Source organism: Rhamphochromis sp. 'chilingali' (genome assembly GCF_963969265.1).
Source record: "Rhamphochromis sp. 'chilingali' genome assembly, chromosome: 5".
Classification (NCBI taxonomy): domain Eukaryota; kingdom Metazoa; phylum Chordata; class Actinopteri; order Cichliformes; family Cichlidae; genus Rhamphochromis; species Rhamphochromis sp. 'chilingali'.
This window is the reverse complement of record NC_137932.1, coordinates 152,799-224,887: the sequence shown is the minus strand read 5'-3', so window position 1 is coordinate 224,887 and position 72,089 is coordinate 152,799. Positions and strand designations below refer to the sequence as shown.

The following is a 72,089-nucleotide window of genomic DNA, read 5'->3' as shown; positions in this document are numbered from 1 at the left end:
GACAGAAAAGCCGATCAGCTGATCATTAAGCAGTTTCATGATTGAAGTAGCAGCCGGAGAGCGAGAGGCAGTCGCTCGTTAAGCTTAACGCAGGAATGCTTTACAAACATTCAGAGATGGACTTACACACTTGCTTTACTTCTCTCGGGATAACTTTGTCGGAGATGAAATGCCGGGTTGCTAGCGAAGCTCCAAATGCTATCCAGACCACCGACAGGTCCCGCATGCCACAGCCGCTCTATCACGTGATGCATACTGCTCTGACGTGCTAACGTTCTGAGGTGAGTTACGGCGTGTTGCAAGTTTTGTGAGGTGCTTTCCTGATATTTAATGGATCGGATTACATTTTTTATTTTTCTCCGATATCCGATCCAGTAATTTAGGTCAGTATCGGACCGATACCGATACGTAATATCGGATCGGTCCATCTCTAGTTTTAAATGCACCTTAGAACACACATGCATCAACACTACAAGGAGCGGGTGGAGGGAGGTTTGGAGTCTTCTCTCACCCCCATTCTCTGCGACCTGCTGGAGCGGGGGGGCTAGGAGGAGGAGTTGGCCGTCCGACTGCGGTCTGGAGTGTGGGGCCTCCCTGCTGCTGCGGAGTCGGGGCGGTCTGCCTCCCCCCACCGCAGGGAAAAGGGTAACACCACCTGGGTCTGGGTCCAGTTCCCCCCTCCAGGGGCAAGGGTACCTAGACCCGGTTCGTAGAGTACGCTTGGGGAGTGTGATCGTGTGTACAGCGTCTCTTTATGTCTGTCTCCACGTTGGTTGAGTGTGGAGTAAGTGTATATGAGAGCATGAGGGTGGGAATGGATGTTTGTGTCTGTGTGTGCCTGTATGTCTGTGTCTATATGTCAGGTTGGGTATCAGACGCCACCTCTCTGGGGACATCTCAGGCCCTCCAAGGTTTGGAGGTCTATCTCCCCCTACCACCACTTCCCCTGCCAGTGGCGGACTCCCTCAGACATCGGTGCGTTGGTGGTTCTTTGTGTCTGGGGATGGGCGTCCAGGTACACACCGGCTCACTCCTTGGCGGCCGCTTATCGGGGCCTGGAGCCTGGGGCTCGCTCGGGCCATTTCAGAGGTGGGGTGCCCCCGGCCTCTCGGCCTGGGGCTCGGTCACTCAGGCACAGTTGGCTGCCGGCGGAACTCACGGGCGCGTCACTGCAACTCCCCCTGGCTTCTGCTCCGCGGCTGCTGAGTGAGCCCTCATCTGGGACTCTCCTCAGCTCTTTCTGGGACAGTGGCGCGGCTGCCCCTCTGTTGGTCTTCCTTGGTCTCTTGTGTTCTGGGGGCTTCTGGATGTCTGGAGTTTTGATCTCCTCCATACCTGCTTCATGCCCTGGAGGACGGGGCTGTGGCTCCCCCACACCCTCTAGCAGATCATTACATGATCATTACACAGGTGTTCACACGGGTGATCACACCCACAAACTACACCCTTTTTGGCTCCTACCTCAAAGCACACTGTGTTCTGTTGATCTTATGTGCTGCACAATAATATTTAATATTTAGTATTTACTGTCATATTCCCATATATCATTGTGATGTTGTTTATTCTATTACTCTTGTTCTCTTCTGCTTGTTTTCTTTTTTCTTTCTCAACAGGTGATCCAGGTGATCGATATATGCATTTTTTTTTCTGCCCGTTCTGTTGGTTTTTGTTTTTTGCCCTTCTCCCCCGTCCCTCTTCTCAGCTGTTTCTCTTTCCCTCTTTCTTTCTCCCCTTCTTTCCTCCTGTCAAGTCTGTCCCGTATTCAACAAGTGAAAATAAAATAAACAATAAAAGGTGAATCAAATGGACCATTACGGCAAGGCTGGGATGGTCAATTTGGTAAAGTAAATCCGTTGGGCATCTTTCTTTGCCTTTAGACAATAATTCTGATGGCAAAAGAACCAAACGGGACAGGCAAAAAAAAAGAGAAAAAAAAATATATTCTTGGCAGTGTCATGTTTTGGCTGTGTGCAGGCAAGAGAAGGACCCAAACGCAAAACTCACCGAGACAAAAGTGAACTCAAAACACTGCTTTATTGCAGGCTCGGAAAGGAAACAAAGAACAAAACCAAACTGGGGAAAACTACAAATAACTCATACATGAAAACACATGGCAAACCCCACAGCTATGAGGGAGACTACAACACTGACAAAGAGAAACACAGGGCTTAAATACACAGAGGGATAACGAGGGAATGAGACACAGAAGGAGAGCACAGCTGGGAGTAATCAGGCTGGACGAGACAAGGGAAGCAAAACTAGAATCACTGACATGAGACACGGACCTTCAAAGTAAAACAGGAAACACACTGACTGAACTCTAGACATGCAAACTTAACAGCAACTGAGAAGACAGAACATAGGGACCTGAAACATGGGACAGAAAGGCACAGTAGACACAACGTGGACATAACAACGCCACAAGGAAAGAGTAAAACAAAACACAGAACCTCTTAGAAAATAAAATAGGAAACATAATGAAACGCAGACATGACTACATGAACTTGACAACATAACAGACATGAAACACATGAAGGACAAGGGAGACTTAACAGGGGTTGGAAGACACAAGGGGAATCTAACAACAAAGAACTAGAAAAACTCATGAGCTTAATCATATAAACATCCAAATAAACTAAACTGAAAACACTGGGTCATAAGACCCAGGATCGTGACAGGCAGTAGTATTAGGAATCTGCAGGTTCAATAAAATTTGTGTTTTTTCTGACTTGGACTGGTTTGGAAATAACCCCCAAATACACTCAGTTAAACTGTTGGAGGAAGGTATGCAGTTACTTGTAATGCGTTACTGTAATCCGATTACTTTTTTCAAGTAACGAGTAAAGTAAGGGATTACTATTGCAAAAATGGTAATTAGATCACCGTTGCTTTCCCGTAAGCACACTGCGTTACTGCGTTACTCAAACCATGATTTTTTTTTGCGAGAGTGTCTCATGACAGTGACGTCTGTGAGTGCGGCGTTTGTGACAACAGCTGTGTGCAGATCAACAATGGATAATATATCGAGTGCGGGAGAGTATGAGCGTGCAGCGTTTAAAGCGTGGAAGTACTGACCTTACTTTGAGTTTGATTCCATAAAAAGTGACAAAAACATTAGTGTCCATTGTAAATCATGTTTTTAAAAAGTTTTTAAAAGTAACTAAGTAATTAATTACTTTTGAAAATAAGTAATCAGTAAAGTAATGGGATTACTTTTTTGGGAAGTAATCAGTAATTAGTTACTAATTACTTTTTTCAAGTAACTTGACCAACACTGAAGATATGTGAGGATGTTTTCAAAGCAGAAAATGACTGCGCTACAGAGGAATAAATATCAGTGCTGAAAGACTTAACTGGAAACATCTTACCTACAACACATAATACTATTTTTGCTAAAATATGAGATCAATTCTAAGCATGTAAGCCTACACACAAACACAAATATGAACACACATTTTCTCATTTCCTGGCATGAGAGATATGCTGGGGTGTCAGGCGAACTCATGTTTGCATGAGTAGCACACCCTCATCTGCTTTCACTTATTCTCATCAGCTGCATGTCTTGACCCTGGCACCCAACACAGCTTGCAACATGGCTAGAGGAGATATCCACACTTAGATCCAAATCTTTGCAGAATGAGTAGAACTGGATTGTGTTTAATCATCTCTTTCTTAGTCATTTTGTGCCACATTCATCCTTTGACCTGTGTCGTTTCACAGCCTTTATTTAGCTTTCAGTTTACACTAGCAATCCATGAAACATCCAATAGTGTATATCTTACGCTTCATATCATTAACAGCACAATAATTGTTTCATTCAGACTGAAAATACATATAATTGTCAGAGTTCTGGCAAGGACCTTGTTAGGGTGTTTAGTCTTACTGCTGCAGTTGCTGTGTTTGAATGGGAAGTGTTAATGTATCATATCATATCGTCTTGATGCATTCTCAATCATCCAGGTAAGTAAATCTCCAAAGGTTGATTGTCCTTTGGAGAGTTAACTTTGAATCAACCTTTGGAGATTAACGTATCATCGTTTTTCTTCCTTTGAGATGTGATGTAAATATTTGTTGCTTGAAACGGATGGAAAATTGTCAGGCCTGCTCTGCAGCTCTAGTTTTGGCTCGGCGGCAGAAGCGTGACTTATGAATGTGACAACAACAGTTGCTTTAAAGTGCTTTATATTGTAAGGTAAAGACTCTACAACCAGTGTTCCCTCTAATTTTTCATGTGTCTGAGTGAACGCACAAACTTGGACCACTGTGAGCAACATCAGATGTGAGCACTGTGGTCACGCCAGTATCGAATCCATCCAAGTTACATGGTTTATTAAAATAATTAAATTACAGCATTTACATTTATGTTAGACTACTTTAAATTAACTGCTTTAGCCCACTTACAATGAAATTTAAAAAAAAAAATCTTGTTCATGACCTGTGTAGCATATTAACACTATTGGAAGGAAAAATAACTTGAACTCCAATTTTGAAAACACAAATTTTTTATTTTTTTTTAAATAAAGCTCTGACTTGTATTATGAGTCTGTGGTCTGGGAGAGAGTCTGTAACTCTGTCTGCAAAATACAGTAAATAATGACCAATGCTGGGCAATTAATTATATAGTTACTTCTTCAAAAAAGTAACTGTAACAAGTAACAAACAACAAAGTTTTTTGCAGCTGTTTACCTAAAATGCTGCCAAGTCATTTTTTAAAACAAACATTACAAAATATTTACAGAACAATCAGCTGTTCTGCATCAAATCTGATGCCACACAAATTTTTTGTGCCACTACAAAAAATAATTTCTGTCCACTATGAGATAAATGCAAGGCTCGTGATGACGCAGCATACGTGCCCTTACAATGAAACAGTGCCTCCTTGTGGTGACAACTTAAATACTCTCTCTCTCTGTTAAACCATAATACTGTTAAACACACTGTACAACATGAGTACACACAATGAATATCTTAACACCCCCTCTTGTACTCAGGTTGCTGGAATCGAAAGAAAAGTTGTACAATAAACAGTTGTACAATCTCTACCACACTTCCTTTTTTCTTTTTCTCTCTTTTTTCCTTTTAAGCACCAAACATAACGTTTGCAAACTTTGCTTAGAAACAGGTTTGGTCATGACATCTGCAACCATTGCTTCAGTAGTGCACTATAACAGACACATTTTCCCTTCATTTACAATGGACCTTGCAAAATGATATTTAATGTCCACATGTTTGCACCTCTGTCGGCTCACAGGGTTTTTAGCCAGGGCAATTGTTCCCTGGTTGTCCTCGTACACTATTGTTTGAGTGTATTTGTAGTCATCTATACCTTTCAAAAGCTGTTCTAAATATATACACTCTCGCATTGTGGAAGCCAGAGCCATATACTCTGCTTCACAGGTAGAGAGCGCCACAGTGGGCTGTTTCTTGGTCTTCCATGAAACTAAAGAACTGTTGTTACATAGATGTACACAGTAACCACTAGTGCTGCGTCTGTCGGCGGTGTCACCTGCCCAGTCAGCATCACTGTAGACTACTACTACTAGACCCAAATTTTTATCTGTGTTTCTCCTGAAACACAACTTCTTATCTTTGGACCCTTTGAGATATCTCAACGCATGTTTCACAGTTCCCCACTGTTCTTCTGTAGGCTCTTCCAGACTACATAAGACAATAAACACCCAGGCTGAGATCTTCCTCCACCTCTCCTGTATCTCCCCCTCCTGCAGAGAGAGCTCCTGAGGAGAGGAAAGCTCCTGCAAGATGTGACAATCTCCCCCACCAGTTGAAGAGCCCCCCAGGTGGCTCGATGCACCGGCGGCACCCTGCTCCAGGGCTGGGCCCCCATGCACCCACCCGCCCACAACCCTGGCAACACACCAACCAGGACCCAAGGCCCCGAGGTCCGGTCAGGGTCCCAGCCCAGAGACGGAGCGCCCCCAGAACCTCACGCCCATTCCAGACCCACCCAGGGGCAGCCAGGCTACCAGGTCAGTAACCCACGTCCGTCAGCACAGACCCTCCCCTAGCCCCGCTGCACGCAGCCGCGAGGAAACAGTCACCTGAGAGCCAACAGAGCCCCTAACCGGACATGACCGCTACCCCGTGTTGAGCCCCCTAAGGAAGATGCCTCCGGGGAACCCCCCGACGCCCTAAGCCTGTCCCTACCCCCACACCAATCACAACAGTGAAGGCGGGACCAAACTATGACCCCCCACCCCCACTAGGTGATGGAGCTGATCAAAGGAGCCCAGAGCAATTGATCTGATGTGGTGGCAGAGGCTGTATCAAGACTAATGTAATCTAATAGATAATTTCTATATTGGTTAGAATTAAGATAATTTTTATTTTTCCAGTTCATGAGGACTGTTTTCTTGGCTATGCATAGGGCAGTGAAGACCATATGGGCGATATTCTTTTCTGAAGTGACATTATCTAAGCTGCCCAACAAACACACTAAGGGGGAAGTTGGAATGTTACATTTCAGACACTTTGATAAGTCTTCACATATCTCGCGCCAAAACTTCTGAACTGGTGGACAGAACCAAAGAGCGTGGATATAATTGTCCGGTGAATTGGTTTGGCAGTGTGAGCAGTTGTTGGTAGACGTAAAGCCCATCTTGAACATCCGATGACCTGTATAGTGCACTCTATGTAATATTTTGTATTGAATTAATTGAAGACTGGGATTTCTAATTAGATGAAAGGTTTTTAAGCAAATCTGAGACCAGAAGTTTAGGTCTAAGTTAACTGATAAATCCGCTTCCCATTTTGCAATAGGAAGTGATATTGATTCATCTGTTTTAGAAAGCATTCTGTATATTTTGGATAGTAATTTGGGGGTTTTAAGAGTAAGAAATTGAACCACACTTGGTGGTGTTTGTAGTTCAACTTGACCCGGTTTAAATTTCTTTTTTACTATGGATTTAATTTGTTGATATTCTAAAAATCTTTTCTTGTTGATCCCATATTGTGCAACTAGTCTGTCAAATGGAATAAATTCTGTTCCCTCTAATATATGTTCTAAGTATTTAATTCCTTTACAACTCCATTCTGGGAAATTAATCATATTATTGTTTTGTAATATGTCAGGGTTATTCCAGATAGGTGTACGTTTGCATGGGATTAATGAAGACGCCGTCAATTTTAGAAACTCCCACCATGCTATCAGAGAAGAGCTGATGTTGATGCTTTTAAAGCATTCATGTCGTTGGATGTTTGAGCTGATAAATGGTAGGTCTGAGATCTCTAGACTATTGCAAAGTGCTTGTTCTACATCTAGCCAAGGTTCATCTAAGAGGGTATGTTTTAGCCATCCTGAGATAAACTGAAGCCTGTTGGCTAAGAAGTAGTGCTGAAAGTTAGGCAGTTCTAGTCCTCCTTTATCCTTGGTCTTTTGTAGTGTTTTTAAGCTTATACGTGGGTTTACAGTTCTATGTTTCTTGTGACATTGTTACACATCCATCAGACTGAGTGAAATCAATACCCAGAAAATGCTTAAGTCTGCCCAAGTCTTTCATCTTAAATTTGACTGAAAGCATTTCTTTCACATCCTTCATTACCTTTTCATTGCCAGCAGCAATTATCAGGTCGTCCACCCAGATGATCATAATCACCATGCCATGTTTAGTCTCTTTGGTATAAACACAGTGGTCTGCTGGGTTTTGCCTGAAACTGTTCGCTGTTAGGTATTCATGCAAGATCCTATTCCAGTTGCGACCAGATTGTTTTAACCCATACAAGGATTTTTGTAATCTACAGACCTTCTCCCTCTTCATAACCTTCTGGCTGATCAATGTAGATTTCATAATCAATGGGACCGTGTAAATACGCTGTCTTCACATCCATTTGATGGAGTAACAGGTTCTCCTGCGCTACTTTCTGTAACAAAACTCGTATGCTGGTTAAGTTGGCTGTTGGTGAGAATGTCTCTCCATAATCTATCCCCAACTGTTGGCTGTAACCCTTGGCTACGAACCTTGCCTTGTACAGGGAGTGCAGAATTATTAGGCAAGTTGTATTTTTGAGGAATAATTTTATTATTGAACAACAACCATGTTCTCAATGAACCCAAAAAACTCATTAATATCAAAGCTGAATGTTTTTGGAAGTAGTTTTTAGTTTGTTTTTAGTTTGAGCTATTTTAGGGGGATATCTGTGTGTGCAGGTGACTATTACTGTGCATAATTATTAGGCAACTTAACAAAAAACAAATATATACCCATTTCAATTATTTATTTTTACCAGTGAAACCAATATAACATCTCCACATTCACAAATATACATTTCTGACATTCAAAAACAAAACAGCGACCAATATAGCCACCTTTCTTTGCAAGGACACTCAAAAGCCTGCCATCCATGGATTCTGTCAGTGTTTTGATCTGTTCACCATCAACATTGCGTGCAGCAGCAACCACAGCCTCCCAGACACTGTTCAGAGAGGTGTACTGTTTTCCCTCCTTGTAAATCTCACATTTGATGATGGACCACAGGTTCCCAATGGGGTTCAGATCAGGTGAACAAGGAGGCCATGTCATTAGTTTTTCTTCTTTTATACCCTTTCTTGCCAGCCACGCTGTGGAGTACTTGGACGCGTGTGATGGAGCATTGTCCTGCATGAAAATCATGTTTTTCTTGAAGGATGCAGACTTCTTCCTGTACCACTGCTTGAAGAAGGTGTCTTCCAGAAACTGGCAGTAGGACTGGGAGTTGAGCTTGACTCCATCCTCAACCCGAAAAGGCCCCACAAGCTCATCTTTGATGATACCAGCCCAAACCAGTACTCCACCTCCACCTTGCTGGCGTCTGAGTGGGACTGGAGCTCTCTGCCCTTTACCAATCCAGCCACGGGCCCATCCATCTGGCCCATCAAGACTCACTCTCATTTCATCAGTCCATAAAACCTTAGAAAAACCAGTCTTGAGATATTTCTTGGCCCAGTCTTGACGTTTCAGCTTGTGTGTCTTGTTCAGTGGTGGTCGTCTTTCAGCCTTTCTTACCTCGGCCATGTCTCTGAGTATTGCACACCTTGTGCTTTTGGGCACTTCAGTGATGTTGCAGCTCTGAAATATGGCCAAACTGGTGGCAAGTGGCATCTTGGCAGCTGCACGCTTGACTTTTCTCAGTTCATGGGCAGTTATTTTGCGCCTTGGTTTTTCCACACGCTTCTTGCGACCCTGTTGACTATTTTGAATGAAACGCTTGATTGTTCGATGATCACGCTTCAGAAGCTTTGCAATTTTGAGACTGCTGCATCCCTCTGCAAGATATCTCACTATTTTTGACTTTTCTGAGCCTGTCAAGTCCTTCTTTTGACCCATTTTGCCAAAGGAAAGGAAGTTGCCTAATAATTATGCACACCTGATATAGGGTGTTGATGTCATTAGACCACACCCCTTCTCATTACAGAGATGCACATCACCTAATATGCTTAATTGGTAGTAGGCTTTCGAGCCTATACAGCTTGGAATAAGACAACATGCATGAAGAGGATGATGTGGACAAAATACTCATTTGCCTAATAATTCTGCACCCCCTGTATTTGTTGTTTCCCCTCAATGTCACTCTTAACGGAATAACCCCCCCCCCCCCCCTCCACTGTTTTCTTTCCCTTTGGCAAAGTGGTTAGGGTGAAAGTGTCATTTTCCCATAACAAGTGAATTTCTTCATCCATGGCTTTGATCCAGTTCTTTGAGTTAGCTGATTCTATGGCTTCCTTAAATGTGTTTGGGACACCACACACTGCTCTGTAGCAGTAGTCTATGGTAGTGTGGATCCCATTGCTGCCACTGTTGGCAGCTACAAAGCCATTTAATTATTGGTTTTCTTCTCTCCCTAATAGGATACCTTTTGTTGACAGATCCATCACTTGCCACACTTGACCCTTTTCGTTCACGCTCATCAGGTATACCACTTTGTGGACTTTTGTCCGTCACAATGGGTTCTGAAACCTCTTCATTGTCTTTGTCACCTTTCTCTGAAGGTCTGTTAGCCATAGCCTGTCTTACTCTGCTACAGTCATCATTTAGTTCTCCCTCATCTGTCTGTGTTTGTCTTTCTACATTTACTTTGCTCACAAACTTAACAAGTCTATGTTTCTGAACTTTCTCAGTTTCAGGGTGGTAAACTAAGTAGGCGGGACTGTTCTTATCATAACCTATAAAGAAACCTTGGTCACATTTTGAATCAAGTTTCCCCTTGTCCTGTTTGTATGCATAGCACACAGACCCAAATTTCTGCATCTTTGACAAGTCTGGCTTTTTACCTGTCAGCATTTGGTAGGGTGTTTTCCCTGTTTGCTTATTAAAGCATCTGTTCCGTGTTACAGCAGCAGTTTGAATGGCATAGTTCCATAGGCATTTCGGTAGCTGATTCTCAATTAGCACGCACTTGCTCATCTCGAAAAGAGTACGCCATCCCCTCTCGGCTGTACCGTTCTGATGGGGTGAGTACGGGGCTGATGTCTCATGCTTAATGCCATTTTTTCTTAACAGGGTTTGGAAATCTCTGCATGTGAACTCTGTGCCATTGTCTGATCTAATGCATTTTACATTGCCATATGGTGCAACATCCGCTAGAAATTTCTCTGTTGCCTGCACTGTATCAATTTTCGTCTTCAGGAAATATACAAACACTGAGTTTGAATAATCATCAGTGAATGACTGTACATATTTGTACCCATCAATAGATTCAGTGGCTATCGGACCCGCTAAATCTGTGTGTACCATTTGTAAAGGAGCCTTTGCTCTTGTATCAGGATCTCTGTTTCGGGTTTGTGCAAACTTTCCCTGGATACACACTTCACATTCCTGGTCAGGTCTATCGCTTCTCCCCTTAATCTGCATACCATTAACCACACCTTGCAATCTTACTACATCTTCATAGTTGCAATGACCTAATATCTCATGCCATGCCTGTATGTTATGACAGGTGTTACACTTATCATTACCCTCAACTTCAGTCTGCAAATAGTACAACTTGCCATACACATGAATGTTAAAGTTGGGGTGGCTGTAGCTCAGGTGGCAGAGCAGGTCAGCCACTAATCAGAAGGTCGGTGGTTCGATCCCAGGCTGGATCCTCCTGGCTGCATGCCAAATATCCTTGGGCAAGATACTAACCCCGTGTTTGCCTACTGGTGGTGGTCAGAGGGCCCGGTGGCGCCAGTGTCCGGCAGCCTCCCCTCTGTCAGTGCGCCCCAGGGCAGCTGTGGCTACAATGTAGCTTACCATCGCCAGTGTGTGAATGTGTGTGTGAATGGGTGAATGACTGAATGTAGTGTGAAGCGCTTTGGGGTCCTTAGGGACTAGAAAAGCGCTATACAAATGCAGGCCATTTACCATTTAGTACCGTCTTTGTGGGTCAACATGTCCTGCCCTTGTTTAAAGGTGACTGTTGCTCCTAATGCAGTGGCTGACTTTACGGAGAATATGTTCTGGGGGTATGATGGAATAAACAGCGCATCTTTCAGCGTTGCTTTGCGTCGCTGGCCTGTATTGTTAATCAGGAACACCTCTGCGTCCCCCTCTCTGTTGGGCGATGCCTCTGCCCTGGGTACCGTCTGCCAGTTCCACGCTGTGTGACTCCGGTCTGAACGCGTTGTCGAAGCTTTTGAACTTGGCGATGTTGTTAATGATGTGTGAGGTAGCCCCATTGTCCACCAATAGGCCTTTCTCCTCAATGCTGTATGCTGACTGCTGGACTTTGATGTCTATGCCCTTAATCCTGAAGGCATAATCTGGCGTTTCTGCTTTGGATCCGTTGCCAGTCTCATCTGCGACCTTCCGCGCGCCATCTTGTTTGTCTTTATGTCTACAGGTGGTATCACTGTGTGTGTTGCTTTTGCAATGACACCACGTCCTCCGTCTACATACTTTTGGCCTTTTAGTCCACACTTGAAACACATAATGTCCACATCGCTCTTGTGTCTGCATTGTGCGCTGGATCTCATGTGCTCACGCCCGGTTCTTCCTCCTGTTTTCATTACGTTGTCACTGCACTCCGAAGCGCTTGACTTCTTCAGTGTCTTCAAAACTCCGTAGCTTTGTTTTGAACTCAGCAAATGTCATATCGTCTTTATCGTGGGTAACGTGTATTGCAAATGGTTTAAATCTTTCAGGTAGTCCTTTTAAAACCATAGCAATCAATAATCTATCACCTAAAGTTTCACCTGCATTGCAGTCCTGTAATGGCGGCCTCTGCTCTGATGACATAGTCTGTGACAGTCTCTTTCCTCTTTTTCTGAGGCGATGTCAGCGTGGTGTACAGGCTTCCCCTTTCCAGCGTAGTAGTCCCTCAATATTTCTAATGCTCTTCTCCCATTATCAGGGGCATCTCTCATAATCAGTGAGAGGCTTTTATCGTCCAAAAATTGGGATTACCTCGGCGTAAGCATCAGCGTTCTTCTTACCGTCTGCCGCTACTTCAGCCTCACTGTTCGGTTCCTTCAGAACAGTGTCTTTTAACCCCAACAAGTGCAAATATCCTAGCATCTTAGTTGGGTGTCCAGGTACACACCGGCTCACTCCTTGGTGGCTGCTTATCGGGGCCTGGAGCCTGGGGCTCGCTCGGGCCACTTCGGGGGTGGGGTGATGAATGATAAGACGATGTCAGAGGAATTGGTGCGCAATTAATCGTCACTCACCAATCAGTGCTTCTGCTCTCTACACACCGTTCGCGCGATCGCAAACTGACAGTGAAAGCAAAAAAACAAGCAGAAATTCAAACGCAATTTTAATATGTCACATATTGTGTCACGGCCAGGCGGATCAGCTGCACGCTGATCAGCCCTCTCTGTTTCTCTTCTCTCTCACCAGGGCGGAACTCACTGTGGGTTCACGCCCTCGGCCCACGCCCTCATGGGCCGAGGGTGTAACCTTGTCTCATTAAGGGGAGCAGCATTTAAGCCAGGAGGTGACTGCTGTTCGTCGCTGGATCGTTGTCTACCACGCGTTAGTGAAGTCAAGCTACAGCAAGTTTAGTTAAGAGTGTTTTCCTCTGTGCGTCGTTCTTAACCCTGTCTCCCTGTCTACAGAGCTTCCTGGATTTTTCCCCGTGTGATTCCCGTGTGGCAGTGTCGGAGTGTGAGCCTGTGATCGTGTGAGTGGATATTCTGAAGAACGCGTGCTTTCCCTTGGACTTCCCTGGAGACCCCTTCTCCCCCCACTCAGCTGTATATAACACCCCCCCGCACATTCTTGTATATACACCTGGTGCCTTGTAAATAAACCCTTCTTGTGAGCATCAGAACCGGAGTCCTGCGCTTGAGTCCTCCTCCAAACCGTAACATATTGACAGTGGCTCATCGATGCCAATGGCATAATTACTCAGCTACATTTTCGAAAGAATGCAAAAGCATTGACATATATTTTTCCTTCCTATGATAGCCCGACGGGCAGGGCTGAGGTAGATTTTGGTAGCCCGACTGGAAAAATCGCTAGCCCCGGGACGTCGGGCTAGCGATTTTGCGAGCCCTGTAAAGGAGAACATCAAAAGCCTGATACCGGCAGGCCTGACAACAGGCGTTCTCTAGCATATCGAGACTATCTCTCCACACCATAACATATTCCATATGTACGGGGTACGACCCCCCTTGGTTGTGGCACCCGTACATATGGAGAGATAGTCGATAGTCTCTCACTAAGAGAACCAAGGTTACACTGTAACCATACGATGTATCACTCCTGTAACACCTGTAACATTTAGCAGTCGCCTCATTGTTCTGACATACAACAAAATTATTGACTTGACTACTTTAACTCCGAAATGACAACACAGGCACGGCTTCTTCAAGACGGGCGCTTCGCTGCATTTATTGAACGCCGTGAAAACTACAAACATAAAACACAAAGGCTTTAAGCGCTTCAGTCTATCAAAAGTAACACTTGTGCTTTAACAACAAAAATTACCTCGTGGCCGCCTGCCACTTCGGAGGTCTTAGAAGAATAGCTTTACAGTCTTGTGCATTCTAAATTAAAACATAAAATAATTAGAACACCATACATTACAAATTTTCACAATATTACAATACAGTTATGGCAAATGACAAATACCTTGTACCGCTGGTAGACTAACCAGGCCTTTGCAGATAGCTCGCTGAACTCCTTAGCGTGATTATTAAACGTGGGCTCACAGCCTATACTATCACGCCCAAACCTCGCGATAATAGCGGTGTAACAAAACTTGTTCTTTGTGACAAGATAAACACACCCTTACAATATTGACCGCAGAAACGTACAAGCAAGAACATTTTAACTGCTGGAACCATCTATTAAACTTCTTTATACATAAGCCATTTCTGTGACACTTACAACTACACACTAACTACACAAGATTTGCACTAAACGTTGCAAATCTCTCACATCTCAAAACACCGCCGCCACTTCCTCTCGTTTCTTAACAACTAAATGCCATGTTTTGATTGGTCGACATGGTACATTTTTCTACCAATGGGAAGGGGTGGGGGGTGTTCAGAGAGTTTAGAGTACCTTTGAGGGTTTTCCTTATAAAACGCAGTTTTTACCATTTCTTCCCGCAGTAAATATGAAGAGCAATAGTATTCAGGAGGAAAACCAAACATTGCATATTTTTTGATCATAACTCAACACAATTTAAAAACTGCTATAAAGTCCACACTTTTTCCATCAATTGTTCCGTCTGTCCTGCTCCAATGGTTGGAGATGTGAGATGTGTACGTTGTCATTAACGTCACTTCACTCCTCATCAGCCATGCCGCTTTGCTAGCTAAAACACCATTGTCGGCACATAAGGACGCTGTCATAGCCTGTCAACGATGTTGATTAGCTGCGTATACACAAATGTGAATCGCATCATTGGCTGGACTATGCGATAAGGTGGCATCGTTCTAATCCCAAATGGGAGCAGCCAGTCACTTACTGACTAACACTGCAAAACAGAATTGTTAAAGTTTTACTTTAATTTCATTTCAGGTTAGATTTTTTGTGTGTGTGCGCAACGCAGATTTTTTCTGCGCCGAGACTGTGCCAACAGTGCACAATTGTGCACGCGCACAGCTTAGAGGGAACATTGCCTACAACAATACAGAGAAAAACCTAGACAATCAGACGGCCCCCTATGAGCAAGCAAACACTTGGTGACAGTGGGAAGGAAAAACTCCCTTTAAACAAGAAGAAACCTCCAGTAGGACCAGGCTCAGGGAGGTGTAGCCATGTGCTGCAACCGGTTGCAGATGAGTAACTTTTTTATGGCCACACCCTTGCATGAAAATGTTGACAACTGTGTAACCACAGACACTTCTGCAGATGTCGTTCCTTGTTTTGGGTGCATTTGAATGAGGTTTTCAGACCTTCAGCAGTGTTGTTTCACCTTGTTTTTACCACTGAACAAGAGGCACCAGATGAACTTCACTTGTATCCAGTGATCAGGAAAAACTTTACACAAAAACAACTGTGAAAATATCTCCAAATGTTTGGCTTTGTGTTGTGTTATGTCCTTAAATTATTCAAGCAAAGATGTTTTGAGAAAAACTGTTTTTCCATATTCACTCAGTGTACTGACATTACAGAAGCATTACTGTCTAAAGGAATGCCCCAGCATGGCTCCTAAGTATAAACATGTTATTTTGTTGTGGTAGAGCAGGTCATTGGTAATGTCTTTGTCAGTAAAAAGGCTGTAAAACTCACAATGATTCAGACCTCTAGCTAGGAATAATTTAAGGCAGCCGCTTTTATGATGTGATCCACACTGAAAACTAACAATGCAGTGCTTCCTGGTTCGAAACACAGTATCTCTTTTATTTTCAGTTTTTGTAAAGTCATCAAATGGCACCTTTTTTGGTTTGTTTAACATCTACACTGCGACCACAAGCCCACAAAGACACTTATTTAACTTTGTACTGAGCAGTAATACAGGATCCTTGTAAGTTTGGAAATTCATGCATGCACATATTTTCTGTGTGTTAGGAATTAGTTCATGGTTTCTCTCCGACCTAAACCAGTTGCCTTTAAGCCCAGCAGGAATGAGAGGCACTGTTGTGGTTTTGAGCACAATGAGGTCATTTATTTTATCATCAAGCCTTCGTGCAAAGAATGTTTTCATGATTGTAACAATGGGAGATTTCAATCAATGAGAATCTGAAAACATGTTACAGCCGTTTTTTATTCCCCTGGTTGTTATGTCAACTCCCAGTGTATCTGCAGAACTGTCTTCAGTCTCTACTTTTATGCAGTTTCTACGGTAACAAAATCCTCTTAAACACCAAAACCAGGTGTTTATAATTAAGTCAACCACAAAAACTTGGAAAAATGTGGAAGTGACTCATCATAAAATCCATTTTAACTTAAAAAAAAAAAAAGCCAAAAATGTGATTAAGTAATTGAACTATTAAGAGTAAACCATAAACTAAGGTTTGGAAGTATTTAGTAGCAGATTTGAAGATCACAAAATGGTTTAAACCAGGGGTGCCCAATCCCAGTCCTCGAGAGCTACCGTCCTGCAGCTTTTAGATGCATCCTTGTTCCCACACACCCGAATCAAATGAATGGCTTGTTATCAGGCCTTTGCCAAACATGATGGCATGCTGAAGAGGTAATCAAACCATTTGATTCAGCTGTGTTGGAGTAGGGATGCATCTAAAAGCTGCAGGATAGTAGCTCTCGAGGACTGGGATTGGGCAGCCCTGGTTTAAACCATTAGTTTTATCAGTGGCCTGGGGTGATTTACAAAAAGTCTAACAGAGCTGCTAAAACTGTTAAGCTGACAGATCAGCAGTTTTATACCAGGCTGTCCTTATAGCAGTGTGACAAAAAGTCACCAGAAATTAATTTTCTGTGCAATTTTTTCGTGTGGATGGGCACAATGATCAACAATAAAGACAAATCAAGAATCTTGAACAAAGTTTTAAAAGAAGTGGCAAAACTGATCCATCCATCCATCCATCCATCCATCCATCCACCTTCTTCCACTTATCCAGGGCCAGGCCACCTCCACCAGTTTGTCCAGGGGAGCACCAAGGCGTTCCCAGGCCAGCTGAGTGATATAATCTATCCAGCGGGCCTCCTCCCAATGGGACATGCCCAGAACACTTCACCAGGAGGCGCCCAGGAGGCATCCTTTCAGATACCTGAACCACCTCAACTGGCTCCTTTCAATGTGGAGGAGCAGCAGCTCTACTCTGAGCCCCTACCAGATGCCTGAACTTCTCACCCTATCTCTAAGAGAGAGGTCAGCCACCCTTCAGAGGAAGCCCATTTGGGTTCTTTTTTGACCTCCTGAATGACTTGTTGATGTGTTCTTGGAGTAGTCCAGTCACTCCTGGGAAGGGTCTCCACTCTTCCAATTATTCTCCATTCTTGGATAATGGCTCTCACTATGGTTCTCTGGTGTTCCAAAGTCTTAGAAATGGCTTTGTAACACTATCCAGACTGCTAGATGTCCATGACTTAGTTTCATCTGTTCCATCATCTGATCCTGAGTTTCCTCAGATCATGGCTTTATGTGTTGCTTTTAAGTTCTTTCACTTTGACAGATTCTGTTTAAGTGATTTCTTGACTCAACAGTTCTGCCAGTATTTATGTTGTGTGGCTGGTGAATTTCAATTTTACTTATTTAGCATTAAATCACAACAACATTTGCATCAACACACTTTACATTGTAAGGTAAAGCCTGTACAATAATACAAAGAAAACACAGAAACCCCTATCAATCATATGACCACCTTTGACCAAGAGCTTTGGTGACAGTAGGAAGAAAAAACCTTTTTAACAGGAAGAAACCTCTGACAGAACCAGGCTCAGGGAGGGGCATCCATCCCCTGTGACTGGTTGGGGTGAGGAGAGAAATTGTACTTAGGTTTCCATGTAGATTTGGACAGCCCCCCCCCCCCCCCCCCCCCTTAATAAATGATCTCATCATTTAGAAACTCCATTCTGTATTTACTTTATGTATGTTTTTGTAAACGTAATTGTTTTTTGGTCTGAAAATATGCAAACAAAACCTAAGAAATCAGGAAGGGGACAAAGAGTTGTCTCTACTTTCTCAGACATCTGAGGTCTTTTAACATCTGTTGGACAATGCTTAAGATTTTTTATGTGTCTGTTGCGGCCAGTTCCATCCTCTATGCTGTTTCATACTGCAGCAGGAGGTTGAGGGTTACAGATGCCAACACACTCAAGAAACTGAAATTGAAACAAGGCCAGTAATGTTGTGCAGATGGAGCTGTAATCTCTTAAGTTGGTGTCGGAAAGGTGGATGTTGTCCAAGATGAGGACAATACTGGACAACACTTCCCACCCACTTATGATGTGCTGGCTAGTCACATGGACACGTTCAGTGAGAGACTGAGTCTGAATGCACCACTGAATGACACCGGATAGGATGCCATTCAGCGGTGATATCAATTGGGTATCTCTACTTTGTCTTACGTTTACATTTTATCCCAACAATCCACATGTTCTACTCCTTACATTCTCAAAACAGGCTTGCTATTTTAGGTTTAATGCAACTGACGGAAATTAATATTTCACGTCGAGTGTAGCTAGTGATCATAAAGGGAGTAACGTGTCATAGCAGGTGGTTTCAAATGCAACATTTCAGCTCAGCAAACTTTTTGATGTGCAGGTTGCCACACTGTGTTTCTGCTAGCTACAGGTAAAGAAGCTACATGTAACTCATTACAGAGTAATGAGCAGTCAGAATTAGATCGCAGTGAGAGGCGAAAACCTCCATTTTTGGTGTTACAAAACGTCGTGTAAATCAAAAAGTAGTAGTAGTAGTGGGTGGAATAGAAGCATAATTTTTGTACTGGGTGAATCAGCAGACTTTGGTGAACTTTCAAGGCGATATTCAGGGCTCTCTGAAACTCCATATGACAGAGATATGACAAGAGAAGAAACGGCTTCATTTTCAGAGTTCAAAACTGAGAGAAGGACAGATTTCCACCCCTCAAACAAATGTAATCTATGAGTCAACGGTATGATAATTGTAAAAACTGCTTCCACCATGAGTGTCAGCAGTGTCTGAAGATGAATTGGCACAAGCCTCGTGCGTCTTCATTGAATAGTTTAGGTCAGGGGTCTGCAACCTTTAACAGTGAAAGAGCCATTTGGACCCGGTTTCCACGCAAAAGAAAACACTGGGAGCCACAAATAATTTTTGACAACTAAAATGAAGATAACACTGCATATATTGTTTTTTACCTTTATGCTTTGTGTTAACAACTAAGGTGTGTTGCTTATGTAATCCTTTAAGTGCTACAGAGAAAATTACATTCTATTTATGCAATTAACACATTTTGAACTCTTAAAGAAATATAACCAAAGGAAAGACACCCAGCTGAACTAAAATTATCCATGTAGCAAACAAAAACTGTTGTGAGCCGCCACCCTTATATCGCCTGTGGGCTTTTGGAGCCTTGACCTGACTTTAAAATAATTGGGAAAAAAGCACAATGCTGCTAAAAAAAAAAGAAAAATAGATATTTGCAAATTCTGCCTAAATATGTATTTTACCTGGTTAATGTGTGTGGCGGGGCATGGTCTGCAGCGCCACTGCAGGGGAGGCGACGCACCTGAGCAGCACCCGCAATCACGCCTCGCCGCCTTAACGTCTGTGCTCTCTATGCTGTTATGTTGGTGTGTGTCGGGCTGTGAGCTGAAAAGCTACAGCCGACTGTATGCGTACAGCAACCGTGTGTGAAAAGTGGTCAATAAAGAGATGCTGAAAAGTATGTTCATGGAAACATAGTCGGGTCTGCCGTGATATGTTTACAATAAGACTTATGATCCCGAACCTCTGTGCACAGCGTCTGCAAATCGGGGCTGTACGAAGTGACTTTCATCTTTACGCAGGACTGTAAGCTGTCATCTGTGAGGCGTGAGCGGTGTTTGTTTTTAACATAGTTCACGGTGGAGAATAGCTGCTGACATAATGTGGATCCAAAGATCCATAATTGGCCTACCTGGGGTTGAAAGTCTTGATAAATGCACGGCGTTTCAGCGGGTATACCGGCTTCCGCGAATGTGACGCTTATTTTGAGCGATGAAAAAAATAATAGAATATAATTCTATTTTTATATTTCAATATCACAATAATCCAATTTAGAACTACAAGTTTAAAAAAAAACCCTAACATAAATAAAATACACTTCAGCTAAATACTTCTAATTTATTTTCCCAAACCACGCGGAGCCGCACTATAACGACTAAAGAGCCGCATGCAGCTCCGGAGCAGCAGGTTGCCGACCCCTGGTTTAGATGATATGACGATTTGAAAATGCCTCTCATTAGAGAATTCCAGCGGTGATTTTGAACAAACTCCCCATTGAGTTTCTATGGAGAGTTTTCAGACTTCGTGTTGCTCTGAAGCGATTTGATAAAAATCTGTAACTCCCACAACAATGATAGTGACATTGTCTGAAAGCCAGCAAAAATACCTACATTTTGATGTATAATTTGTGGAGGTTGAGTGAAAATTGAGCGAGTAGCAAGAAGTTGTTCAGACATGAGGAGGAAGTTCAGAAACGTCCAGTGGCCACTGTTAGCCAGCTGCATAGCAACCATAACAACACATGTATTTTCTGAAAAAAATCACAATGATGCAACTGAAGACTGAAAGTGGCATTAAATTAAAACGGTAACAGATATGAAAAAACTGAATGATACATGAATAGCCAAATAATTTGAGAACATTTTAAAGTTTGAATGGAGTTTCTACGTGAAAGTATGAGGATGTAGTTAAGTTTCAAAAACAAGCAAGTTTTAGCAGAACTGTGGAAATTTCCCATACATTTCAATGGGACAAAAAAAGGAAAAAAGCTTAATATTTTAATGGTAATGGTAATGGTAATGGCGGATATGTAAAGCTAGCTCATATACACGTAATATAATGTTTGTTTGCTTCACAATGAACGAAATACAGTCCAGTGGTTATTGGATTCCCAAGCTAAGTCAAACAGTATCAGACTACATCCGTCATTGTGTGTGACATGTCGGAGACTAAGGAGAGCAGTGGAAGGACAAAAAATGAAAGATCTCCCCACAGAAAGAGTCGAACACTCTCCGCCTTTCACATACTGTGGTATGGATGTTTTCGGCCCGTTCCTAACCAAACACGCAAGAAAAGTATGGGAGATCTTTGGACCCGGTTTCGTTGTCACTGATGAGGCCAATCACCGTGGTGTCATCTGCAAACTTAATGATGGTGTTGGAACCATCAGCAGGTCTGCAGTCGTGGGTGAAGAGGGAGTAGAGGAAAGGGCTCATCACACAGCCTTGTGGTACACCGGTGTTCATTGTGATGGTAGATGAGCAGCGGTTATCCAGCCGGACATGTTGGGGGCGGTTGGTCAGGAAGTCCAGTAACCATTTGCAGATGAGGGAACTGATACCCAGGTCTGTCAGTTTCCTGATGAGTTGTGAGGGGTGGATTGTATTGAATGCTGAACTGAAGTCTATAAACAGCATTCTGGCGTAGGTGTTGTTGTTGTCCAGGTGTGAGAGGACAGAGTGCATTGCGATGGAGACTGCATCCTCTGTGCTCCTGTTCCGGCGGTATGCGAATTGGTGGGGGTCCAGGGTGGGGGGGAGACAGGATTTGAAGTGTGCTAGGACCAGTCGCTCTAAGCACTTAGTGATGATGGGGGTGAGTGCTACTGGGCGGTAATCATTGAGGCAAGATGGGTTGGAGTTTTTGGGTATCGGGACGATGGAGGTGGATTTGAAGCAGGCCGGTACCACAGCGTGGGCCAAGGACAGATTGAATATGTCTGTGAGCACTCCAGGTACAATACCTAACAGAGCAATTTTGGAGCAGATGGAAGAGAGAATATCTTCACAACATCAGGGTTCGGCAGAGATGGCATGCTGCTAAAATGAATATGTAAGTAGGTGACATAGTGATGGACAAGGAAGAAATACTGCCACGATCCCAATGGAGACTTGGTAGAGTTGTGGACATCCATAATAGATAAAGACGGACTTGTGAGAAAGTAACCTTTGCAGACAGAAACCTTAGTAAAAAGGGTGAACGTTTGCATAAGATGTCTACAGTGGAACGCCCAGTTCATAAGTTGGTTCTACTGTTAGAAAGTTGTGAAAAGCAAGATGCACTAAGAAGTTAAAATGCAATGAAAATTAGTTGTTGCATATACAAAGGTATTATCATTGTTAAATTACCTGTTTAGAAATTATTTGTGTTTTATATTGTTTGTAACAGCAAATAATTTGGTGGAAGTGTAACGGCGGATATGTAAAGCTAGCTCATATTATTTTGGTAACTTCCTGTGCGACTGGAAGTGAATGGTGTAACAGTAAACAACTTGATGTACAAAAAAGACGGAAGAAAACAGAAAACTAATGCTAACGGAGAAAAGGGAGAGAAGAATATGGTTAAATTGTACAAAAACGAATGGTTCTAGCTACAGTCGACAGGGAAACAAGGTTTGTAATGTATATGATTTAATTTGAGCAATCTGAAATGCATAATATGTATTATATAGTTTAATAGAAAACGGTTAGACCACTGTAATGAGCGGTTAAGATGGTGTTACATAAATAACATGGTAATTGTTTTATTTGTTTGTCTAGCTCTTACGTTGGTTCGTTGTCTGATACACGGCAAGGAATAATAAAGGTCATTCAACAGCCATCAGTTCTGGCCTTCTCAGTTCGACTGGATGCTACAGTAATAGTAATAAATACCAAAAGTTCTAGCTGTAAAGAGCAGAAATAGCAGAATACTGTAAAATTTGAATGGTGAAAATAGCACAAAAAGTGGGGAAATAGTTAAAGGCCAAAAAACGTACGGAAGCAACTAGAACTAGAAAAATTTGCATTTCCTGCGAAAATGCTGTGTGGATACTGTAAAGCTGAAGCTGTCCGCTAAAAACTGCTGAAAATAGCTGAAGAAGCTAAAGTCAGTATCTGAAAAGTTGTTGAAATTGCAATATCTTCGCAGACGAATAACAACGTAGCAAAAAATATAATAACTTTGCAGAAATGGAGTTACTTAGAAGAAACATAATAAGTTTGCAAAACTACTATATTAAGGGAGAATATAGGAGAAACAATCTGCTGAAAACAGCTGAAGAAGTTAAACTGTGCTGAAAGGATGTGAAGAAACTGAAAATTCTGCTGAAAAAAGGTGAAGCAGTAGAAATTTTTGCTGAAAAGAGGTGAAAAGCCAAAAATTCTGCTGGAACGGGATGAAGAAGCTGAAATTTGTACTGAACAGAGGTGAAAAGGTTGAACTGTCTGCTGAAAAGAAAAGAAAAAGCTGAAAATTCTACTGAAAACAGGCCAAGAAGCTGAAAATCCTACTGAAAAGAGGTGAAGAAGCAGATCTTTAAACTGAAAAGGTGTAATGAAGCAGAATGTTGGGCTGAAAAGAGGTAATGAAGCTGGAATTTTTTTGCTGAAAAGGGGGTGAAAAAACTGAAAATTCTGCAGAAAAGGGTTGAAGAAGCTGAAATTTGTGTTAAAAACAGTTTAAAAAGTTTAAATGTTATCTGAGACAAATGTTGCCATAAGTCAGATTCGAACCCGGGCCTCCCACTCTGAGAACGGCTGCTCATCCTACTGAGCTAAAACACAGCTCACCCCGGCAAGCAAAATCAGTGACCACACTGATAATGTGGTCCGTTCATTTCAATTGCACCAAAAAATTGCATACAAAATGTAATATCTCAAAAAGTATAGAAGTTTTGAGCACAAAAAGTCATAGCAGGAAAGAGCAGAAATAGCAGAATATTGTAAAATTTGAACAGTGAAAATAGCACAAAAACTGAGGAAGTAGTTAAGCGTAAAAAAAAAAAACGTACAGAAGCAACTAGAATATAGTGGAATAAAGAATCCGGTCATTAAGTGATGACATGATGAATCCTACTTCCGGGACTAAAGTAGTCTGAGTTTAATATGGCTTTCGTGTTGTTAACATGTTTAATGTTTTGTATTTTCTTCTATTTAATCTCAAAAAGCTCCTAAAACAGTCAGTGATCACTGTTGACCTCCCTCGGCTTTTATTACCGCTAATCATTTATTTAAGCTCAGTTTTTAAAATAATGGATTGCATAAAACCTTAGGATGTAAATACAGCCCAGCCCACACAGCAGTATATGAATGACTAACCTCGTATTGTGGATGGATTATCTCAGTTGTTCTCCTGGCTGAAGTTTGACAGCATCCTGCCATGCGATTACATTTGTTCCTGACCACCGAGAACACTCACATTAACTTTTATCGAGTGGAAAAAAAAGTTAGCTTGTTTATATTATGCTAACATAGCTGTGTCGCTAGCGGTCACGTAGCACATCATTATATACCAGCTAGCCCAACTTCAGTAACCCTACAAACGTCACTGCTGTTTAGTTTTCTGTCTTCATTTATGCTGGAAGTGATAACAGAGCTGTACGTTTGAATTTGTTTCCAAAACCCCGCAGTCAGGACATGCTATATTGTATTTAGATAGAAGCTAGCGAGCTAACTTCCTGCTAACTTCTAACTCCGTTAAATGTCATAAATTCCGTTTTCATGGATGCCTGGATGTTAAACTCAATTGTTACACCTGGTAGAGCAGAACGCTGATCATTTTATTAAAGATGAAAGACTTTAGACAGTTTTTCAACTCTCAGTAATGCCATAGTGATCGTTTGATATATGGACCTGCAGCGGAGTTTAGGCCCAGACACGGCTAGTGACGTCAGACTTAACGACCGGATAAAGAGAAACAGGAACTCAATAGTTTGAATGCCTGTGAGACATTCACACAACTAAACTGGGAAAGACTAACCTAAGCTCACGGGGAACACAGCCATGAGAGACAATGCAACACTGAAACAGAGAAACACAGGGCTTAAATACACTGGGGAATAACGAGGGGAATGAGACACAGGAGGAGGGCACAGCTGGGAGAAATCAGACATGATGAGACCAAAGGAAGCAAAACTCAATACATTCACCTAGGACACAGACCTTCAAAATAAAACAGGAAACTCACACATGCAAAGATACAGACCAAGAAACATGGACTTTACACAGAGGGAACACACAGGCAGAGAAGACTAAGCACAGAATAGAAGGGGCACAGAGAAACATGAGAGGCAAGGGATCAATACCTAGGAACCATAGAATAAATTACAAATGAACTTGACATAATACAAAAATCAAAAACTGAAAACGCTGTGTCAGGAGATCCAGGACCCTGACAGAAAGGTAAATGGCCTGCATTTGTATAGCACTTTTCTAGTCCCTAAGGACCCCAAAGCGCTTCACACTACATTCAGTCATTCACCCATTCACACACACACATTCACACACTGGCAATGGGAAGCTACATTGTAGCCACAGCTGGCCTGGGGCGCACTGACAGAGGCAAGGCTGCCAGACACTGGCGCCACCGGGCCCTCTGACCACCACCAGTAGGCAAACAGGGGGTTAGTATCTTGCCCAAGGATATTTGGCATGCAGCCAGGAGGCAGCCTGGGATCAAACCACTGACCGAGTGGCTGACCTGCTCTGCCACCTGAGCCACAGCCACCCAAGCAAAGGATCCAAAGTTTTGCATGGTGATGTATGATGTCATCCTCACTCACAGGGAATGAGAGGCGAGAGGAATCTGTGTACGTACTGTGTATATGGAGACACTTGAACACTACGCTTGAAAAAAGTTCTTGGCTGCATAAATAAAAAATGACTGCCTCAGGGCTGAAGGCTTTGGTCACATTTTTACATTTTGCTTTGCATTGCCTCTGGTGTTGTGTAAGACACTGAACATTTTCTGTTATTTCTACTGGCAAGACTGAAGAACACACAGTGTGCTGGCTTGTTGTTCCATTCAAATGGAAAACTCAGAAAATAGCTGCACATGTGTCTGCTGCTGGAGCAGCACTAATCAGTGGCAAATGATGGATGATGAGACTCACAACAGCTCGGATGAGTTTGGCATAATGTTTTGTTTGTGCAAAGGCTGCGTATAGGAACACGAAGTTCACTTTAAAAAACACTCTTCATTGGAAAATTTACCAGTGTGGAAACTTTTGTGACATGAGTAACCTAAAAGTTAATAAAGACAATGGTGATTGCATTGTGTGAACTTGTAGATATGATGAAAACAGCATTACGCCTTGGCTCAAAGTTGTTTGTACTATAAAATTATGTTGTATTATTAATTTGACTTACAGGTGTTTGTTTATCCAGACAGATACAGACAGTAATGAACCAGCAGCTGCAGAAAACACATGTTAAAAACACCGTTATAATTTGGCACTGGTGTGGAATAGTTTGGTTAGGTTTAGGCACAAGCAAGGACTTGATACGGTTAATGAAGTGTTTATGGTTTGGATTAAAAGAAGTAGTACATATTAACCCTCCAGGACTTCTGTTTTCATGGTTAAAAAAAACAAAAAACAGTGAAGGCTCAGGAATGTTATGGTTACATGGATTTCCCATGTTGACGTGGAGTAATGTGGTGACGCTTTTGTTCACTGTGACCTGGCCTACAGACTTTGGGGAAACATAAATACATCATCTTATGTTCTCCTTTGCTCCTGTCATAATTAATAAGGCCACAAGACGGTGTTATTGCTAACATGTAAATATACAGGCACTGTACTATGTTGCAACCACATACTCTATATAAAAGATGGACTGGGTCACTATTGTGAAACCCATTCTACAACCTTCTATAATAATGGATATTGGAAATCACCATAAAGCTGGGGTTTATACTACAATTCACCCTGTACAGTTATGAACCAGGGAATTATCTATAGGGATACAGTTAATATGTAGTTATTTATTGAATTGGGCTGTAAGTTTAAGAATTAAAACGTGCTGAAGCTTGTAGGCGATCGTGGCTCAAGAGTTGGGGGTTCGCCTTGTAACCGGTTCGAGCCCCGGCTTGGACAGTCTCGGTCCTTGTGTCCTTGGACAAGACACTTCACCCGTTGCCTACTGGTGGTGGTCAGAGGGCCCGGTGGCGCCACTGTCCGGCAGCCTCGCCTCTGTCAGTGCGCCCCAGAGTAGCTGTGGCTACAATGTAGCTTGCCATCACCAGTGTGTGAATGTGTGTGTGAGTGGGTGGATGACTGGTTGTGTAAAGCGCTTTGGGGTCCTTAGAAGCGCTATACAAATACAGGCCATTTACCATGAAGCTGGCTTAATTTTGTAGCAGTAGATGATGACATCTGGTCAACGATATAAAATTAAACTTTTTTCCTGTCGGGGCTGTTATAATCCCACATATCTCTGATAAGATCTGTATTTGTGACTTCAAACACAGGCTGTATATAAAAAATGGATGAACCTTCTTGTTCTAAAAGTTGAAGGAAGTGTGAAAGACTTAAATCTGCATTCTTTCTAATGGCCAGCAGGGGGGGACTCCTCTCCTGGCAAACAGACATTTGGCCGAAGAAACAACTACTAGAAACTTCTTGCTTAGTGCTTCAGTAGACTCTTTCCTGATGAATTTACTGTCTCATTCACTGATGTAGATTACTGGTGAATAAAATGTGATGTTTAGATTTGAAATTGTGATCAAAATAGAGAACAAAGACAATTATGGGTTTCTGATTATGTGACAACTCACCAGCCTATGAGCTACCTGTGTGCCTGAGTTTTTCCAGCAGAAAATGCCCAGCATAAGACTTCAGAATGGAATGGGGCTTTGGAGCGTGATGTCACGGGGATGGGCATGGAAAGGATTTTGGCCTGATGCGCCATTTTCTGGGGCCAAACAAAGCGCAAGCGAAAAAGAAGCGAAAGCACACACGACAGCCATGGTTTGTACTTGCTGTGTGGTCGGCTGTAATGTTTGATCGCACGACTGGCAAAAGAATAAGCTTGAGAATGGTTTGTCTTTTTATTCTTTCCCAACCTGGAAGCAACATGAGGGAGCTCATATAGCGGACCTTACCAAACGAAGGCGTCTAGCCTGGATAGCAGCCGTGAGACGAGCTGATATGCAGTTCTCTTCCATCTCCAGATATCTGTTGGTGTGCTCCAGACATTTTCATTCCGGTAAGTTCTATATATGTTCATATCACTCTTTATAGCTTAATAATATTATTGTTTGTGGTCTCGGAGGTTATAGAAATTGCGAACAAACATCGACTGGAGACATACATGCTATGTAACGATTCGCTAATTCTTTCGCACAACTGTAGGGAAGCCTGCCTATGAAATGTATGTAATATCTTGCTCGATTACCAGTGAGGTAGTTTGCATCAATTTTACAATTATGGACACATAATATGACAACGAGATTTTAGCAGTTCATTGATAAATGTATAACATTAATTGTTGTGGGGGGTGTAATTACGAAACTGGTTCGCAGTGTAAACGCTTACTCCACAAACAAGATACGTAAAGATATCGGGGTAAGACAATGGCGTCAAGTCATCGGGGTCTTTACTCCACTGCCGTATTTCATATGGGTCCACATTTGCGATGCACTCTATTTTTTTGCAAGTACCACCACTTCGCCTCTGGATGCAATCGGTCTGTATACCGTCCATTTTCTTTTGACCTCCTTTTAAGCATGTTTCTTGTAGTTGTCGTTCCAACACAGTGTTTGTTTTGATTCGTGGCCCTGGAAGATGGCGCCGCGCTCCCACAATAGATTGCGGCGTGACGTCAACTCCAAAGCCCTATTTCACTAATCAACAACTGACATGATGGCTGTGTTCATCCTTTATTTACAGTCTTTGCTTTCAACACAACCTGCTAACGTTATAAGAATATCTTCATCACTAACGATCATTGTTAGCAGACACAGGATTCTCTTGGGTATTTATGAAGCTTGGCCTTGCTCCATGCTTGCTCAAATCTTTTGCACCATTTTCATGCCAGACGACTGGGAGGAGACTAGCAATGCTTCTTCTGCACCAGAAGGAAGCACACTGTCACAATCTGGCGAGGGCAGACTGTATGAATTGATGAGAAGGACACAAAACACAGACTCCAAGGAACAGGGAACAAAACTTGAATGTTAATAAAAAGTGAGCCGTTTAATGAGGCTGGTAAAAAAAAAAAAAAAAGGTACAACAAAGGGCAAGGCAAACTGAAGTAAAACTAACATTAACCTAAACTGAAAGAACTAACCAAACAACAGGAAAAACTTGGACATGACCTCTAGAAACATGGCATGGAAAACATGACGTGAACAACAGACAACCTGACAAAGAATGACCAGAAACACACAGACTAAATACACACAAGGGTGATTAGGGGAAGTGGAAACACATGGGGAAACAGCTGACACTAGTCTGACATAATGAGACAAAGGAAGCAAAGCTGACTACACTGACATAGGACACAGACCTTCAAAATAAAACAGGAACATGAGATGCAGACAAGACAATATAAACCTGACAACATAAGACAGGATGAAACAAAAAGGGTGAGGGAAACTTAAATACGGGGGAAGAAAACACAAGGAGTCTAATGACCAAATGAACTTCGCTAATCTAATGAACTTAAACATAAACAACATCCAAATAAACTAAAACTTAAAACACTGGGGCAACAGACCCAGGAAACTGACACACACGCATTAGGAGAATTGAATACCATCTTGAGAGTGTCTGATTAGCAACAGCTCCATTTTTCAGCATGATATTGATCCAACACTGCAGAGCACTATCAGTTACAGATTGGCCTCCCCAGAATCTGGACCTCAACATTATTGAAGCAATGTGGGATCATCATCATCATCTTAACACAGAATAGAATATCAAATGATTTGAATAAAGAATAACTGTTACCTCAGTGCAATAGATGGTGCTTAGTGCAACCATGAATCCACACATCAACTTTTTGTAAACACATGTTCCTTTATGGCATAAATAAATATATAGGCACATATGCAGTTTTTCTTACCCTCTGATCTAAATGTGAGAAAGCCCCTCTTAACACATGTCCATAAAACAGTCTCAGTTTGTGGGAGAAAATAATAATAACAATTAATAATGAATGTTTGTTTTGGTTTTTTTAAAGAACCAACAACCCAGAGTTCATCCATGTCTAAACCCAAATGCTCTCTACATCACAAACTACATACAAACTAATGTCAGGGGACTGTGCTGCTAGGAATAAATTCACCACAGTGCAAAGATGATAATGAGATAAACACATAAATTCAATTTATAAGAAAGGAACTTAATATTTGGAGTTCACATTGAATCTCTCTGTCTCCCCGGTGGGTGTTTCCCTTAAACAGCAAGTCTAAGTGGGACAAAACCTTTAGTCTCTGACGTAAGTGCAGAGGAACGGAGCTGATGCCATCTATTGATTAGTTCCACATTCCTGTTATTTGGAGGCTCAGGACACAGTGTACTTCTCAAAGAAGTAAATGTTGAGGATGAATCTTCTATATGTTCCTCATCTGTGCACATGTGCAATGCCTGTTGTGGGTGGGGGGTGAAAATAGAGTGGTTCTTACAGCTCACAAAAGTGAAATCTGTTCAGGGACTGCTTTATGAGAGTTTGATCCAAAGATCGACTGGAAAAAGCTGCAGTGTGGATACTTATTAGAAGCACATGTCCTGTTTAAAAGTCAGTACATTGCCTGCTACAACTCAAAGTTTTACTTGGTATTTCCTTAGTAATCTCAGATACCCTGACTCAGGGTCCCTGAGACCTCAGTTGTTTCAGAATTACAACAATGCAGAACTGGTATGTTGGGTGTACAGCTAAGCTTCAACACATTTCACATTTTTTTTCTTTACCTGTGATCAAAGTTGGGGAGAAAAGCTCATAGTGCTATGTTGCTCACTGGCACCATCCAGTGGCTACAATTAAAAAAATGGCACAGGTCATGTGAGTCATACGTTTCTGGGTGACTGACTCACGCTTGGATTACGAGTTCATGGCATTCATCTGGCTGGGCTTTCTATAGTTTCCCTTTGTTAGATCATTAAGAGCATGAATTTCTTATAAATGGCTGTGACGTCTGCTTTGTGGATGAACTGGTAGAAAACATCTTGTTTTAAACCTCCCGTCTGGAGGCTGGCCACACATGACGCGAATGATCACTTACCTGCAGCTGATCAAGCCTCATCGGGGAGCTCTTTAACAGTGTGGCTGAGCGCTCCTCGGGGTGTTTAGGATTTCCAAATCTTCTGTGAAGAAGGGGAAGAAGCGTGGGGCTTTTTCCTGGCTGAGGTTCAGATAACTGTTGATGCTACACAAGGGGCTTCAAGGCATGAGAACCCCTGGCTGCACTGGGACGGGACTCACTGAAGTCTGGGAAATAAACATCCAGAAACAGCACATCCACACCCTGACTTAAATTTACATTCCTTATAGTAATATGGTTATTTCCTGCGTTTGGTCAAATAAAATACAGGTGTCATGTATTTTTACTCTTCCATTTTCCACACCTGGGAAGTAATATATCAAGCCTTGAGGAGCCTTAAAGTTGCTTCTCTCAACAGAGCCACACAGTGGCCAAACCCTTACACTGTTACAATACAACTATGCCAATACTTTAAAATATTATGTTATAATAATCATTTACAAACTTCTATACTGTTCAAACAATAATATGAAATGGGTTTTTTTTAATTTTATGGACAGTGATGTTTGTGGATTATTTTCTGTTTCTTTTATCATTATTATATTTCTTTATAATATTCATTTTTGTTCTCTATCTTGTATTTGCTTTGATTTTTTTCTGTGCTAATTTCTTTTCTTTTCTTTCTTTCTTTCTTTTTTTCTTTTCTTTTTTTTTAAACAAACAAACAACAAAAAAACACAAAACTATGTTTATTGTAAATAATGCCTGAAGGACTGTGTGTTCCAGAAGTGGAGCAGACGGTCTGTTCCACTTCTGGTGGCATCTGAAACTAAATCACTAAAGAAAATAGAATAGTTATTACATGGAAACAGAATTGATTCCTATTAAAATACAGCAGACATTGGTGTATACGAACTGTTTTAATATTAAAATAGTAAAAACAACAACTCTACTTAGATTAGTAAGTCTACAGATCAGAAATAAGGCTTTTCAGTTTAATGCACTGCCAGACTATAATGTATTAAACTGCGACCCCTAATGGCCTGAAAATGTAACGACCTCTCTGCGCGTTGTCCTGTTCTGCCGTAAAAATGACCACATTCTGACTCCTTCACTGGCTTTCAGTTAGCAAAAACGAAAAACACACGAAGTCTTAAAAACGGAAGGCTATGTTTTTGTCGTGTTTCTGAAAGCATCAGTGCTAACAGTTAAATAAAGTGAACTGTGATGAAAGTACACATCCACTATAATCACACTGGAAAAACACCTGTCAGACTGCTTTAAATCAGGCTGTACTATAGTTTATTAGAAATAAAGTTTTTAGTTAAAAACAGGCTTTATCATGCGCGTGTCTGCTGGTAAACCACAGCACAGTTTCAATTGACTAAAGCCTCTGACAGGCGTTCCTCAACATTTGCAATTCAAATAAAGCTTTTGTCAAGATATGCTTCTGCTGTATTGGGCAGCTAAACGTAGTCATCTTTAGATATGTTTTTTTGACAGTCTGGCATAAACTATCAGTCCTAAAAAAAGACAACCTCCTGATTACAGACTGATAACTGTCACTCAACAGATACTAGAGATGCTCGCTGAAATGGATTTCAAGTTAAGTGATTTCCATGAAAATGATCTCAGTGGAGCACACTGGCCTGCTCATTTGTATGATGTGGAGAAAGTGGCACTGCCTACAGAAGATCTTCCTTTGAGAATAGTGGGCTTTAAAGACAAAATGTTCATTCTACTAAAAACAAAAAGAAAGGAAAAGGAAACAGTAGATGCAAATGTGTGTCACACGTTTCCTATTAGCAACCTGTGCCACTGACAGTAAACAAGTATGCTGCATTTCCATGATGGTGATATGTGTTTTGCATTTGCACATTTAACTATCTCTATTGTGTTTAACTCTCTCTATTCTTTTCTTTTGTAAAGTCATGTAATCTCAGTAGCACCTTGAGAAACAAAGGAAACATCCAAAATCAAGGAATAAAACAATGCTGACCTCTCTCATCATTTGACCACAAACCATGAAACTGAAAATCTGGTATTTGTGTTTATTCTACTTATTTATTTATATTATATAGCAGAGATAATACAAAACACACATATACTGTACCAGACATAGCTAAAAGGTCATTTCCAACCGTCGCTCCTGGATGGAAAGAATTTATTGTTAATACTAAGCCATAACATCTTTAGTTCCATCTCCTTTTGTTAGGTTTCTTCCTATCAGGAGGATCAAGCTTTCCAGCCTTAGAGTTTCAGGAGTTACACCTCATGCTTTTGTTATGTGTTGAACCAGTCAGACCTGAACAGATCGGTGGGGGGGGGGGGGGGGGGGGGGGGGGTCCATTGTGTTTCCTTTCATGAACGATGTAGAACTAGCCCAAAGTCAGTAAGGCCACAGAAACATTTACGTGTAGAAGGAGGCATGAACAGTGACTGGGTCACAACAGTATGGAACAGTATAACTATACAACATTTACAGCATTCATTTTTTCCCTGGTGTTTTTTTCCCGCAATCCCTATCTGCAAAGAAAATCAGAATTGCATGTGCTGGTGTGACATGACATCGTTGATTGGGGCAAGAATCCAGCAGGGTGTAAAGCATAGGTTGAGGAAACTGAAATAACCTAAAACAATTTTTTTTTATTGTAAGGTCAATAGATTAAGAGTATACCAGATAGGCAGTTGACTGAAACACAAATATAATTCACTACTGCAACACAACCGGTATAAAGTGTTGTAATGTGGTCCTCGATTTGTTACCAGGCTGTTTTTAGTTTGTTACATTTATCAATGGAAACAATGCTAACCAGCTTAGCTGATAACAAAAAAAGCTATAAATAATGCAAAAAAGAAACAGTTTGTATATTATATACAGAACTGATCACCTTTATGTTTTCAGACTTACAGTCAGCCAAAAAATAAATAATAACAAATATTTGTGACCGAGATCAATCTAATCTCAACTTTCTTTCGTTAGTATTGACCAGTGACCCACATGTTTGGTGTTTCTACAGGTCAGACTGCAGAACTTCCCAGGTGGTTGTAGCTAATATGGTAAACATGGAGGGTTGTGACATGCCGAAGGTAACACACTTAACAAATACTCCTACTTTGAAATCCCAGGCCTCGCCCAGGGAGGGTGTGCCATCACAGTTCCCAGCTACTTCCACTGGGAGATGATGTGACAGCAACAAAAGGCAGCTTTATAGCGTGGGTGGATTCTTAAAGGTTCAGTTTAGAATGGGACATTTCAAATGATGTACAGTCCTTATTCTAGCTTACATCACAGATTAATAGGGTGCTCTCCAAACCACCCAAAATAACTTCCCTCATCACCTGAATGTAACCAGAGTGCCATGCCTCCTTTAGCATCCCTAACCTTGATTCCACCCCAAATAGATTTGTTTTTTCAATTTAGGGGCAGAACGCTTACTCGAATGAGAAGTAAAAAGGGAGAAAAAAGGAGAGCAAAAAACAAACAGTCCCAGTCACTCTTATTTCACTCAATGGCTTTAGTACCTACATACAACAGTCTAATTTCATACACCACGTAATAAGCAAATATCTAATTCCAAAGTCTTTGCAGTGAAAGCAATACCCTTCTATAAAACATTCGCTATCATTTACCAATCAAATGGGCTCTGATCTACATTTCCTTCTCATGTTACGGAGCTATACGCAGGATCATGATTTGCTGAGCAGGACGTCGCGCTCTCCCCCAGTTGGTTGGATTGTACACGTCAGCAGTCAACAAGTTGAACCCAACATGTATCACAGTCCTATCATCCTCTTCCTGGTAGTATCGTGTTGACACAGTACAACTACTTCGGGTAAGTAAAACAAGCTAACAACGGACAGTTAACTTCCCTTTTTCTTAACCGCTAAATGTACACGTAAGTTTTATGAAGTTGGTCAAACCGCTTGCTTCTACTTTTCCACACACAGGTGTTAAAAACAAGCGGCAGGAGCGACTGTGTAACAAATGACACGGCTCTCCTCTGGAAAGCCCTCGACATCTTTTTTAGAGCAACCGTCAGGAAGCGTTTGACACACGGTTCAAGAACTGTCACGCGACAATGGAGCGTTCATGAGGAGGAGCGCGAGGACGCAATGTTGCACGGAAGTTTGTGGCGAAGAGGCGCGCGACAAGGTGAATGAACGCCACTGCTATTTAACTCCGGAGTGTGTTTTTACTTAAAGAAAATGAGGTTTCGGCTGCTCAAGAGGAATCTGCTCGCGCTTCTCGGCATTTCATTCGTAGTTGTTACTCTTTTGTTTTCAACACGCGTGTTATTAGTTTCTGATGACACAAGCGGACCCGGTAACACCGTAAAAAAGAACCCGGGCGTGAGCTCTAGTGACCCGGTAAAGTTGAACTTCAGGTCGCTGTCAGAGCTAACTCAGTCCGTTTACAGTGCCAACTTAAAGCAGTCTGTTTACAATGCAGACAGATTTCCAGGGGACCCTCGGCTGGTGCTGGTTGTGCAAGTCCACAACAGACCAGAATACCTCAGCCTGCTTATCAAATCTTTGGCCAAAGCTGCTGAGGTCCACAGCTTCCTCCTCATCTTTAGCCATGACTATTTTTCAGAGGAAATCAACACAATTGTTCAAGGGATAACTTTCTGCAAGGTACTGCAGATTTATTTCCCCTTCAGCACTCAGCTGTATCCCAGAGAGTTTCCTGGGCAGGATCCACGAGACTGCCCCCGAGACATATCCAAGGACAGGGCTCTGGAAACAGAATGCCTCAATGCAGAACACCCCGACTCCTACGGTCATTACAGAGAAGCCTTCATCACTCAAACCAAACACCACTGGTGGTGGAAGCTGCACTTCGTGTGGGAGCGAGTGCAGGCGATGCAGGGCTACAGTGGCTATGCAGTATTTCTAGAGGAAGACAACTACATCTTACCAGACTTTTTCCATTTTTATAAATCAATGATCGAGTTCAGAAAAAACAACTGCCCAGACTGTGACTTGCTGGCTTTGGGTAACCATAATGGCCTGGATGGTTTCACCGCACTATCCAACAAGGTGTTGACCACAGGCTGGATGTCCACCAAACACAACATAGGCATGGCCATCTCCAGGGAGGTGTACTACAAGCTGATGGGGTGCAGCAATGAATTCTGCACGTACGACGACTACAACTGGGACTGGACTTTGCAGCACATCTCTGGAACCTGCATATCGAAGCCCCTCAAAGTGGCGGCAGCACTGGGCTCCAGGGTTCTTCACACAGGAGACTGTGGACTTCACCAGAAGGAGAACTGCAGACCAGAGTGGGCCGCGCAGAAGGTTGACGAAGGACTTCAGAAAGCTAAGGCCGGCCTCTTTCCTCCATCACTTGTCCTCGATGGTGCAGAACCGGTGGCGCACAAAGCGCACATGAAGAACGGAGGATGGGGAGACATTCGCGATCACATCCTATGTAATAACTACGCCAAACGACTCTGAACTGCGACTTTTTAACATTCTACAGGTGTGCCATCTGAAAAAGACTTTTTCAGGCTTTTTAGGGGCTGCATTGGGTTGTCTTCGCTTTCAGTGTTTTGTTTTTGTTTGTTTTCTTTTTAAATGATCACCCCCCAAAATTGGACCAAATCACATCTAAACATACTGCATTGTTCAGCACAGTAAAGACAATATTTTTTTTCTTAAATTACCAAAGATGTATGGGTGCCAACACCTTTTGTTGAAATTTGTTCTGTATGCTGCCTGCAAGCTCAGTTCAACTGAATGTCAGCAGCTCTCTGGGTTTCCTACAAGCCACAAAATTAGACTATATATATATTGCACTTTGTTGTAAACTGAGAGTAAACCATATCCAGAGTGTGCACATACGCACTGTCATTTCTGAATTTATTTGCGAATTCTGTAACTTGGAGCACTGCACTCATTTATTTACATTTACATTTCAGTTTGTTGCAACATGATTTTTACACTGTTATTATCAAACGTTTGAAATTAAATGTTTTTACTCATGTGCGTCTTTGGTACGTTTTAAAGTAAAGACGCGTATAATTCAGACTTACAGCTTTAATCAAAGTGTGAAAGACAGTACATGAGGAACGTTGCAGCATCATCTTACAGCAGATGTTTGTAAGCTAGCTGTTGGAATGAATGACTTTGTAAATGGAATTTTCTTTGTAACATTCAGTGTCTGTCTGATATAAATGGGGATCTCTCTTTTGGGGTGAAAATGACAATTTAATCAGTTTCCAACTCCCTGACTTATTGATTCCCAGTTGTAAAAGCAGGAGGTGGCTTATTCTCTTTCTGATATGCAAAAGTGAACTATTTGGAAGCAGGATCAGGGTCTTGTAATGCTGCATTTCTACATTAGCACCTTTTTATTGTTGACAAAATGGACTAAATGATAATGTAATTATCTGTTATGGTTCTATAGAAAAAATCTTTTTCAAGTGCAAATGTTGGGTGAATAAAACTAGGTGTAATGATACATTTAGTGCCTTTAAGCTGACCTAATATGCCTTTTCTGCCTGGCCTTCTTTTAGAATAGATTTTAAAGCTGTATTGTTAACATTGTTTTTGACCAGAAATTCCAGTAATGCAGAATAACATTTGTTTTGATAGTTTATGGTCTTTGTCCATTCGATATTTAGGGAAAGTGAAATGTGAATGTTGCTTTTTACCAAAATGTTCAGTCTGTAGTTTGTAAAGAATATTTTTACACTGGCATTGTGTATACTATAGGTGTAATACCTGGTGTGATCTGGTTTTGGTGCACCTCTGTGTGCTCTCTAACAACTGAAATGAATGTGATAATGAAATGATTCCTACAGTACACACAAGTACTTTATACACAACACTTTATCTGGTGTATGTGTGTGTACCTGTTGTTTTGCTGATTCCTGACTTGCTGAGAATGAGACAAACTATTTTTTTTGTCATTGTTTTTATTATGTTGATATTAATGATCTAGCTCATTGCTCACTTTTGAAGGATGATGGGAAAATAAAATAAATGTTATCCCTTGTGACACTTTTCTTTTACACTTCTAAACATACTGCCATTAATGTATTCACTAAATAATGCTTCAGTTACAACCAGTTATTGTAATTGGTTCTTCCGGGAAACATTCCTAAGAATTTAGCGCTACATAGAAGTATGTCCTACTGGTCAGTGGGCATTTATACATATTGAATGTGTTTTTGTACTGGTCATCAAATAAAAATGGCAGCATTTCAGACAATCAAAGATCAGTGTGTATGCCATGGGTGTCTGTTTTTTTTTTTTTTAAAGGTTATTCTTGGGAAAGTGATGCTTTGCATATACTGGAAAGGTATTTCCAGGAAATTGTTGGAATATAATGTAACACCTTGAAACCATTAACAAGGCACCTCGGCAGATGAAATAACCCCAGGTGGAAGGTCACATCTTAAAAAGAAGCTTATTGTTGCATCTTTATAGCCTTTGTAGTGTCATGCTAAAAAGTGATTTTGGGGATTTGCCAAACAACGGATTGCTGTTATTTAAACTATTGTAATTCACAGATTCCTCTATAATTTGCATTATATACATCGTTTTGAGCCAGAAAGTATATTCTTGTCACAAGGTTATTTGTGGCTAGTCTGCTATTGCCAAATAACTTCATTTTGGCAATAAATTAAAAGCGGCATTGATATAAAATAGATTTTTCAAGAGAGATCTGGTCAAAAGGACATCAGAAATTCGACAAATATAACAGATATGTTAAGTGGCCAAAAAAAGACTTGATTAATTACGGTGTACAGCACAGGGGTCCAAACTGCAGAGTCATTCGGATACTTGCAAAGCAGGTTTTCTTAGTTTTAAATATAACCCACTTGTAAATCCAGGTGCCTGCAGCTTATTTACCAGCATTACACATTAAATCCGCACAGAAACATCGGCAGTCACTATTTTGGCTTATGATGGCTTTTTTGGGACGACACCGGCCACTCGGAACCCTCGACAAAACAGAAGCTCGTTGTCTGGGATGCATGTCAGGTGACTGAATCGGGCTTTGTCATTGGCTATTTACTATGCCGTATTTATTTCCGGAAGTAAGTTTTGTAGTCTGAGAGACTTTCCAATAAGGCTATTAAACGTCAGCTCTATAACAAGCTCCGACAGGTAACAGAACAGTTTCTATTGTATTTGAATAGGTTCAGTTCACTTGTCTGTTTAGAAGGCAGCCGTAATGTCTTTTTAACGAATCCCGTACGTTTGGAACTGTACATAGTGTTAGCCGTTAGCGGCTGTTGTTAGAAGCTTACGTAATGCACTTTAGTCAAGAACAGACAAGAAAAATACTAAACGAAACGGTGTACACGGCATCTTAAAGTAATGTTAACGATTTATTGGTTTCTCACAGTAAGTTTGGTTAGTACTTAAAAGCGCTTTTTTTGGAGTGCTGACACGGATACTTGTAGCCACCGTGATGGTGAAATAACGCTAGCCAACGTCACAGATTTGTTAGCTAGCGCTGCTTGATATTTAAACAACTAAGGTTGTCATCCACGTAACTTGTGGCATTTTAGCGTGTCAGTCATCTAAATCGCCTTTATCTCAACTGTTAACTGTTTGTCACACTGTTCCTCTGTCTTGTAGGTGTGTATTCATTCACAGGATGGCACACTGGTTTCACAGAAACCCACTGAAGGCGACAGCTCCTGTGTCCTTTAACTTCTATGGGGTGGCAGGGAGCCCAGCAGCCAATAAGATATGCAAGTATGTCTTATCTCCACCTGATACACCGTGAGCAGGGATATCACAATGGACTGTGTTCGTCACCATGACCACAGTTGGTTAATAAACTGCTATGTATAGTTTCTTACCCTCTATCAATCCGGTTGTTCAGTCTGACGTCACTAGCCGTGTCTGGACCTAAAGTCCGCTGCAGGTCCATATATCAAACGATCACTATGGCATTACTGAGAGTTGAAAAACTGTCTAAAGTCTTTCATCTTTAATAAAATGATCAGCGTTCTGCTCTACCAGGTGTAACAATTGAGTTTAACATCCAGGCATCCATGAAAACGGAATTTATGACATTTAACGGAGTTAGAAGTTAGCAGGACGTTAGCTCGCTAGCTTCTATCTAAATACAATATAGCATGTCCTGACTGCGGGGTTTTGGAAACAAATTAAAACGTACAGCTCTGTTATCACTTCCAGCATAAATGAAGACAGAAAACTAAACAGCAGTGACGTTTGTAGGGTTACTGAAGTTGGGCTAGCTGGTATATAATGATGTGCTACGTGACCGCTAGCGACACAGCTATGTTAGCATAATATAAACAAGCTAACTTTTTTTCCACTCGATAAAAGTTAACGTGAGTGTTCTCGGTGGTCAGGAACAAATGTAATCGCATGGCAGGATGCTGTAAAAGGACCAAACTTCAGCCAGGAGAGAACAACTGAGATAATCCATCCACAATACGAGGTTAGTCATTCATATACTGCAGCATGGGCTGGGCTGTAGTTACATCCTAAGGTTTTAAAAACTGAGCTTAAATAAATGATTAGTGGTAATAAAAGCCGAGGGAGGTCAACAGGGATCACTGACTGTTTTAGGAGCTTTTTGAGATTAAATAGAAGAAAATACAAAACATTAAACATGTTAACAACACACAAGCCATATTAAACTCAGACTACTTTAGGTCCGGAAGTAGGATTCGTCGCGTCATCACTGAACAATCGGATAGCATTTGACCATTACTATGCTACTGGTACCATTATTTGATCACCTAATCTCAGTCGCCTCACTGCTAAACAACAATGGCAATGATTTGTTCAAATGTCAATCAATTTTCCTGTAGACTCCTGGTGGAGCATAGGGCCGTTTCTGTAGCATGATTGTTTTATTTATTTTTTTAGAGGGTGGGGTTGCTAGCCCATGCTCAACCCTCCTCCTTTCTCATCCTGGACTTGGGACCAGGCAATGGTGGAGTTTTGTTCAAATTTAGTCTCACTGAATATGGCTGTCCACAAAGCAACAGTACTATTTGTGATATGTTCAGTGACCTGAGGACAACCAGAGCGAGGCTGCTGGAGATGTTCACTGATATCACCTGCAATCCTGAGATCATGAAGAATGCCACAGATGCATACTTCTCCCTTCTTCAAGGTTTGTTCACCAGCATTTCAGGGTATCTTTTTATCTTTTTCCAAGATAACTTTAGATACAGATAGGATATCAAAGTTATGGCCTAGGGGCCACAGCTCTGGCTATAAACAAATTTTAATTTGGTCTCCATAACAGTTTAGGTTCTCTATACATTCTTGCCTGCTTAGCTTCATCTGTAGTCTGTACAGAAATGCATACCCAGATCGCACCTGCAACTTTTTGGTGTAGACAGCAAAGTCGATAAAGGAAGACAGATTCAAGAGAGAAATAACTCCTTCCTTCCCATCTTAATGTTTGCCATGAAACAGTCTTGATTTTCAAAGACTTCAAAAACAACATTGTATTTGCATCTAACTGAGTGTGGCCCTTTGAAACTGGTGTCATCTCTGAATTTGGACATCCCTGTTTGTCAGTAGTGTGGACAAACTGAGACAGAACTCACTTTTTATATCCAGAGAAGATGGCTAATGTAAGGAGCTTGAACAGAAGGCGACTGGACTTCTATAAGATTTTTCAAGATATTCTTACCTCTCATTCAAGAGGCTTCTTCAGCTCCCTGATATTTAAAACCTAGTGGGGGATTTTCCTTTGGAGAGTCATTGACGCACTGTTAATATCGTGTGTTGTCATCATGAGCCAAGGTGTGAAAAAAGGTGTGCATCATTACCAGCAGAGGTTTCAGGTGAAACCATTGCCTCACCATGTGACTTATTGGGATGTAGGGGGGGGGGGGCTCGGAAGGGATCTGAAAACTACATTCTAGGTGGCTGACAGTTGGTGTCATAAGCCTCCTGTTCTGGACGTAGATGACCTCCTTTCACTCCTCTTTCAAATAATCTGTCTTCTCTGTCCAAAATGTGAACGCTGGCATCCTCAAAAGAGTGACTGCTATCCTTTAGGAGCAGATGTACAGCTGAGTCTTGTCCTGTTGAAGCGACTCTTCTGTGTTTATGGAGTGGCTCTTTGGTTTCTACCAACTGAGGAATGAATAGGAGAATGCACAAAATGTATAAATACTGTTGTATGTTGATGGACTAGTGTGGCCATAACAACAGGTTTTCAGCATTTTACTCCCTGTAAAAACGACACTGATCTTCCACAAACGTGCAGAACCCTATTGATAAAATTTGGGTCTGACCGCGTAGTGGTTAACATCCTGTATTAATCTACTAATCCTATATCTGCTTAATGTTTCACATGATCTAATACTAACATAAAAATGTAAGACTGGGTTTCCACCGCATCAATACTACAATGCAGTGTTTAAAATACATTAAAGTCTGAGAACCACTATGTTTAAAACTATACCAACATTACAGTGACTTTAATAGAATATCATATTTTTTATATTTGTATTTTATGTTGTTCTGTTACGTTACTGTAATGTTTTAGAAAAGTCTCCGTGTGTGGTTATTTTGACACCATAGCACAAACCTGTCACGCTGTCACCAACTGGTAATGTAGCAAATGTAACAAGTGCAACATGGAGATGATGGACCAGATTTATGAACTGCATCAGCGTAAACTGGTGTTAATAAAAATAAAAAATAAAAAAAAAAGGACCCAGTGACAAGATTGTGTGTAAGACTTGGGAATTTATGCAATCGAGGCTGCTGCTTCAGTCGCAACTGTGTATTTCTAAGAGTTCCCTTCTCATCATCACTTGCATATACACAGATCCTGCTCTTGTCTAGTAATTGCCTGTATTTAACCTCCTAAGATCCAAACTCTTTCATGGCATGCATTTTTAATTTCTCTTTGACATTTAAGCTGATTGGGACCTGATGAATGTAAAAACAAAGAATTACCTGATTTTTATTATTATTATTATTATTTTTTTAACCTGATTTTTGTTTCTGAGAAAAATGAGATCGACATATGAGGACATTGGTTTTGAATTTCGATAGAACAGTGGCAGTATAACGTCCTCGTAAGTGGATATCAGACCCTTGTAGAGCAAAATTTGGTATTTTAGTCAACCCAAAATGTGCTGTCCACATGTGGACGTCAGGTCCTAGGAGGTTAAATAATGTAATAAATAAATTGTAAATGAGAATGTTTTGTTTTATATTACCCAGTTCAATGGTTGTGAATTGTGTCTCACTTATTTTGCTCTGCATCTAACCAGCAGTCTCTTTGCCCGTCTTTAAAAAATCTTTATGATGCATTAGGCTTTATCATGCCCTTGGATGGAACTACACAGGAGAACAAGATGAGGTTCATCCAGAACTTTAAGTGGACCGATACCTTACAAGGAAACACGCCAAGGTAAGGACACAGAGGGAGTAGTTCTAGTCTAAGAGTAAGTGGAAGAAATCTCGTTCATGTTTAATGATACAGTGATGAATTATCTAAGAGCTAGCAGCTTTAAACATTTTTTTAAACATATGGGGTGATCGTGGCTCAAGAGTTGGGAGTTTGCCTTGTAATCGGAAGGTTGCCAGTTCGAGCCCCGGCTTGGACAGTCTCGGTCGTCGTGTCCTTGGGCAAGACACTTCACCCGTTGCCTACTGGTGGTGGTCAGAGGGCCCGGTGGCGCCAGTGTCCGGCAGCCTCGCCTCTGTCAGTGCGCCCCAGGGTGGCTGTGGCTACAATGTAGCTTGCCATCACCAGTGTGTGAATGTGTGTGTGAATGGGTGGATGACTGGATATGTAAAGCGCTTTGGGGTCCTTGGGGACTAGTAAAGCGCCATATAAATACAGGCCATTTACCATAAATGAAACATTACAGAAAGACTTCTGATATGAAGACCTCTGGGCAGAGCTGATGACTTCTTAAATTGGGAAAAATACATTATAATACCCAATTGAGTTATTTTCAGTATTTGTTGTCATGAGTGGAAGAATTTATTTATTTATTGATTAGCATTCAAATATCTCAATGAATACAGAATAAAGATCTGCAAGAAAGCACGAGACAAGGCTAATCAAAAGGTACTGGCTGAAGCACATGCTTATTATGCCAACCCTCTTAACAAAAGATCATTTAGCATGCAGCTCATGTACATGGGGCTCAAAGCAAAAGAGTAAAACAAAACAAAAAAACCCTTCCTCCTTAGCTAAGTAAATACAAATAAATTAAATTTCATAACAATAATCAAACTGAATGAACTGAATGTACCCATCTAATCTAGGCAGTGTCTTGCTGAGTCTAATCCTGTGTTATGGTCTGTCCAGCAACATAAAATATTATCTCAAATGACCACGTAAAGGTTGCTTGCATAGAAAAGTGGATTAGCAGCTCGCTGGCTTTTTTTTTTTTTTTTTTTTTTTTTTCTTCTCTCTTAACTCACCGTCTCTCCCTACTCTCCTTCCAGTGAACAGCAGGATGCAGTCTTTGAACTGATCTCCATGGCCTTTAATGTTGCCATCTGGTACACAAAGTTTGCCTCAAGAATGGCAGGAAAGGAAAAGTAAGAGCCTTTTTGGCTTCTTCTGTGAAACTATTCTGCATAAATGCATTTTACAAATTACTTTAGTTTCATACTTTAATACCTCATCAAAAACAAAGGACGCTGTGACTAATGTGAATATGCACAGAATATCATGACTTTTGAACATAAAGTATTACAAAAACAATGTTAGATTTTTAAGGTGCAATATCTGACACTATTTAATTGGTCCATCTATACATGCATACATTCTCTATCACAGGTCTAACACATAGAGAATCACCACTTAACCTAATGCCACTAGTTTCATTGAAAGGTTTTAATTGGTTTAAATGACCTTGAAATCATTGCTATTATTTGTTGTTGTTACTTTATTTCTGCTCATGTTTACCTGTTACACAGTGTATCAGAGACAGAAGCGAAAGACGTTCACCGAAGCTTAAAGGTTGCTGCTGGAATCTTCAAAAATCTTAAGGTGAGGGAGATGTCAATTCTTTCCTCAGTGGAAACTGGAAAGGTTTTATTATACAAACTGACGCTTAGGACAAAAAGTGGATGCCGATCAGTGCAGTTCCCCTGCAGAAAACATTAATGACACACTTTACCTCCTTTTATTACAGATGAAATAATTTAGACAGTTTTTAACTCTCATTGATGCCGCAGTGTTCGTTTGACTTTGGGACCTGAAACGGACGGAGTTTAGGACCCGGATTACTCCCCGAGGCTCCTGACTACCGTAGCCGTATTGCTCTGACAATCCATCTGGCGGTGTGGCTTCGTAGCTTACCAAAGTCATACTAAAACATTTTTGACAGATTTTTGAGCGCCGTGCACCACATAAAATCGGTTTGAGGTCATTAAGCACAACCAGAATTCATACATAAGGCGCATTGTCGATTTTTGAGGAAATTAAAGGATTTACCCGCGCCTTATAGTGCGGAAAATACGGTACTACAGTTTTTCTTTCTTTTTTTTCTTCTTCTTATTTTTAGCTACAAGCAAATAGATTGAGGGATTTAAGACATATAAGCTATAGGTTTTATTTATTTATTTATTTATTCTGATATCTTCTTTACAGGATGTCCACATCCCTCGCCTCATCACTCCAGCTGAAAAGGGCAGAGACCTGGAGCCCCGAGTCATTGATGCATACATCATCCAGTGTCAGGCAGAAGCACAGGAAGGTAACGACAGTGATCACTGTGCAGTGATCGTGCAGATCGCTGATGATATTGTTCCTCTCATCTCTGATGTTTAAGATGGTCATTAAAATCTGTTATATTATAAAATATATGTTATATATTATAAAAATAAAAAGGCTTACTCTGCAAATAATCTGACAGTTAATGGCCTGAGTCAGAATCCATGTTACACTGATAATCATTAATCATCAATCATCACTGACACAGTGTGCCAACGTTTGGTTCTTTCCTCTCGTTTGTTTTTACAGTGACCATTGCCAGAGCAATTGAACTGAAACACAATGCGACAATCATCGCAGCTTTGGCATTTGAGACTGCAAACTTCTATCAAAAAGCTGGTCTGTACTTTTGACACAAGTAAAATAAAGCTTTTTATCAACCTTATTGGTATGGCACCTTTAGAAACAGTTTATTAATTATTTTGACAGACAGGGAGAAGCAGGATCGACGATTTAAACAGAGCACCAGTCTTTACATTTAGGTGGGAAACATTAAAAAGAAAAGAAAAACAACTATGAATAAAATTAGACAAGGTGTAATGCCAGCATGTAAAAGCAAGTCGGACTTGCTTTTACATGCTGGCAACGAATGAAACCAACAGGAAGCTGAGCTGCTGCTTTCTGAACCGGCTGGAAATGAGAAAGTGACTTTTTGTTTGAGCCATAGAGGAGGAAGATGTAGCAGTCGAGGCTTGAGAAAATAAATGAAATGTAGTGGTTTTATTTTCAAGATGGTTGAAAGAAGCAAGACTGGACATCTTGTCGGAGGGTCTTCGCTTTATAAATACAGCACCTTGAGGCAACTGTTTTGGTGATTTGGGACTATGTAAATAAAATTGAATTGAATGAAATGAACTGTTCAAAGCTAAGAGCTGAAACTCAGGAGAACTCTCAGTCAGCATTTCTGATTTTGAGGTATCAAGTTATAATGTATGCCTTCCAACAAATGAAGTCACTGAGGCAACTGTGCTTTCTGGATGACCAGGCACAATGGGAAGCTTTCTGGTTTGTTGACCAAGAGCCTAGAAAATAAAATGATGGTTACTGAAAAGATATGAAGGTCAGTTTTCTGTCTCTGCAGACCACACACTGAACACCTTGGAGCCAGAGTGCAGCAGCAAGTGGAGGAAGTATCTCCAACTGAAGCAGCTCTTCTACATGGCTTATGTAAGCTAAAGTTTGCAGCACAGCTATAGGTTAATAAAACAACTATTCTGTTTACAGAATTCAAACAAACAAAGTGTTAAGATTGTTGTCATTGAGTTTGTGTTTGCAGGCGTACTGCTATCATGGACAGACACTGCTGGCAAGTGACAAATGTGGAGAAGCTATCAGATCTCTCCAGGAAGCAGAGAAATGTATGTATGCATGTTGTAATGTGTAAAGCAATTACAGAGACGTAAACAAGCACGTCGAGAGCGCAAACTTTCACCCAGGCAGCTCACTCTCTGTGCAGTATTTACTTTAAAGGGAATACTATTGTATTTAATATATACGAGCAACGTCATACTAAGAATCCCCATATATCATTCCCTACGTGCCTTAAACCTGTTAAAACAGTCTTAAATAGCTCTGTATGTTTCTATGTTGAAAATACACAAATCACAGTTTATAAGGTATAAGACTTTTGCACTAATAAATCATTGATTTGACCTTGAAGACTGTAAGGCAAGCTTGAATGAATTGCTAACCAACTCTGCACTCCTAAGTTTGATTAGAATTCAGACAAAACAACACACACGCACACAAACACATTCCCTCCTCTGCAGAGGTAAATGTGACTTTGCTCATTACAGCACAAGTCTTATGTTAGGCTGTGGTCTGATAAATTTGTAAAGCTCCTATTTCTTCCGTCTTTGCTTCTAAAAGAACCGTCCGTCGTTTAGTGTTGTGTGCGTTTTAAAACCTTTTTTTTTTGCGTTGTTATTCTTTTGTAAATTTAGTAATTTTGTAATTACTAAATTTTGTAATAAAGTACTTCATTAATTGTGTTAATCAGAAAACGGAAGTCCATGCCTTACAGAAGACTGTTACTTCTGTTCTTTGCAGACTGCAGTGCTTACTCAGTGTTACCTGCTCACTTGGCTTCAGTCATGTAGGTCAGCGGTCCCCAACCCCCGGGCCTCGGACCGGTACCGGTCCGTGAGCCGTTTGGTACCGGGCCGCGAGAGTTGAGGCTCAGGTCTGAAATGTATGTTTTTCAGGGGTTTTATCGGTTTTCAGCGTTATTTTGTCATCGTTTTTATCGTTAACTCGGTTTTCCTGGGTCTTTTCACGTGTGTTATGAATAAATCTTCTTTTTTTCGGTACCGGTACTAGTTTTATTTTGTTGTATTTATCCGCGACACCTTAAAGGCCGGTCCGTGAAAATATTGTCGGGCATAAACCGGTCCGTGGCGCACAAACGGTTGGGGACCGCTGATGTAGGTTACCAAACAGGAGCTTCCTGTGTGATTGCTGCAGCAGATCTTAGAGTTGTGTTTGAATTGTTTCCCCTTCTTTGTTCCCTGGATATATTTTGTGTTAACACAACAACATCTGCGTGTAGGTTACTCCCGCGCTGAGTCACTATGTAAAGAGTACCGTCAGACCAAAGGCCCGGGTACAACGGCCAAACCATCGGAGCAGCTGTTCTTCCTCAAGCTGGGTGGCCTCATTAAAATGACGCTGGAGAAGTGCCAGAGAGAAAATGGCTTCATGTGAGTCAGCCAGACCCCAAACAAACACACACACACACACACACACACACACACACACACACACACACACACACACACACACACACACACACAGAGTTGTGGCTCAGATTCTACACTTTCCCCGTCACACATGTGACGAGATGATGCAATGTTTACGTCGTGGTTCCCGTGGCGCTCAGGAGTCAAACTCTGAGGACATGTTTTCAATCATTAACAACACATTTTCCACTCACACAAAGGCACATTTGTGTGTCGTCAGATTAAACAGTCAGCTGGCTGCCCTGAGCTTCACCTGCACAAACGCTCAGCTTCGGGTTTATGTTCCTGTGAATTTGCATGTGTTCATCATAGAGATAGCTCTGTTGGGCGTCATTGTCAAAATATTATTTTCTCTCATTTTTTTTTTCACCTGAAACTAACGCGTGACCTCACTATAGTGCCCAGCTGTCGCCTGAAAAGTTAAATATATTTGCATGTTGGAGGTGAGCGGAGTATTGTTCATTTTTCCACAGCACTGGCCCTGCCTGCTGTATCGCCACAAAACCCGCCTGCTTCTAACTGCAAATGAATCGAATAAACCAAAGAGCATTTTTACACTACAAGCTACATTTGTCCCATTCACACACATTCATGCTTTTACTCTTATCACATAGAAACACCTCAACATGAGGATTAATGTAGGGTCTTTTACAGTTTAAAGCGTTGGTGTGATTTCGAGCTATGTAAAAAAAACTGGACTGCCCACTCTACCTCCTAGTTTATAGCCATCCTTATGTAAACAGTTGTTGATGCCTGTTCCTGTTTGTACAGTAGCATCTAATTTCAGTATAGCACACATTTCATTGGTCAGCAGTTTGGTGATTGTTGTTTTCTTCTTCTACTTTGCGCTTTAATGCCAGTCACTCTGTAGATGCATAAATGCCACCTGCTGGTGGCTAGAGGTACCTTTCCTGTGTCAGGCACAGGTAAAAGCAGGGAAAACATTGAATTTAAGACAAGAGATACTAGAACCAAGTCTATGTGTAAATTACTATGACCCTTAGTCAAAGGAGCTTGCAAAGAAAAACGTCTGGACTTCTTTAAGTTGCTTGAAGACGTTTCACCTCTCATCCGAGAAGCTTCTTCAGTTCTAAGGTCAAATGGTGGAGAGTCCCAGATATAAACCTAGTGGGAGTTTCCCCCCACAGAGGGACAAAAGGACCCCCTGATGATCCTCTAATCGCCTGAGCCAAGGTGTGAAACTGGGTGTGGGTCCCAAACAGCCAGAGTTTCGGGTGTGTTCATTGTGAAACCTGGCCCCACCTTATCATGCGAATTCCTGAGGTCAGATGGCCCAGGATGTGAGTGGGCGTTAAGGCGTCTGGGGAGGATCTCAAAACTGGATTATAGATGGCAGAGAGTTGGTGTCGTAAGCCCCGCCTCTGTTCAAAGATGGTCGCTCACAGTGGACATAGATGGCTTCTTTCACTCCTCTTGCCATCTATGTTCACAATGAACACACCCGAAACTCTGGCTGTTTGGGACCCACACCCAGTTTCACACCTTGGCTCAGGCGATTAGAGGATCATCAGGGGGTCCTTTTGTCCCTCTGTGGGGGGTCACTCCCACTAGGTTTATATCTGGGACTCTCCACCATTTGACCTTAGAACTGAAGAAGCTTCTCGGATGAGAGGTGAAACGTCTTCAAGCAACTTAAAGAAGTCCAGATGTTTTTCTTTGCAAGCTCCTTTGACTACGATGACCTGGATGACTGAGAACCTTCACAGACTATGACCCTTAACTGACACAGGCTGATAACAGTGTGACAATAACATCTGGCAGTTTTGCAAAAAACTTTTGAGTTGTGAGTTAAGTTGATCACAAACCATTTAAAGACCCAGCTGACAATGATTAAGTGAGAACCACAACAGAGGATTCCCATTTGCACGGTTAAGTCTTGTACATATTTAAGTTACCCTTAGAAAGGGTCTTTGTAACAACAGGGAAAGCATTCAAACATGAAAACCTGAAATTCTTCCTTCTACTTGTTTCTTTGGACAGATACTTCCATAAAGTCCCGGCTGAGCCGCCACAGCTGGACATGAAGGCGAGCTACGGCCTGGCTGAGCCCGTCCCATTTGAGCTGCCACCTCTCAGTGAGCAGTGCACTCCTGAGGTCTACGCCACCTTCGATCTGACAAAGGGAGCCAAAAACAACAAGGTACACACCAAATCAGTTATTTATTCTAGATTATTTCATAACAATGTTATAGTTGTTGGTGGTATTATAAATATTACTTGATGTGCAGGCCAAACCCAAGGAGGAGGAGGTGAAGCCAGTGAAGGAACCTGACTTGAAGCCTCAGAAGGACACAGGCTGCATCCTCTCCTAAACTTTCCATTCAGTACATTTTCAGCCTGTTTCACGACATCCATTTACTTTCCTCACATAACTCCAGAGATGCTTTCTTTTCTTGCAATATTTAGTCCTCATGTTGTACATTCATCCTAGACATGTATATTACATTTAGCAGTTATAACTGTCTAAGTCAGAGCCAGTTATGTGACCAGATACTCAAAATGTCTCACTCTGTGAGAATCACTTTTAATTAGGACATGAAAATAAATAAGCCTTATGGGTCCCATGGTTGTGTCAGTGGTGCCTTCAGCTGCATTGTAAACTGGTCGCACTGATTATAGATAACTCAGATAATGGAAACTGACTTATTAAAGAGGCTTAAAGTGGCCTAAAACATAAAAATGCAGTAGATATTTAAACTTTGATATTGAGTAGTTAGCACTACATATAAATGCAATGTAATTAATCCAAAAGAGTAAATGTGGGAAACTGCACTCCGTCACTCTGCCTGTATATCTGGGAATAAGATAATTGAAACTGTAAGTTTTTAAATTGCATTTTACGTGTCCAGAACATCGTCATTTAAATATTTACACTGATCAATAGGAATCCCAATCAATACTGGACAGACAGAAAGGACGGCACATGATTTTGCCGTTGAGTTTGGTTTTCTTTTAGCTGTAGTAGCAGTTTACAATCAATATTTACATCACGACTTATGTATTATAGTTTTTGTACATGACATAGCTGTTTTCTACTTTGACTGTTCATTTAAAGGAACTATATTATTATTATTATTACCTGTGGCTGAATCATTCTTTATCAGGTTGTGAATTTGTGTCTGTTATCCCTTAAAACTAAAATTTTAATTTATTTGTGTTTGTGGTAATTTATCAGACAATCCAAAACACTTCAGAGGGTATAAAGTCCAATCACGTTTTTGCTGGTGTTGGAGTCAATCGTACTGTTTCAGTGTGTGAACTGATGCACGAACAGCTTACTTTCGTTAGATGTTCACGTGCTGTTGTCAATAGTTGACAGTGTGCAGAAAGCAGGCCCTATCATCGACATTTGTACCTTTGTGTGTGACTTTGCTTTTGAAGAGCTGCTTCAAGGAAGTTTCTTATATCCATCAGACTCTAACAACTTCAAAATAAAAGGTCTAATAAAAAACAAAAGTTAAGTTACTAATTACTGGAGAAACAAAACTGTAATATTCTCCAACTCATTTAACCTTGGTGTATATTTGCTTCCCTGATCTCACCATTGGACTTTTTATTGAGTTGTGCACCTGTTTTCATCCTTGTGCTTTTCTTTGCTTTGATTAGACTGGATGTCATTACACTTAAAGCAGTGAATTTATCCAGGAGGTGTGGCAGGACTCTGATATGTTCCACATCCTTTTTTAAGACAGCTGTTTGTCATTAGGGTGTGCCACATCACCGGTTTTACATTGTGCACTCTTGCAGCTCTCCCCTCCTCTGATGGTGTCTTTCATGTAAAAGGTATTTCAAATGGTATTAAATATTCCCTTAAAACTCACTTTTTTCTTCTTGGCTTTTTGTAGATGTAAAAACAAGACTGTCACATCATGTCCGCAAGAGGTCAAACTGACACAACTGGTCTAAAGACTATGATAAAAAATTTTTCAACACAGAAATGTTTTGTGAAAGAAGAGTCATTATTTTCATACCCAAATAATTTGGTTACGATGTACAGAACAAGTTGTTTTATCTGCATAGCAAATGGGACAAGAACCATCAGGTACATGCAAAACACAAAGCTTTTCCTCTTAGGTCCATGTGTGTTTGAACAACATACGACTTGTAATTTTATCTCTACAACAAATCTACACACCAATCTGCCAGAGGTTCCTTCCTATTGAAAGGGAGTTTTTCCTTCCCACTGTTGCCAAGTGCTAGCTCATCGGCGTTGTCTGATTGAGGTTTCCTCTCTGTCATTGTAAGGTCCTTACAATACAAAGCTCATTGTAGTGACTATTATTTTGAAGTTTTTTGCCATATAAATAAAACTGAACTGAATGGATTTGAAAAACTGTGGCAGGCAAACTGTGAGAATTTTTCTATTTCTCCTTCCTCACCCTAGCACACGAAATCAACAAAGTAAAAATTTATACTTGGTGGCCGATATAGTCAGATTGATAAACATAAATGGCGAGGCTGGTGTTGCATGCAAGTCTGGCGAGAGCCATTATCTAGGTGGCGGACAGCAAAGACAAGGTTTGTCATCGGCCATGCCTGTGTAGCCAAGAAGACTCGGTTTATAAACGCAACAGCTAAAGCTAAACAGTTAGCATAGCTTACCTGCACAGCATCTGCCTCCAATGTGTAAACCAGACTAAGCTACCTCAGTGGTAAACAGATTGTTACTACAATTCAGTTCTATTCCCTCAAAGTTGGTAAGTAAAATTTATTTATGTAAGATAGGAACATTATAATATTGTAAAGATAACAAAAGTACAGAATGAAGAAAAAAATCTTAATTACACAAAAGCAACATAATAAACAAAAGATTATCCAAATGACTGGCTGAATAGATGTAAGCTGTCCAGTTTTCAACTGTTTTTAAAAAAAAAGACGCCATAGACCTACGGGTGCGGAGCGAGAGAGAGAAACTGTTTTGGTGCTAAGGTTTGGAAGGCATAATTTTTATAATGTAAGGTAAAGACCCTACAATAATACAAACCTATAATACCCTGTACCATAGGTGTCAAACTCTGGCCCCTGGGCCAAATTTAGCCTGCAGCCTAATTACATTTGGACCGCAAAGCCATACCAAATTACTATTAGAGCTGGCCTGCTGGTATTATACAGTGCATTTCCTGCTAATACTACAAATCCCAGAATACTCTGTTGGTGTTCTGGCGCATCAGTCACGACAGGACCCATTAACACCCTGGTTGTGTCCAAATTCATGGGCTGCATCCTCCTGAGGATGCATTTGTAGGCCGATTACGTCACAGCGACGCACCGAAGGCTGTCGTAGACTCCTCCGAATGCAGCCGACAAATGTGTCCTCCTTTTCCCCGAATTTGAAGGATGGGTCGGGTGTGTCCTTTCTTTTTTTTTTTTTTTTTGCCTGTCCCGTTTGGATCTTTAAAAAAGGTGTATGATGAAAGTTTGCGACGTTGTGTGCCCAGAGAAAAAGCAAGCATTTTCAAATGTCAGCCTGAGCAGAAACACAGTAGCTGATCACACACCTGAAGTTGCCACCAATCTATATAACCAGCTGATGGAGAAGGAAAACAATTGTGTTGCATTCTCCATCTCTGTTGATAAGAGCAGTGATGCCTCTGATACTGCCCAGCTTTCAGTCTTCATCCGTGGTGTGGACTCAAATCTCTGTGTTACGGAGGAACTTTTAGGATTAAAATCAATGCATGGCACAACCACAGGGAAGGAAATATTTGATGAGGTTTCCAAATGTCCAACTGACTGCATCATACATCAAGAATCACTTTGTGGCAATGCCTTTATGTGTGAGATCATGAGCGATCTCGAAGCTTCAGGGGCGGGGGCGTATCATCACAGACATGTATGCTGCAGTGAGGGCTTTTAAAACTAAATTGTGCCTGTGGCAGAATCAGATGCTACAAGGAAACCTGGGCCATTTTCCCTGCTGCCAACCAATGAACAGATCTCTACTGCTGTGTTCCCATGTGCACAGTTTGCTGAAAAACTCTGTGTACTCAGTGCTGAGTTTACCCGGCGATTTGCCAACTTTGATGCCCAGAAATGTCGATTTGAACTGCTCAGTAATCCTTTTGCAGTTGACGTTGCAAACGCACCAACAAACCTCCAAATGGAGCTGATTGAACTCCAGTGTAGTGACACGCTGAAGTCAAAGTATGATGCTGTGGGCACTTCACAATTTCCACATTTCATCCCTGACACAATGCCTGGGCTCCGCACCCACGCTGCTCAGATGCTCTCCATGTTCGACAGCACTTACCTATGTGACCAACTATTCTCCTCAATGAAGATGGCCAAAACATCTCACGGGAGACGTCTAACCGATGAACACCTTCACTCAATCCTGAGGATTTCCTCAGTTCAGAGCCTGAGCCTAGACATTGAGGAACTAGCATCCAAGAAGAGATGCCAGGTATCTGGCTTGGACACATCAGATCAGTGTGTAGCAAACTGAGCTATAATTAGCATTTTCTTTGTGCACTTTTTCTTGCTACTCCCAGACATGGGCTTGAATGGTTTCACGTTCAATTATATTTTTATTAGATAAGTGGTTTATTATTGTTATTTTTCTATTTATTATTAGCCTGGGGAAAAGGTTTACTGTTAAAATTTAATTCAGAAGGCTGAAAATACAATTTTTATTTAAGAAATAAATTCCACTGATATGTTATTTAATTGGAATTTCAATTTTGCATGTGTGCAATATTAAGTTATATATACTTTTATATAAGTTATATATCGTTTAAACTGAATATGGAACAAGCAAAGCTTGTCCCATATTCAGTTTTTCAGCAAAACTTGTTTGAGTCCATAAGAAAAGGTTCCTTATTATATATCTGGAGGAAGATTTTTTTCAATAAATATTAATGTTAGCCCACGACTTTGTTCCAGTTTGGAATTTTGGCCCACTGTGTATTTGAGTTTGACACCACTGCCCTATACTCTAATAACTCTACAGTCTGGTGCTACCAGATAATCTGGTATAGAATTTGTGCTCTGTCATTTCTCTGCTGCTTGTCTGAGCTAGTAAGGCTAACCTGGTTATCAGAATCAGAATCAGAATCAGAATCAGAATACTTTATTGATCCCTGGGGGAAATTATTTTTTGTTACAGTGCTCCATTTTAAACCAACATTAAGACAAGACAGACAATACGCTAACTAAGAATAGTACAATATATACATATATATACATACATACATACATACATAAGTCACTTATAAATAAATATTTGGAAAAGAAACATGTGTAGCTGTAGCAGCAAACAGTGTGTTAAGTGGATGCGTTGTACAGGGAGATGGCCACAGGCAGGAATGATTTCCTGTGTCGTTCAGTGGTGCTTTTCGGTAATCTCAGTCTCTCACTGAACGAGCTCCTGTGACTGACCAACATGTCATGGAGTGGGTGGGAGGTGTTATCCAACATTGTCTTTATCTTGGACAGCATCCGCCTCTCCGACACCACCTTGAGGGAGTCCAGCTCCATCCCCACAACATTGCTGGCCTTACGGATCAGTTTATTAAGTCTGTTGGCATCTGCGACCCTCAGCCTGCTCCCCCAGCATGCAACAGCATAGAGGATCGCACTGGCCACCACAGACTCATAGAAAATCCTCAGCATTTTCTGGCAGATGTTGAAGGACCTCAGTCGCCTCAAAAAATAGAGACGACTCTGGCCCTTCCTGTAAAGTGCTGTGGTGTTTTTAGCCCAGTCCAGTTTATTGTCAATGTGTACTCCAAGGTATTTATAGTCCTCCACAATGTCAACACTGACCCCCTGGATTGAAACAGGGGTCAAGTGTTTCCTGGTCTTCCTGAAGTCCACGATCAGTTCCTTGGTCTTTGCCACGTTGAGCTGCAGATGATTCTGCTCACACCACGTGACAAAGGAGTCGACCACAGCCCGGTACTCTGTCTCATCATCCCTGCTGATGCATCCAACCACCGCAGAGTCATCAGAAAACTTCTGAAGATGGCAGGTCTCTGTGCAGTGGCTGAAGTCTGTGGTGTAGAGGGTGAAGAGGAAGGGGGAGAGGACAGTCCCCTGTGGTGCCCCTGTGTTGCTAATCACCTTGTCAGACACACACTGTGGGAGACGTACATATTGTGGTCTTCCTGTCAGGTAATCAACAATCCAGGACACCAGAGAAGCATCCACCTGCATCGCTGCTAACTTATCACCCAGGAGGGTCGGCCTGATGGTGTTGAAAGCACTGGAAAAGTCAAAAAACATGACCCTCACAGTGCTCGCCGGCTGGTCCAGATGGGTGTAGACACGATTGAGCAGGTAGATGATGGCGTCCTCTGTTCCGAGACGAGGCTGATAAGCGAACTGAAGGGGATCCAGATGTGGTCTTACTATGGGTCGCAGCTGGTCCAGGATGAGCCTTTCCAGGGTCTTCATGATGTGGGAGGTCAGTGCCACGGGCCTGTAATCCTGGGGGCCACTGGGACGAGGCGTCTTTGGTACAGGGACGAGGCATGATGTCTTCCACATCACCGGGACCCTCTGCAGACTCAGACTCAGCATAAACAGTTTATGAAAGACTCCACACAGCTGGGGGGCACAGGCCTTGAGGACAAGGGGACTCACTCCGTCTGGTCCAGCAGACTTGCCTGAGTGAAGTCTCCTCATTTGCATCTCAACCTGGTATTGAGTGAAGGTGATGGGTGGGGGAGGGGTGTCAGGAATCTCACAGGAGGCAACATGTGAAGAGAGAGGCTGGCACAGTGGTGTGGCTCTGGATTCCAGGCTGACTGCAGGTGAGGTTGTGGGGGTGGGAGCAGACACTGTGGTGTCGAATCTATTGAAAAACAGATTCAACTCGTCGGCTCTATTCTCACCTCCCTCAGCTCCCCTGCTGTTGGTTGGCCTGAATCCAGTGATGGTCTTCATGCCCCTCCACACCTCTCTCATGCTGTTCTGCTGGAGTTTCCACTCCAGCTTCCTCCTGTAATTGTCCTTAGCCTCTCTGATCTTGTCCTTTAGTAACACCTGGACCTTCCTCACCTCCTCTTTGTTGCCCCCTCTGAAAGCCCTCTTCTTGTTGTTGAGGAGGGCTTTGATGTCCTTAGTCACCCACGGCTTGTTATTTGGGTAACAATGAACAGTCTGAGCTGGAACAATGGAGTCGGTGCAGAAAGTTATGTAGTCTGTGATACACTCAGTAAGCCCATTGATGTCCTCGGCGTGAGGCTCACAGAGTGTTTCCCAGTCGGTCACCTCGAAACAGCCCTGTAGTTCCGCTATTGCCTCCTCTGACCACCTCCTAACAGTCCTGGTGGTCACAGGTTCCCTCCTCACAATTGGCACATAGCGGGGGGTGAGGTGAATCAGGTTATGATCTGACCTACCAAGTGGGGGGAGGGAGGAGGAGCTGTATGCATCCTTGACGTTAGCATACAGTAAGTCTAAAGTTTTCTCTCCCCTGGTGGGACAGTCCACATATTGTTTGAATGTTGGTAGTGTATTGTCCAGTGATACATGGTTGAAGTCACCCGAGATCACAATAAAGGCACTCGGGTGCTGAGTCTGTAGCCGAGCTATGGCAGAGTGGATAGTGTCACATGCAGCTGTGGGGTTAGCAGAGGGGGGAACATAAACAGCCACCAAGATGACGTGAGAGAATTCCCTGGGTAAATAATACGGCCTGAGTCCAACAGCACACAGTTCAGTGTCCGGGCAACAAATCCTTTCTTTGATTGTTATGTTGGCAGGGTTACACCACCGGTTGTTAACTAAAACAGCAAGCCCACCTCCTTTACGCTTACCGCTAGCGATGCTGTCCCTGTCCGCCCGAACAGTGTGGAAGCCTTCCACGGAAGCATTCTCATCGGGAATGACCTGGTGCAGCCATGATTCGGTGAAACACATCAGGCTACACTCTCGGTATTCCCTCTGACTCCGTACCAGTGCTGAGAGCTCGTCGATTTTACTTGCCAACGATCGCACATTTCCCATCACGATAGACGGCAGACACGGTTTAAACCTCCTCCTCGCTTCGAGCCTCCGCTGTCTCACCGTCACCTTTTTTCTTCTCTTCTGTCCTTGACCTCTGCATCCCCGATGTGTTTTCCTCCAAATTTCAGCTGGTACTTCTGCGGGCACTTCTGCGGGCCTGGCCAGCGAGCCGGCCGGCATCAGGGCGATCAGCTGATCTCTGGAGTAAACAGTCCGTGCGTGTAGGAGATGTGCCGCGGTCCCGTTCCATGATAAAAGTAACAGTTCCACGGCCACCAGAAGAACAAAAACTCTCTCAATCCACATGATTGAGTAAGAGATAGAAAACGGAGGAAAATACAAGTCAGAAAAAAAAAAGAATACGTAAGAAAAAAGAGCTAAACTAAGAGAAAAGCAGGAGCGACTGTAACAGGCTGCACGCTGGTTGGCGCATGCGCACTTAAGAATGGCGTGATTGCCAGTATGTGCAGTCAGACTTTACTGAAAGAAAATCTAACTTTAACAGCAGAGTGGCTTAGCATGGCTAAGCTGTGATATTCAACACGCCACCAAACCTGCCTCCCAAGCCCAGCCCCTTGAATTCAAGAGTGAAACTGATTGTGTTGGAGCGACTTGCCTCTGATAAGGTTTGTGCACTTCTGTATTTGGCGTCTCAGGTTTCAAGTCAGATCCTGTATCCTGTAGTTGTTTTTCTCCACAACGCAGAGTCAGCATGGATGGATGTCTGGGACAGCAGTGACACAGAACAATGACTGGATACTTGTCCTTTGGAGCAATACAGAAACACTAATGTAACCCGAAGAATGAACAACCAGGAAGTAAGTGCCGTGATAATGAAGCAAACATAGCTGTTAGCTTAGTTTGTATTCACAAAATGAACTTTATCCAGTTGTCTGCCATGACTCTGTCGCTCCGGTGCAATTTGTAATAGTATTGTAAATGCAGTGAGTATAACACACAGTACTTAGATGATATGCTGTGAATAAATAAAAGTTTTCTGATGCGTCAGACATCAGCAAACACCACTGAAACAAACTTTGAGGGTCCTGCTTCGGCCAAAGAGAGGAAGGTGATCCACTTCTCCAGCGGTGAAACTCTTGTAGTTGAAGACAGCGAGGAGGAAGAGGTGGAGACGTCAAACAAAACTCCCTTTGAAGAACCTAAACAGAAGGTGGGTATCTGTTTGGGGGGGGAGACTTGTGGTGAATATTTAGCAACAGTCAGTTCATGTGATTGCTTCTGTCTTTTTTCTTCTCAGACTCGGCTATCGTTCAAGAATGTGGCCATTCTAGTTGGGAGGTTTTCACTGCTGGGTATGCCATGTTACATAATCAATACAGAAGCCAAGTGACTGTAGAGAAGGCCCTGACTTTAGCTTTTTGTGCAGGCTTCACTGAGTCTCCACATTTTCTGTTTCCAAATTCAGCCTGTGACTTCCTTGGGGAAAGATTGGCTGGTGCTCTTGGACTCAGTGCAGCCAAATACCAGTACGCGATAGATCGTTATCAACATGATCACAAGGTAATGTGTTCACAAACATTCAAGCAAAAAATAGAACTTACTCTATCGTCTATCTTATAAAAGGAAAATAAGTTCACTGTTTAACCCTCTTCAGACAACAAACAGTCGAGCTTCAGATGACCTCAAGAAGGGACAGGCAGAGACCGTGACACTCTCTCCCAGGTCTGATTGGAGTCATTATGGGGCCACAGGAGATGTAAGCTGTCCTCCCAATCCCCAGGAGAGCTCTGATGAGAAACAAATGGCTGGAAAAGAAGGATGTCACAACAAGGGCTATCAAGCGGACGAGGAGCACTTGAAATGAATCTCAGAGAAGAAAAGCAAAAGAATGTGAAGTCCCCAGGATGGAATGTTACAACAACGTGAAGAATAAAAAGCTAACAAAACAAACTAAAACATTTTCTGTGTCTAACTACCAGTGCAAGCTTTTTTCACCGTTTATTCTTCCCAATCCTGGCAAAACTGAGATTCTTACTTTAGCCCCTTTGCCAACAATATCACTGTCTTATTTCTGACCAAAAATTAAGATGAGATTGAGCTCATCCAGTCTTATTACCTTTACTTAAGAAATAATGCAAAAATCAGACCTTCTTTGATTCCCAGTAAGGTGGAATCTCTAGTAAACACTTTCATTTTCTCCTGTCTTGATTATTGTAACTCTCTACATCTTATTCCTCCTTAATCCATCTTCAGTTGGTCAACAAAGCAACAGCTAGACTGCTATCAAGAACTAGCCTGCATGTGATTTGATTTAATTAAAAAAAATGTTATTAACAGCATATAACTCCAAAAACATTAATAACCTCCGGCCTCTTCAAAAATGTCAACATCCATTGAACTCTACTGTCAAATATCCACCAGTCTTGATCAGTATGGCACTTCTAAATGTTCGCTCTCTGCTGAACAAGTCTTTTATTATTAATGATTTAATTTTAGATAATAAACTTGATTGTTTATTTTTAACTGAAACATGGCTGGGTTCGGATGCACCAGTTGTTCTCACTGAGGCCTCCCCACCAAATTTTAATTTCTCTTTTTCTATTAGAAGTGGTGAGAGAGGTGGTGAGACTGCATCTTTAACCAACAACACAGTCACCACCAAACACATTTTATTTAATCATTTTACCACTTTTGAATTCCATGCTATTGTTTTCAGCAGCCCTCCAGTTTTATCTGTCACAGTTTATAGACCACCTAAAGACAGCGCTGCTTTTATCAAGGAATTCTCTGAATTTTTAACAAACATACATTCAAAATATAACATGATAATTTTAACCGGTGATTTTAACTTGCACACAGATAATCCTTCTGACTCTACATCAAAAGAATTCTTAAACATTCTTCACTGTTTGGATTTTACCCAGCACGTCACACAGCCGACTCACAACAGAGGACACACTCTGGACCTGGTCATCACCCGTGGGCTGTCCACCAGCGTGTCCTCTGTTGTTGACTTGGCTGTCTCTGACCACTACTGTGTGTTTTTTAACATCACCGGTTTTATTCAGCGGGAGACCTCGGTGCGAACTGTGAGGAGGCGCTATCTAACCTCTGAAGTGGCTGCAAATTTTACCAGGGTTTTAGACGAATGCCCCCCTGTGATTTTACCTGCACCCTGTGATTTTATTTTTAATCATTTTAACAGCAAACTGAAGAAAAGCCTTGACTCCGTTGCTCCACTCACCACCAAAAAGATTAACGTAAAACATGCATCACCCTGGAGAAACGAAGAAGTCAAAAAACTCAAAAGAAATTGCAGGGCAGCAGAAAGGAGGTGGAGGAAAAATAAAAATACTATCAACCATCAAATACTTTGCGAGCAACTTAAAGTGTACAATAATACACTAAGGAACTCAAGAAATTCATACTTCGCCAAAATAATCAGTAATAACAAAAATATTCCCAAGGTCCTCTTTTCCACCATAGATCATTTATTTAACCCTGATTTTAAAAGCTCCAAAAGAACCCCCACAGACTCGCTCTGTGAGCAGTTTGCAGACCACTTCAGGGGAAAAATCAGCGCCATCAGATCTGATATTTTATCTAATCGCGATATGTTTGTAAACACATCTGATGGCTCGATTGTACCTGAGGAGACACTGGACAGCTTTGTCCTGGTTAATGCTGAGAACCTTCAGAAAGTTTTCTCCACAGTGAGACCCACCACATGTCTTTTAGATCCAATCCCTTCTTCACTTTTTAAAACACTTTATGGATTTTTTGAGGCTGAGCTTTTATACATGATGAATTGCTCTCTTCAGTTGGGTGTCTTCCCTGCTGCCTTTAAAACGGCGGTGGTGAGACCCCTTCTGAAGAAGAGCAATTTGGACTGTAATGATTTTAATAACTACAGACCTGTATCCAACTCACCATTTTTAAGTAAAATCTTAGAAAAACTTGTTTTTACTCAGATTAATGATTTTCTAAATTATAGACAGATCCTGGAGATATTCCAGTCTGGATTTAGGGTGAACCACAGCACAGAGACGGCTCTCCTAAAGGTTTTAAATGATCTTAGATGTAACTGGGACGCCCAAAAGCTCTCAGTCCTGGTGCTGCTGGATCTAAGCGCAGCCTTTGATACAGTAGACCACGCTATTCTTTTAAACAGACTGAAACACATGGTGGGCCTCTCTGGTGCTGTACACAACTGGTTCACTTCCTGTCTCTCAGACAGAACTTTTATGGTGAGTATGGATACATGCTTCTCTAAGATCCATAAAATGACATGTGGTGTGCCTCAAGGGTCGGTTCTAGGCCCTGTACTTTTTAATTTGTATATGCTCCCTCTCGGTGGTGTCATCAGGAGGCATGGAGTGAACTTCCACAGTTACGCTGATGACACTCAGCTGTACATCTCCGTGTCTCCTGATGACACCAGACCAATGGATGCCCTTTTTAACTGTATTTTAGATATAAGATCTTGGATGGCAGAAAACTTTTTACAGCTTAACCAGGACAAAACTGAAGTTTTAATCGTCGGTCCCGAGGCTCAGAGAGAGAAACTCTTGTCTAAATTAGAGGCATTTTCACTATGTCCTTCGCTACAAGTGAAAAACCTGGGTGTTATTTTTGACTCTGAGCTTGGTTTTATCCCACATGTTAAACATGTAACCAAAATTGGATTTTATCATCTAAAAAATATAGCCAGAGTCCGCCCTATTCTCTCTCGGGCCAACACGGAGATGCTGATGCATGCTTTTATTACCAGTCGCATTGATTACTGCCCTGCTCTCTGGTCTTCCTAAGAAGAATATTTCACCTTTACAACTTTTACAAAACTCTGCAGCCCGTGTGCTGACAAAGACCAGAGGGCGGGCCCACATTACACCGGTTTTAGAATCGCTGCACTGGCTCCCTGTGTGTTTCAGGATCGATTTTAAAGTTCTTTTATTGGTCTTTAAATGTCTTAATGGTCTCGGGCCTTCTTATCTTTCAAATCTGCTTCTACCATATGAACCCTCGTGGACTCTGAGGTCCTCTGGTACTGGCCTTTTGATTGTTCCTAAAGTCAGGACACATACTCACGGAGAGGCAGCTTTTCAGTGGTATGGTCCTCGTCTGTGGAACAGCCTGCCGGAGGAGGCTGGCATATCTCGGAGGGGGCTCTCTGCACCGGGGTTGTGATCGACCATGGCTGCTGTGGCTCTGTGGGTCTTCTCAGGCTGGCTGGGGGGCTTCTTTGCATCCCTCTAGCTGTGTGCCCGGCCTGGAGGCTGCGGTCTGTGACCAACTCCCGGTACAGACGGCTCCGTGTGATAGTGTTCCCTCACCTGGCTCATGTGTGCCCAGCTCAGTTTTACTTCTCAAGTGTGTGTGTGTTGCACACTTGGACAAATGACACTTCCAGGCGTGCATGAGTTCAGAATCGTTCTCTTTACTTGCTCATTTGCAACTGCAAATACAAAACACAAGCACTTCAGTTCAGCGTAGCTGCACTCTGCAGGCTATCTGTGCAGTAGAACACACAGGACCCCAAAGCTGCCCGATTCAATGCCTGCGTGAGCGCCATCAATGATGATTCCCACAATCATCATTGATCAGAATATCCTAGCTGGATTGCCAGTTATCACAGTATGTGTCAGAAATAGTAATAAAGAACTGAACGCATAACATAACAATGATAAGAATGCATGAAATTATGGAGAGGGGGGGCAATATCTATTACAATACTTCCATCTTTCCATCTGTGCCCACCCATTACATGAGTCCCACATGTGCGTGTGTGTGTGTGTGTGTGTGGGGGGGGGATGTGTGTGTATGTATGTGTGTGTATGTATCCATGACCTGTATCCTCAGCCTATCAGGTCAGCTGGTTTTCGGATTTGTTCTTATGGGGTGCTCTCTCTATAGGTTGGCTTTACCTTATCTTTTGCCCCATTATTTGTGGCCCTTTGGATAAAAAAGACACTAGAAATACGTGGACCTATTTATAAATGCAAACAGAGTCAACCACACACATATTAGAAGAACAAACTGTGAAGCAATTTGTAACTGTTTTTAAAAAGTGCTTAGCAACTAAATAATATTACTGTTTATATAATTGTCAGAATAAAGTGAATTTTAAATTATAAATTATAGATGCTAAAGCATGGTTGAATCCTCATAAACTAAGCGTTGTTGCTTTTTAAACATTATGAAAAGTGATATCAAAATTTAATACGCGCATTAAATATAAGAAGTTTCCGACGAGGATGGGATTCGAACCCACGCGTGCAGAGCACAATGGATTAGCAGTCCATCGCCTTAACCACTCGGCCACCTCGTCTGAATACACAATCGGGACATGCGCATAGTAATATCAATATTCAATGGCTGCCAGTTAAAATACCGACAGTGGGCAAGCCTATTTTTCTAAGGTTTCACACCATCGTGTTTTAGCATGTTAGGCTAAATGTGACACTGCCGTTAGCCACCTTGCTGACATTAGCAATATGACAACACAAAAGACAGTGGCTACAACTACCTAAACACGGAAAATGCGTAGTGTGGACACATGTCGGTATCGTCTCCGTCTCCTCGTTGTATTTCAACCAAGTCCAAGACTGTTTTTGGCATCTGAGCGGATTAGGCGAGAATAGCAAAAGCCCACCCTTTAGATAAACCTTGATATATGCCACTTTTTTAAAAGCTGCGTTTAAATCAGTGACGTACCGAGTGTTGATACATGCCGTTGTCTGTGCTGCGTTTGGGGGCGTTTCTGTAATACGACACAGATAACATCGTAAAAGTTGCAGCACTGCTGCTTTTATCTGTCCATCTGTGCAAACGTAGGGAAATGAGGACCATATGATCAATGGAAAATTCTGTGTAACATCGCCAACAGCAAAGATAAGAGCGTGACTGTTTTCAGGGTTGGATTGAACTGTAGGTTTTAACTAGCTCCTTCACCTCTTTGTGTGGATTTAGCGTAAAAAGTGTCCACTCTACCACCGGGGTTACGTATAGCTTTACGTAGCATATGCCGTAGTGTCGAGCGCCGTACTGGTAAAAAGTGGGTATCTGTCCCCATCTAGCGATTAGATTTGGTCATAAAAAATAAACGTCTGACTTTAAATACCCACAGGAAAATATAGACAATCGAGACTTTAACTTAAAACCCACAACTTTATCAAATTGCCTACACGTTTGAAAACACCTGAAGAAAAAAGCATAGGGAGAGTGGGTCTTATGCTTTGAATATATCACATAAAAAAAAAAAAATCAGCATTTGTGCTCCTGAACGATTGCTGCGCTGAATTCTGGGTTGCCATCAGAGAATCTAATAATACCCAGGAAATAGCCTAAGACAGGAAGTGTGGAGATATTCACGCCACCTCAGGCTGATGCACATGTGAAAACACCCACAAATCAGTAACAATTTGAGTCAAAGTCCCTCAGTTACTGTTTACAGCTGGCATAAAACTACTCCACTTCCAAAGGTCGTATTATATGTAAACCAAAGAAGCAGCATTTACTTGGAGACATGCTGCATCATGATGGAGAGAGTGCTGTTATTGTTGGGATTAGTGGTTCTTCACACTTCATACACTGTAAGTATCCATTCAGCATTTCTAGGGAGACTTAAAAGAAGAGACTGAATGTTTACCCGCACGTCTTGGTGTGTGTGTGTGTTTTGCAGATACCAGTTTCCCCTGAAGTACACGGTATGTGCAAAGATGATACTTGAAAGGCTCTTAATCTTTAGAGAGAGATGATCAGTTTCATGATTGAAGTAGCAATAGAAGAGGGAGGGGAGATAAGAGCAGAGGCAGCTGTAAAGACAGAATAACTCCAGCTTTGTGTCTTTTCCATTCTAGCTAAAGTCCGGGACAAACTGCGTCTCTTCTCAGCTCAATACGAAACGCGTAATATTTTCTCTGAATGGGGGGATGATTCCATTTTTTAAGGAGCTGTTGGCAACTCTACTAACTAACCTTATGAATAAAATAAAGTTCACTATTAGTAACATCATAGCAACAGAACAGCTGTATAGAAACTCGTCATGCTAGCTCACGCAGTATGATGTATTGTAACTGACTGTAAAAAGTCAGCACAACGAAAATAAACTCCACCTAAACTTGGTTTATATCTGACCCAGATAGACTGCAGGTCATAACTTCTTACCTGAAGTTGAATTCACCTGACACTTGGACCGGCGGCCACCTCGGGTCTCTCCTCCTGCCTCACCTTCCCTCATCCACCTGTTGCCTCTGTGGAAGCTCCGCCATAGCCACCACCGTACAACTGTCGGGTTGAATACTGTTGATCTAAAGTGGAATTATCCTGTGGAAACAGCATCTTTCAATTTAAGAGCATTTTGAAATCGTTAAAAGAGTAGGTCGTCTACGGGAAAGCAAAATCAGACTGACTTGAAATTGACATGGTAACATCGTGAGGTTGTATACTGTTGATCTAAAGTGGAATTACCCTGTGGAAACTGAAATCTTCCTTTTTAGAGCATTCTGAAATCACTGAAAGTTAGGTAAGTTATGGGCATTTTCAACAGGCCATTATTTTGGAAGGCAAAATCAGAATGACTTGAAATTGACATAGTACCATGGTGTGGTTGTACACTTTTGATCTAACATGGATTCATCCTGTGGAAAGAGCAATTTTCATTTTTAGAGTGTTCTGAATTCTTTAAAAGAGTAGGTCGTATATCGGCAATTTGAAAAGTCTTTTATTTTGGAAGGCAACATCAGACTGATTTGATATTGATATGGTATCACTGTGGGTCTGTATACTGTTGATCTAAAGTGGAATTATGCTGTGGAAACAGGAATTTGCCATTTTAGAGCATTTTGAAATCACTGAAAGGTAGGTCAATTGTGGACAATTTGAAAAGGCTTTTAGTTTGGAAGGCATAATCAGAATGACTTGATATTGATATGGTATCACTGTGGGTCTGTATACTGTTGATCTAATATGGATTCATCCTGTGGAAATAGCAAAATTCTGTTTAAGAACATTTTGAAATCGTTAAAACAGTAGGTCGTATATGCTCAATTTGAAAGGGCTTTTATTTTGGAAGGCATAATCAGAATGACTTGATATTGATATGGTATCACTGTGGGGCTGTATATGTCATCCAGGGAAGGACGGACTTTGTTTTGCTGTGCTGTATTTTAATGTGAAGTGTACATATTTATTTTTTATATTGCATGTATTGGTTATACTTTGTGCAGTGTTTTATTTAGTTTGCATGTTTTAGTTACCGTCAAATTGTCCTGGAGAGACTCCGCCCTTTCCCCCGTTTTTATTAATTGGACACACCTGAGAGGAAAGGAAAGGTAATTTACAGAGTGCTCAATGACACATAAAAGGGTTGTAGCCGGTGTTCACAAGGGACACGGACAGGGAATGCGAGAAGAATGCGAGCAACACAGACAGAGGAAGAGACATGATCGGAGGGGAGATGATCAGAAAGAGAGAGACGATGAGAGGAAGACGATCAGCGACTGGAGAGGAGCAGATGCCCAGCGACTGAGGAGAAAGAGATTACCAGCGCTTGGGGAGCAAAAGATGACCAGCGGCTGGGGAGGAAAAGATGACCAGCGACGGGGGACGAGACAGTGGCAGTCGGACGGCAATAACGATAAGAGCCAGCTTGTGTACTGCGAGAGAACAGGAGCAGTGAGACAGCGGTACCGATTCCAGTTTAAGGAAGCGGCGGGCGGAGTTGAGAGCTCTGCCCACCCGGGTAAGTCTTTGACTTATCCTTTTTATAAAGTAAACTGTCAAAGGAATAGTGACTGCCGCTCCCTCCCTTCCTTCAGTGCACCGGGACGTGGAATGCGGGGAGGAAGGCGAGGACTCCGCTGGGTTTCCCTCTCTGACTACTACGCTGGATTTCTTAGTTTTCTGTGACTTTTAGGCCGTGGTGGATCCCACTGGACTTTTAATGTTGTGTGTTATTGATTTTTATTGTGTCTTCCCTTGGCCAAGGTTGTCTTAATTCATTTTACATTTTTAACTATTTAAATATAATAAATTATATTTTTAATCTTACAGTTTAAATTGTGTGCTTTCCCTTGGCGGCTCCACTGCTCTGCCCGTTTTGAGGAAGGTTTCCTTCCTTTTTAAAAAACACAAAATATTGTGGAAACATAATCAGCCTTTCCGCCCCGTGTCACATATACTGTTGATCTAAAGTGGAATTACCCTGTGGAAACAGGAATTTTCCATTTTAGAGCATTTTGAAATCACTGAAAGTTAGGTCGTATATGCTCAATTTAAAAAGGCTTTTATTTTGGAAGGCATAATCAGAATGACTTGATATTGATATGGTATCACTGTGGGTCTGTATACTGTTGATCTAATATGGATTCATCCTGTGGAAATAGCAAAATTCTGTTTAAGAACATTTTGAAATCGTTAAAAAAGTAGGTCGTATATGCTCAATTTGAAAGGGCTTTTATTTTGGAAGGCATAATCAGAATGACTTGATATTGATATGGTATCACTGTGGGGCTGTATACTGTTGATCTAAAGTGGAATTACCCTGTGGAAACAGGAATTTTCCTTTTTAGAGCATTTTGAAATCACTGAAAGGTAGGTCAATTATGGACAATTTTAAAAGGCTTTTATTTTTGAGAGCAAAATCAGAATGATTTGATATTGATATGGTATCACTGTGGGTCTGTATACTGTTGATCTAGAGGATTAAGTCAAATATTGGCAATTTCAAAGGGCCATTACTATGAAAGGCAAAATCAGACTGACTTGATATTGATATGGTATCACTGTGAAAAAGACTGTGGTTGGAAAGTGTTGATATAAAGTCCAAATGGTATTTGGAAATACGACTTTTGCTTTTAAGAGCATTAAGTCATTGAAAGAGTAGTTCAAAAATGAAGATTCACAGGGCTTTTACTTTGAAATCCAAAATAAGATGGCCTTGATAGTGACAGGGCACAATTAGGGTACAAGGCTGTGTCATATAGATCTAACATTAGAGTTTGTAAAAAAAAAAAAAAGAAGCCTAAATTATATGTTATTATGTTCTTAACATATCTGTTAATTCACTCGAAGTTGGCTTTTATTTTGAAATCCGGTTTCCACATCCATTCCCGTAATACTTTGAATACACAGGGAACGTAAAACAAACTGGAGGCTGGCTTGACTGCAAGTCTCGAATTGGAGGCTGGCTTGACACAAGTGTTGTATGGTGGTGGCTATGGCGGAGCTTCCACAGAGGCAACAGGTGGATGAGGGAAGGTGAGGCAGGGATACACAGGGAACGTAAAACAAACTGGAGGCTGGCTTGACTGCAAGTCAAACAACTGAGTTATTTTTACACATCGGCCAGCATCTGGCCAATCCACCACCTCTCATTGTTCATGCAAAAAATAAATAAATAAGTCATCAGCCCACCGTGCAAATGTCCGACGGCTAGTCCAGCTATGTTAACTTGTTAACCTTTCGCCGAAAAAATGTTTTCTGCGGTGCCGTCTTTCGTGCTTGGCTCTCCTACCTTTGCTAACATGATGCAGAAGCCGGTGCTGCATTCACTTACCCTCGGATATCTGAGCTTCACTGTGAAACCATAATCGTACATTTGATATTTCATTAAATTTTATTGTTTTAGCTTCGGGGTGGCACCTGGGGTGGTCAGTCTGGTTGGGGGGGTGGCCTGTGCCCCCCCAGGCCACCCCGCTGGACACGCCACTGGATGGACAGCAGGGAGAACACACGGGTGAGACATGGTGGATACACAGACGGACCAGCAACTACAATGACAGAGGATACGACTTAAATACACAGAGAAACACAGGGGAATTACACACAGGTGGTGGACACAGCTGGGAGAAATCAACAAGACGAGACAGAGGTAAAACTGAACACACTCACATGAGACGCAGACCTTCACAATAAAACAGGAACAAGAAACCATCACACTAAGACACAGACTCGACATAGAGAGAATGACACATGGAACTAAACTAAACCTGCAAAAACATGACAACTCAAAATACTGGGTCAAACTGACCCAGAACCGTGACAGAATAAGAGCTTAATAAAGACGCTTAATTTCTTTTTTTTTTTCTTTTTTTTCTTTTTTTTTTTTCTTTTTTTTTTTGGCCTGTCCCGTTTGGCTCTTTTGCCATCAGAATTGTTGTCTAAAGGCAAAGAAAGATGCCCAACGGATTTACTTTACCAAACTGACCATCCCAGCCTTGCCGTAATGGTCCATTTGATTCACCTTTTATTGTTTATTTTATTTTCACTTACTGAATACGGGACAGACTTGACTGGGGGAAAGAAGGGGAGAAAGAAAGAGGGAAAGAGAAACAGCTGAGAAGAGGGACGGGGGAGAAGGGCAAAAGACAAAAACCAACAGAACGGGCAGAGAAAAAAAAATACATATATCAATCACCTGGATCACCTGCTGAGAAAGAAAAAAGAAAGCAAGCAGAAGAGAACAAGAGTAATAGAATAAACAACATCACAATGATATATGGGAATATGACAGTAAATACTAAATGTTAAACATTATTGTGCAGCACATAAGATCAACAGAACACAGTGTGCTTTGAGGTAGGAGCCAAAAAGGGTGTAGTTTGTGGGTGTGATCACCCGTGTGTACACCTGTGAGCATGGACGCGCTTGTTTTTTGTTTTTTAAAAGGTTCCTTCATGTAATAATCTGCTAGAGGGTGTGGGGGGGCCACAGCCCCGTCCTCCAGGGCGTGAAGCAGGTGTGGAGGAGATCAAAACTCCAGACATCCAGAGGCCCCCAGAACACAAGAGACCAAGGAAGACCAACAGAGGGGCAGCTGCGCCACTGTCCCGGAAAGAGCTGAGGAGAGTCCCAGATGAGGGCTCACTCAGCAGCCGCGGAGCAGAAGCCAGGGGGAGTTGCAGTGACGCGCCCGTGAGCTCCGCCGGCAGCCAGCTGCGCCTGAGTGACCGAGCCCCAGGCCGAGAGGCCGGGGGCACCCCACCTCCGAAGTGGCCCGAGCGAGCCCCAGGCTCCAGGCCCCGATAAGCGGCCGCCAAGGAGTGAGCCGGTGTGTACCTGGACGCCCATCCCCGGACACAAAGAACCACCAACGCACCGATGTCTGAGGGGGTCCGCCACTGGCAGGGGAAGTGGTGGTAGGGGGAGATAGGCCTCCAAACCTGGGAGTCATACTGTTGTGATACTGGGGAGAAAAGGGTAAGGTTTGATAGACTAAACCCTTACACACAAAACTTGAAAAACCTAAAGCGTGTGTGAGACTGCTAGCTGTGTTGTTCAGCAATATACTCATCTACAAATATGTTACTAAAGAAACTGCAAACTATGAAAGGAATCTGGATTTAAATAGAACATAGTAGTGCTGTAAACACTAGTATTAGGTGTCTATGGAACAAATCTCCTTCAGCGTTCAAAATGACCAAAGTGAGGACTACAGGCGTTTCTCTCGGTTGTGTTCAGGGAAAAAGCAGCTAAATACACTGAGACTGCTCCACATTTGTTAGTGAGTTAACTCTGGATATTTGTAGGTTTTGTCAAATTTGGAGTGAACAAAAGCAGAAAAACTGTAAAAGATGCAGACAGTGAAAGCCTAGTTTATTTTATGAACACAATGAAACATTTTACAGTCCACAGAGCAAAGTAGCATACACGATAAATAGATACACATAACACAGACTGTGAGAAGTAAAACTCATCGTCTTACCACATGTTAT

At 41.9% G+C, this 72,089-nt stretch overlaps 3 protein-coding genes across 6 annotated transcripts; all 3 read left to right on the top strand.

Moving 5' to 3' along the window:
* Positions 1–34,718: 34,718 nt before the first annotated feature.
* On the top strand, positions 34,719–38,208 carry LOC308396655 (alpha-1,6-mannosyl-glycoprotein 2-beta-N-acetylglucosaminyltransferase). Its single transcript, XM_080882141.1, has 2 exons — positions 34,719–34,823; positions 34,939–38,208. Exon 2 carries the CDS (start codon positions 35,197–35,199, stop codon positions 36,451–36,453), a length of 1,257 nt encoding a protein of 418 aa, XP_080738267.1. The 5' UTR covers positions 34,719–34,823; positions 34,939–35,196; the 3' UTR covers positions 36,454–38,208.
* Positions 38,209–38,964: 756 nt separating this feature from the next.
* On the top strand, positions 38,965–51,026 carry brox (BRO1 domain and CAAX motif containing). 3 transcript variants are annotated; one of them, XM_080882142.1, is made up of 13 exons: positions 38,965–39,114; positions 39,592–39,711; positions 41,004–41,110; positions 43,282–43,378; positions 44,428–44,523; positions 44,905–44,977; positions 45,581–45,686; positions 45,953–46,042; positions 46,785–46,870; positions 46,980–47,061; positions 48,252–48,402; positions 50,443–50,602; positions 50,691–51,026. In XM_080882142.1, exons 2-13 carry the CDS (start codon positions 39,611–39,613, stop codon positions 50,772–50,774), a joined length of 1,233 nt encoding a protein of 410 aa, XP_080738268.1. In that variant the 5' UTR covers positions 38,965–39,114; positions 39,592–39,610; the 3' UTR covers positions 50,775–51,026. The 3 variants fall into 3 exon arrangements, with proteins under 3 accessions (XP_080738268.1, XP_080738269.1, XP_080738270.1); XM_080882143.1 differs by lacking the exon at positions 38,965–39,114 and adding an exon at positions 39,232–39,354; XM_080882144.1 differs by lacking the exons at positions 38,965–39,114; positions 39,592–39,711 and adding an exon at positions 39,744–40,426.
* A 7,839-nt stretch (positions 51,027–58,865) lies between these two features.
* On the top strand, positions 58,866–60,352 carry LOC308397495 (uncharacterized protein). Of its 2 annotated transcripts, XM_080883425.1 has the most exons (6): positions 58,866–59,039; positions 59,119–59,231; positions 59,423–59,584; positions 59,672–59,726; positions 59,840–59,934; positions 60,029–60,352. In XM_080883425.1, the coding sequence occupies exons 2-6, from the start codon at positions 59,217–59,219 to the stop codon at positions 60,236–60,238; spliced, it is 537 nt and encodes a 178-aa protein (XP_080739551.1). In that variant the 5' UTR covers positions 58,866–59,039; positions 59,119–59,216; the 3' UTR covers positions 60,239–60,352. The 2 variants fall into 2 exon arrangements, with proteins under 2 accessions (XP_080739551.1, XP_080739550.1); XM_080883424.1 differs by lacking the exon at positions 58,866–59,039 and having other exon boundaries at positions 59,046–59,231.
* Positions 60,353–72,089: the final 11,737 nt, after the last annotated feature.

Excerpts from the sequence above, each read along its gene's own strand:
- LOC308396655 (XM_080882141.1), top strand. The coding sequence starts at position 35,197 with ATGAGGTTTCGGCTGCTCAAGAGGAATCTGCTCGCGCTTCTCGGCATT.
- brox (XM_080882142.1), top strand. The coding sequence starts at position 39,611 with ATGGCACACTGGTTTCACAGAAACCCACTGAAGGCGACAGCTCCTGTG. Across the intron at positions 39,712-41,003 it reads GCAGCCAATAAGATATGCAA|TGACCTGAGGACAACCAGAG; the intron begins GTATGTCTTATC and ends TGATATGTTCAG. Across the intron at positions 48,403-50,442 it reads CAGAGAGAAAATGGCTTCAT|ATACTTCCATAAAGTCCCGG; the intron begins GTGAGTCAGCCA and ends TTCTTTGGACAG.
- LOC308397495 (XM_080883425.1), top strand. Across the intron at positions 59,585-59,671 it reads TTGAAGAACCTAAACAGAAG|ACTCGGCTATCGTTCAAGAA; the intron begins GTGGGTATCTGT and ends TTTTCTTCTCAG. Across the intron at positions 59,727-59,839 it reads TGGGAGGTTTTCACTGCTGG|CCTGTGACTTCCTTGGGGAA; the intron begins GTATGCCATGTT and ends TTCCAAATTCAG.